Below are 71,556 nucleotides of genomic sequence, written 5' to 3' on the forward strand. Positions count from 1 at the left end.
ACAAATACATCTTGACCAGAGATAGAGAATGTACCAGCTACCACATCGAAAGTCTCAGGCTCTTCTCGCTGTCTCATTGTGTAGACTCGGTCAAGCACTTCCTTGCCGATTGACCAATCGTGCTCGATCGGCAAGGTGCCTCTACCGCCTCTTCCTCCGCCAAATGACTGAACTCGGGAGCAGGACTCAATAGATCCTCGGCAGTAGTAGGAGCTGGAACAAATCTCAAGACGGAGCACTAGTGCGTCTCTTGCTAAATGACCCTTGCCTCCACGATTAAAGCAGCTCCGGTGGCCCAATAGCACTCCCCCCCATGAATCTTGCCACAAGTCTCAGAGGGGCGTAATGTGAACCCTCGCCGATCGGCCGGACCTAGGGGTCTCGCTAGAAAATCTGCCTCTACTAAATCTTCCACCTCGACCCCTGCTGGGTCCACTAAACTTCTTTCTCTTTCCAGGGGTAGCACCAGCTCTCCAGCTCAATTCTGCTTCAATTCTCTCCAGCTCAAGTGCTTGAGACTTGAGCTCTGAGAAGTTGCTGTGTCTGAATCCCACAACTTGCATCCTTATGCTGGGCTTCAAACCAGTCTCAAATCTCTTGCATCTTGCCTTGCTGGTAGAGAGGAGACTCCCTGCATAGTGACTTAAGCGAGAGAACTCCCTCTCATACTCTGCCACTGTTCTGTTGCCTTGTTTCAAACTCAAAAATTCTTGCAATTTCTGATCAACATATACATCTGGGATGTATTTCTGTCTGAACTCTCTGATGAAGTCATCCCAGGTTAGCACTGGTGGTTAAGCTAAGCTGTGGGGGATGGTCTTCCACCAATCATATGCATCCCCTTACAGTAGAGACACAGAATACTCAAACTTTAGTTCATCTTGGCAGTGCAGTTTCTTAAACACTCTGTCCATTCTTTCAAGCCATTGCTCTGCCTCTAAAGGGTCCACTGTACCCTTAAATTCTGCAGCCCCATACTTCAATAATTTATCATACTGTCTGGCTGGAGGCAGTGGTTGTGCCACAGGTGTCTGAGGTGGAGCTTGAGCAGGCATACCCCCAGCCATTTGTTGAAACATCGCAGCCATCTGCTGTGCGAACTGTGCAGGGAATTGCGGCATTTGTGGGGCTGGTGCTGTTGAGCCACTAACATTCAGTAAAGCCGGGGCTTCCCCTTGTGCCTCAGCTTCAACAGATTGCTCAATTGAGCGATCCCCTTCTTCCATTTCAGGCTGAAGTTAGGGTATCTCCTGAACAAGTAACACATGGAGATTTCCCTCCGTTAGTTCATATTCATGATGTAATGCACTGTATGTAACAAAAATGGACATTGAGCAGCTATACTTAACAAAAAAAAGACACAAATTCACAATTTAAAACATACTTCAAAAACTTGCTCTGATACCACTAAAACATGTCACACCTTACCCCTCTGTAAGGCATAACATGATCCCGTAGAATACTTAATGAACTACTGAACTTCACCTACCGATAACTCATTAAGCACCCTACAAGGGATTTTAAAACAAATTTCTTACTTTTGGTAAGTGGTGAGCATTCCTAATAAGTATTTAAAACATGTACTTAAGTGGAAAGCTAGTTGGAAATTTTGGTCCATTTTATTTTTCCGCAAATTTTATAAAAATTTTGACAGAGTTCTGTCTGTATTTTGAGAAACCAGTTCTTCAAATACCTGTAAAAAAGCACTTCTAAAAATTTTTCTCAACAATTGCTTCAATTTCATACTCAATCTCAATCAATTTCTCAACTCATTTATCAACTTTCAAATTTCAAATCCACTATCCAATGACTATCAAAATACTAACAATCCATTTCATTCCATTTAAATAAAATAGTTACATTCATAGTTCATTAGGGACAAAATAATTTAAATACATCATTACAAAATTTACATTAAGAGAATTTCAAACTATTATATATATTACAACTTTATACAAATTTTATACAAACTTCATACAAATTTTTGTACAAACTGCTCAAGAGCCATTTTTACATGTCCATACATTTATGTGCAATATATACATCAAAAGAAATATTTACAATTAGGGTATAAATTATACCCGATGACTTTAAGCTGATAGCTCTTCACACCTCAAAGTGACTCGATCTGCTTCCTCTAGTTCTCTAAATCATGACAAGAATAAAGCTATCGCTGAGTACTAGGACTCAGTGGTGCACAACATACTAAAATAATATTTATGCAGAACTTAAATCACATTTATTCGAAAATTTGACTGAACATGATAATTAAATACAAATCATGCATTATGAGATTTTAATCCCAAACAATTTCATTTTGAGGTATCAAATCACATTTCATAAAACCCACAGTTAGATCATGCCATTCGAAACAAATAGAATCTCAATAGCCAGAGGCTAAAGAGAAATCACATCACAAGGCTAGCTAGCTCAAATATATGGATATCCATTCACACCCTCTTCTACTGGCACACCTCAACACTTCTCTAGAGAAGGAATCAAAATTCGAAACAAATTACCCCCACTAGTCATGCTAGTGAGGTGTTCAAATATATGATCATGACACTGTGGTTTTAAAACTTATCTTAATAATTTGCTAAACATTGTCATTTCAAATATATACAATAACTTTCAACAATTTAAGTCAAAACATCATAACTAATATCACAAATAAATTTTCAACAATTCAAAGCAAATGTAAAATACATATTTCATTCACTTTATCAATACATTTTAAAGCATAGTGATGTTGTGCACAAACCTCAAACGAGTCGTCTGTTGGCCTTGACTCGACTCCTCGGGTTCTGTCCCGATATTCTTTTCCACTGAAATACGCAATTTTATAATGTTTCAGTACTAGAACTTAAAATAAATCCAAAATAAATTTAGCTTCACATTTACCTAGCTTTAACGTGTTAAATTCGACGTTCTCGAAATTTTGTGTTTCGAGTTACTATTCACTGCACTATTCAAGTCAAATTGTTGACTTTTTAAGACTTAATAGGTATGGGAACTCCAACTTCACCCACATACCACATTTTGGTCACTAAACTTGTTGGTTTTGGTCATTTTCTCAAAACTTAGGTCTTTTAGGCAAAATTGCCAATTTTCGGTTTTGGAGTCCTAAGTTGCACTGTTTCATTGGTCCTTTCACTGTTGGAATTTGGAAAACCTTCCTTCATAGAAAATGTTCCTTATTGTCTTAAGTTTATTCTCCTTTTTGAATCACCCCAATTGGAGTTTTGTAGCTCAAGTTATAAGCAAATTATGTTTACTGTTCATGCTGCAGAATTTTATTCTGGCAGATTATTGATTCCAACTTCGTTCAGCAATTTGATCAAGTTAGGTCCATAATTTGGTCTAATTTTCTTCATATGAAATGTTCTACTATGTCTTAGGTTTCCATCGGTTCAAGAATCGCCTAAATCGGAGTTTTCTAGAGAGAGTTATAGCCATTGAAACTTTACTGTTCATATGGCAATCTGCAGTTCTGCAGATTCAGGTCACCAACTTTGCTCAGTATTTTGATTGGGTTAATGGCATAATTTGGGTTGGTGTTCTTCATAAAAGTTTTAGATCTATATCTTATCTAATTACTGGTAAAATTTCAGGTCATTTTGACCTGCCTAGCTCGAGTTATGACCAAATGAACAAACACTGTTCATTTGGTCAGTTTGTGCAGAGGCAGCCTGCGATTTTCCGACTTCGGCCACTTTGTTCACTAGGTTTTAGTCACTTTTTGGGCAGGCTTCCTAAATGAAAATTGTGTCATTTAGTGCCTATTTTCATCCCCAATTGGTCCCATATCCATTGGACTTGTAAAATTTCATTTTTGATCCCTCAAAGGAAATTTTGGTCATGCTGCCAGCACATGACCTTATCCAATCCGAATTGGCTTTTAATTCCAACACTTCTAACACACCTCATTTGGTCACAAATGACCATTTTTCACTTCACATTAGGCCAAATATATCATTTACCAATTTCTCCAAATTTTTGCCTCAAAACCCTAGGTTTCAAATCCTAACCACACTAATTCATTGTAATTAACTAATTCAAAGCATATAAACACAATCTTTCAACTCATTCAAGCATTTTAACATGTTTAACTCACTCAAATTCATGCAAATCACTCTCCCCTCCCTGCTGGACGAATTTCAGTTTAGTCCCTCATGCATATTTTTTTTCATTTTAAGCATATTACAAGCTAATTCAAGCTAAAAACACAAGAAGTAAACTAATTCTTGCACCTTAAATCACTAACCTTTGTGTAGCAACTTCTAACTCCCCTTTTTTTTTTATTTTTCTATTAGTTCTTTAATTTAATTCTCGATTTCGAAGCTTTCTTTTTTTCCGATTTTATTTGACAGTTAGGTCAGGAGTCAGCTCTCAGGGTCAATTGACCAAATTGCCCTTTGCCGGTTCAACCCGGTTTGCAATTAATTCCATATTTCTTCCGGCTTCCTGACCTAATTATTTGACTGGCTTAATAGTTATTTTTCATGATTTTCTCTTTTCCACTGTGTTTGTAAGGGTCCTAAGGACCGCGGCGTCACTTTTTACGGTTCGAAATTTAAGTTTAAAACGACTTCGCAGTCATTCCCGAGAATGTCACCCATCGCTGTGACTCTCGGCTCGTTTAACTTCTTCTGTTCTGTTTTTCTTATTTATACTCAACTAATTGAACATTACTAATTATTTGTGTTTATGGCATCTCTAGTTGTCTTAAGTGTGGTTCTAATCTCCTTAATTGTCCGGACCGACACCGATCACCGGAACAGTGAAATCTACCAGGCTATGCAAACGGGGTGTTACAGTGTATCAGATAATTTCTCAAAATATCTTATCCTAGCCATATTAATGGCATGATAGGTTAATTTTGTAATTGAGGATAGGCTTCAATAATTGATGTTAAAGCTGGAATCGAAGAAAACGATAAAAATCGGTGTTACCGAAAAATCGAGAATGCAATCCGAATAGGGGCATTGTGGTCATTTGACACCCTGAGTTGTCTTTTAACCTAAATTTCTATTAAAAATAAATGATATTATACATGAAAAATGTCATGAAAAATTAAATTGGTGGTACCTAGTTTAAATAGCAAAAATTAGGAGCTAAATGAGGAATATGAAAACTTTAGAATATTAAATACTTAATCTAAGTTAATGGTCCACTAACTCCACTTAAGTCGACATGTGAGCAGCATATTTTGGGTAGAAACAACTCACCTTCTTCAACCTTGGACAGCCAGCCGAAAATGGTGAAGGAGAATTCCTCCATGGCCGAATTTGGAGAAGCTTCATGCAAGCATGATCCAAGCTATTTTTCCACTAGCTCCCTTCACTAAAGTTCCTCTACACCACTTGGGCAGTAGATAGGCAGCAAGAAGATCAAGTTTAGTCAAGGTTTTGAAGAGTTTCCAAAGTGGTAAGTAAGTATTTTTTATGCTTGCTTCATTAAAGTTTGTGTGGGTGTTATGGGTAGTTGAATTGTGGAAGGAATTTTGGAGTTTGATGTTTTAAGGGAGATGTATATTTTTGGCAGCCATGGAAACTCTGTAAGAATAGTTATCTTTGCATGTGAATGGTAGATTAAAGTGTTGATGAAGTGTTTATATGTGTAGGAATAAATTGGGTGATGTATACTAAATGTATATGTGAATGTACACTTGACTTTAGAAGCTTGGAAAGCTAATTGAAGAAGATTACAATTCGGCAACTTGAAGTGTGAACCAAAAAAATGTTATTTCATGGTTTGGTTTATGGAATTTTATTGTTGAATTATGGTGCTTGTTATGGTAGCATGTACATATGTATGAAGGTGTGAGTTTGAACATGTAAATGAGCTAGGTTATGTGATTAAATTGTTGTAATTTGAACTTGGAAAATTTTGGACTATAATGTGCATATTGAGTGTGGTTATAAGCTGCCAAAATGACCAACAATGTGAAGTAAAATGTGTTTATGTTATTGTACAAACCAGAAATGGCATGAAGGAAATGACTTGGTAATGTTAAATGTGTCCTTTGATGAGTGATGAACAATGTGCAATAGGGCAGTGTGTATTTTGGCTTAGAACCTTAAGTGTGTGGCTCCAATTTGTATGAGACCAATTGGAGCTGAAACTAGGCACAAAAAGTGCCAACTTTCATGAAGGAAGCTTATCAAAATTCTGCTTGAAAGGTAACTTAAAAAATGACCAAATCCGGATTAGTGCATTTAAGGCTTGAAAATTGACTATTTGGGCAGCAGTTAGTGTTTTGGCCATAACTCACTCAAAACAGGTCCAATTGACCTGAAATTTTTACCATGAATATTTGAGACATATATCTACAAGTCTTATGAAGACACCAAAGCCCAGAAATGACCATAGGCAAGTCAAATAGCTTACACAAGTTCAGGTCCAAAAACTGGCCGAACCAAAATTGACCTAAAAATGACCTAAAGTGACCATTTTGGTACATTCTAACTAGCAATAGTAAAATGACCATAACTTGGTCTAGTAAACTCAGAATTATCTGAAATTTTGCCCCGCGTGCAATAAGACATAGATCTACGAGTTTGTAGTTTTGACCGAAACCCGAAAACCGAGGGAACTAGGTCATCCAGTTAGGTCAAATTAGCATACCGAAATCTGACAAATTGCAATAAAATGCAACATACATAAGAATGAATTGGGTAACATGTACCAATATTAAAAGGCTATCAAATGTGACATATTGGTAATATTAAGACCTAATTCACCTAGACTGCATCGAGGGTCAACATCTTAGGTTGACTAAGGAAATAATAGTATTCAATAAATTAATTATTAAGCATTATCGATAGAGACAGTTTAAATGAGTACTGAAACACTTCAAATTGTGTGTTTCAGTTAGCAAAGACTCAGGCAAAGAGAAGGAAACACTGAGTCAGAGGCAAAAGACAGTTATCAGAGGTTTGTGCACAATAGTTATTTCTTTTGAATTTTTCAATTGAAATAAATTATGATTATTTGTATGTTATTGTTTTAAATTGTGTTTGTGCACAATAATTTTGACTTCTTATTTTCTACTTAAAAATTTAATTGAACATTATAGTTTTAAATTGTGTCTGTGCACAATACTTTTTATATTCATTGCTTTTACTAGAAAATTTATTTGGAGAAATGAGTTATGAATAATTTTTTATTGTTTTGGCTTTGAGAATCGTATTTGGAAATTATTGTGTTACCTACTTTGCAAATGAAAATTTTGAGATAAAATGTGATTTGGGAATTGTATGAAATATTGTGATTTGAAATTGTTTTAATTCACACTTGGCATGACACTGTGATTATATTCCTCCCTCTTTGACTTATCAGTCTGGGGTGAGTGTGATTATATTCCTCCCTCTTTGACTTATCAGTCTGGGATGAGTGTGATTATGTTCCTCCCTCTTTGACTTGCCAGTCTGAGGTGAGTGTGGATGAGTACTCATTATTTAGCTAGCATCCTCCCTCATTGATTTTGATTATTGGGGTGAGTGTGTCTTGTCGTGGTGTACAACACGGCATGTGTGGAAAAATTGTGTCATGGCCTAAATTGTGTTATTGATTGACAAAACTGTATTATTCAGTTATTTGATCAAATGGTGTTATTGATTGGCAAAACTTTTTTATTCAGTTATTTGATCAAATGGTGTTATTGATTAGCAAAACTGTATTATTCAGTTATTTGATCAAATAGTGTTACATGAACTTTGTAAATTGTGAAATGGAATTGTGAATTATTTGATTTGTGAATTGTCAATAAAAGATTTATATATTGCATTTCAAATTGTTATTGTGCACCACTGAGTAAATTTTACTCAGCGATAGTTTTTCATTGTTGTCGCAGGTAGACAGACTGACAGGGCAGCAGACTAGGCTGCTAGTGCTTCAGTGAGAGATCATCGGGTATATTGAGTATACCATATTTTGCATTTTGTATTGTAATGTTTGTTCACTGTATGTATATAGTGTTCTTGATTTTGAGCAGTTGTAAATTAAAATTGTACATTGAAGTTGTAAAATAAATTGTAAATTATTTTGGTTTGTAAATATTGTGATATATTTCTTTTATCTCAGCCTTTGAAATTACTGAAAAATTATTGTGGATTTGAGTTGACTAAATGTTGAAGTTTGAGATTGAGAAATATATTTGAAGTGCTTTTTATAGGTTTTTGAAGAACTGTTTTACTCAAAATACAGTTAGCACTTCGCTAAAATTTTTACAGAAATTACTAATAATTCAAATGTGTTAGCTGTTTCACTTCAGTTCAAAAAAAAAATAAAAATTTAACACCTGTAAATAGTGCTCACCACTGTAAAAAGAAGTAAGAAAAGTTTTAAAAATCCCTTGTAGTGTATTTAATGGGTTATCAGTAGACAAAGTTGGTAATTCATTACGTATACTACGGGATCATGTATGCCTTACAGAGGGGTAGGATGTGACAGTGGGTGACAATCTCAGCTTCAGTCCCCTTTAAATAAGCTTCTTAAAAGGAGAATCAAGCTTCAAAACATAAGATGACCAAGAGATTCTCCTCAGAAACCCATTTGCATGTCACGGTATCTTAGAGAGAGAAAGAGAGAGGGAAATGAGAGTTCAAGTCCTTTTTGACCTAAAAACAAGCTGTTAGCCATTTTATAACCTCATTGTCGAAGGCCTTTTGACTGTCAAAAGTCATATTTTTAGCTGTCAGAGTCCATTCTATTCAAAAAAGATTTGAATAATAAAAGGGGCTTCGACTGACAAAAGTCCATATTTTAGCTACCAAAGTTTCTTCTGCCCCAAAAAGCACTTAGAAACTCTTTTGAATTAAAACATTTAAAACAGTTTCATTTTTAAATACATTTTGAACATATCATACATACATGCGCACTTTTTACCACCCTTCTCTTATCTATGGAATCTTTGAATTTGCCAGAATACTCCATCTATGATAGAAATTCTGATGTCAGGAAATGGTGGGTGCTATATTCTCCCCCCTAGGAACACTCGTTCTCGAATATTAAACAACTCATATAACAACATGAACACATAAAACATCACTTAGGCAAGCATAGCAAAATGTACCTAAAACAGGTGAGGGTATTACTGTAACATGGATTCACGAGTCTCCTACGTGAATTTTTCATGTTATGGCTATTCCACATAACTTTGACCATAGGTATCTCCTAGCTCCTCAGCCTTCTTATCTGCGTGTCCACAATCCATACAAGTTATTCTGCACAAGAAAGATCTTCCAAAATTTCCATGTTCAGTTCACTTATAACCTTGTTCGGAGCCGATACGTATTTCCTCAATATAGAGACATGAAACACTAAATGGATCCTCTTCATTTCTGGTAGCAAGGCTAGCTTATATGAAGTGAGATGAAGTGTAACAACTTGATTTGTTCTTAAAATAAAATATTTTAATTAAGGTATTATTTTATTAATATTTTATTCATTATCTTAAATTAATATTTTTTTATGATGGTTTTTCTTTTTAAAAGGAATATTATTTTGTTGTTGTTGTTGTTATTGTTGTTGTTGTGATTATTATTATTATCATATTAAATTAACGTGAATTTTTATTCTATACAATTTTAGTGGGTACTATTGTTTTAAATATATTATTATTATTATTTAAAAAATGTTATTTTATATACTTTTACTAGTATTTAATTTAATTAGAGTACCCTAGTACTCTATACCTACTTGAATAAACCAAAAAACTTCAAGGACTAAAAGGGTAATTAAAATTTCAAAAAAATGTTTTAAAAAATTCAGCAGATCCTCCCTTTCTCTCTCTTCTCCCCACATCCCAAATCCCTCACCCCCTTTCTTTCTTTTCCTTCCTGGAAGCAGGGTAACACCAGCCAGTCACCTCTACCTGCCTAGCACCCACCGACGACCGTGGGGGAACCAGAACGGCAGTGAACAATGGTGGTATAACTCCTAATGCGCATGCGCAGCAACCTTTTACCATGCGCATTTTTTAGCATCTCCGAGGATGGGCAGACATGGGATGATGGCAACAGGCTTTTGGCAGCTCAGGGTTCTTTTTCTGACTAAGAAATGGCGATTTTAATGGAGTTTTCGACGAGAATTGAAAAGAGAGAAAGAGGAGAGACAAAGTAGTGGCAGTGGGCTTTCTGGTAAGTTTTCAGAATATCTGATGTGGCCCAACCGCAAGTGCACAGGTCATACAAGTAATGTAGAAAAGATATCATTCCCACGAGGAGTTGTGTTAATGATCGAATTTTTCATATGAAAATTGACTAATTTGAATTATTTTTGAAATTAAAGCAATAAATTGATAGATATTGAAGTGTGAAATCTATATGTGTAAAATTAATAATCTATTCAACAATGTAATGATTTAACTAAATTTGCATCAAATTAAAATAAGCAAATTAAAATATGGCAAGATTTAAAATGACAAGTGATTAAATTCAATTAGAAATTAACAATGATAAAAAGGGCGATTCCGGAGTTCGGGAGTTCATATTCAAGCTATTTTGGGATTTTTAAATTGGTTATCCAATCTTATGGAACTTACGGGTTTTGAGGAGATTAATTCTTAAATCCTTTGAATACCCTTTCGAGTGGGACAAATAGTGACTTAATCAATCTAATCCTACTTTCGAGGAGTTAAAATTAATCAAGACCCATTAAGTTTCTTAATTAATCTGTAAATCCTCTTAATCCTTAGTTTATTTCTATATCTAAGTTAATTAAGTCTAATTTCTTGATTATCTATCACAAGGTTTTCTCCTTTTGGTGCTTCAACAATGGATTAAGAACAACACTTAATGGGATCTTACACTAAGCATGTCATTGAGCACACAATAAATGAATAAAACTCATTAAAATCACAAAATATGCATTACCCAATCAAAATCCATAAAATATCTCAAATATTACATCCCAACTCCAGAATCTAATGAAAACTACTCACTATCTATAATATTTATAAGGAATTCTGAGTTAATATGGAAATAAATCTTAAATCTAAGCTAAGAACTAAGAAACCCAATACAAGAAAGGTAGAAAATAGGCAAGGAAGGATGAAAACTCCAAATCTGGTCTAGAAATGGAGAGGTGACGTTTGCTCTATTTTCTTCTGACTCTTCCCCTACTGCTGCTCCCTTTTTTGTCTCCTCCTTCCTTTCTAAAATGAGATAAGGGCCTATTTATATCTTTTTCTGACAAGTAGCCCTAAAATAGTGTGTTTGAGGTGTAGTTTTTCATGTGGGAATCTTCTGCCAGCTCATTATGAAGACTCTATGAAACTGCATAAGTAGACTGCATAAGTTATGCACCCTATGCGCTGATAGGTTTTTGGGCCCTCTGTGTGAAGCTGCATAAGAAGGAGTAAGTCTGCATAAGTCATGCAGTGACTTATGCATTCCACAGAATGGAAAAATTGCTTCTTCTCCTGTGCGTAATCGCACAACTTATGCGGCAAGTTATGCGCAATTTGGCCACTGCATACTTCAACTTTCAAACTTGTTTTTGACATCTTTGGCTGTAGAAATCACTCCTCATTGGCAAAATTTCTTTTTTAGTCCCTCAAAAACACCATTTTTCCTACAAAACAAAGTAAAATTATAAATTAATCCAAAAATTGACAATCATGAAAAACTATCTAAATAACTAATAAAATTAGCTAAAAATGACTAACAATTAAATAAAATGGCCATGAAATTAAACCTAAATGACTATGCAAAATGCATGTATCAAATACCCCCAAACTCAAGTCTTTGCTTGTCCTCAAGCAAACTTTAAAATATAATGCAATTTTTAGGGGTGTCTTGTCCAAAGAGCTATGAAAATCACTTATTAAAGTAACTTAACATACCTTTAGCCATACCAACAATCCATATACCCATCCTTCAAGATGCAAAGAATTTAATGGTTATCTAAGCTTTCACCGCTTAGCCATCAAGTCAATTATCATCCAAAATTCCCAAACCAACCAATCAAAAGAGAGAGTCATGCTCAAAAGGAATTCTAGAACAATCAATAGCCAAAAGTGTCTCTATATAGAATGATGGAATTTAGTGAGTGAATGGATAATTTTCCAATCCCATAGGCAAATTCCCTACTCCTATCTCCACTAATGTAGCAAGTACTATCAAGAGATCAAAGGTCTTTTTAGGAATATAATGGGGCTATAGGGTTCAAAATGAGGCTAAGAAGAAAAAGGGTAAAAAGGATTCAAAGTATGAGAATATTTTCAATCTTGAAAATATAAGGTACACTTCTTATTATTTTTTTTTCTTTTTTTTTCTTTTTCTCTCTTCTTCTTTTTTTTATATATATATATATATATAAGGAGGAGAGAAATACACAATGAGAATTTTCAAGTGCTAGCATATTTTACAAAACACATAAAATGGAGGGACACTTTGATACTTTAAACTTGTATCTTATATTTTCTCTTGATGATTGTCCCTAAAAATGCCATCCCTAAACTCATTTCCTTTAATTACTTTGGGTGGATTTCTTTCAATTTGAATGACAATAGTGAAAAGCATGTATACTAGCACTTTTACAAGATGACAAGCATTTCTTCTCCCTTTCATTATTATATTTTTTCTTCTTTTTTTTTCTTTTTTTTTAATATGAATATAAAGTGTACCTAATATTATAAATAATTATTCTCATGAAAAGGGTTGGAGTGTTTGGTTCATTGGCTAGGTAGCAATAAGGGTTTCAAGAAAAATTAGGAATAAAAAGGCTCAAAGGGGTTTGCAAGGGTTAATTTTAATTAGGAAAAATGTCAAAGGTTTAAAATGAAAATGTTTAAATCAAAGAATGCCTAATCATCTCTCTTTTCAAGTACAAGCTGGTATTTCGCCTTGAAAGGTTTAGAAAATTTATTCTAGGATTAGTGAGACATCACTTGACTACCTTATATCCAATAACTCCCTCTAAACACTCCAATCTCTAAAGGATTAGTTGGATGACTTTTTGGCTAAGAAGATATAGGCAAGGGATAAACACTTCAAAACTTTACACCTTTTAGAAAACTTTCAATCCACAAACCCAAGTTAAGGTAAGTCAAATCACTCTCATAGGCAACTTTTCATTACTCAAGGGATTTGGCAAAAGATTTTATTTCATGGATGCATGATTCCTAAAAATGAGCAATGCATTAACTAAATGGAAGAAATCTATTTGTATGCAATGTGTACAATTTCAATTTCTAAGTGATGTATAATGTGTGTGTAAACGTGTTATGTATATGTATGTATGGATGTGTATGTAAAATATTTACAATATATATGTAAATGGAATGGGATGAGATATTCCTATACTCAAAATGTGAAAAGTGTAGCAAAAATCAAAATTCTCACACCCCCAAACTCAAAATTGGACATTGTCCTCAATGTCTAAGGCAGTGTAGCATGAAAACTCAAAGCAAAGAGGAATAACCAGGAATAGGTAAATTTAAAAGCAAAAGAAAGAGTTACCTGGTATAGAGCAGTGTTTTAACATCTAAAATGTGAATTCAAAAGATAATGGTGATGCATAAGAAAGCTGCACAGGTTATACAGAATAAATACTTTACAGAATAGGCGCATAAGGAGAGTGCATAAGCTGTACAGTATGGCATGAGTTGCATGAGGGACTGCACAGGCTATGCAGAACATTTGCATAAGCAGTTTCACAGCCTGTGCAGTATATTGAAAAGCTGCAGCATAATGATATATCAAGGAAAAACTTGCAAACACCAGCAGAGGTATATAAATATATACAGTGTATTGACAAGTATGCACAAAAGGCCAGCAAAGGCAATGAAAAGCAATGAAGAACCAATGGAATAGCCATCCAATTGTATTTCAAGAAAATAGAATTCAAGACAGACTAAAATTGTTCCAGCACATCTAAAAAGAAAAGCTCCTAGAAGTTGAACAAAAGCAAGATAAAAACTAATCTAATTCTATGGTTTTGCCCTTGTCCAAAGGTGCTGCTAGAGGACTGGATGGAGCTGGTTGCTGCTGAAGGGGTGGTTCTAGAGGAGGTGATGGAGGTGGAGGTGGCATTTCCAAAAAAGCCATGAGCTGTTTCATCATCTCTTTTAACTCTTTCTGCTTGTCTGTGGTTTCCATAACAAGATCAAAGAGTTGATCATGACGATCCTTTAGGGTATCTAGACCAAATTCAAGCTTCCTATACACAAAATATACATCATCACTAAACCTCTTAAGATAAGTGAATAAGGCTTTAGTGTTGAAGGGAGGAGGTGCTGTGGATGAAGAGGGTCCAGCTGCAAATGGTGTTGGCTGTGCAGATTCTGCTGGTGTATCCTGTGCAGACTGAGTAAATGGTGCAGGTTCAGCAGAATACTGTTGGACTGCTGGTGCAAGTTGTGCCTCTGGTTGTGCAGATGGTCCTGTATCTGCTACTGGTTGTGCAGTGTCAGATGGTGGCAAACTGAATCCAGTTTTGGATAAGTGAGTAGCATCAAAATATAGAGTGTCTGAAAGTGCTGGTAGGGGATGCTCTTCTGGAAGAAAACCAAAATGTTTAGCTATAATAGTTATGAGCCCACCCATGACTATATCACCTACAGATTTGGTAGCAATATGCAACACATGTTCACAGAAGAAATAACCAGGAGATATTTTGACTTTGTGAAAAGTACACCATAGCATGAATAAGTCAGATTTTCCAACAGCACCAGAACTAGTCCCTCGGCCCAAGATAGTACTAGTAATAAGCCTATGGATAAATCTAAGTGTTGGGTCTATTGTTTGGAAGGTCTTGGATCTGCCAGCATAAAAACCCTGAGATTGGTTTGTAATACTTCTCCAAAATTGAACAGCATTCCAAACACCTTTATTTGCTACCTCTATGCTTGTATATGGGACCCTGAATAATCCATCAATAGCAAACCCAAACCCGGGTTCGATCCCTGGTAACGGCACTAAAAACTTGATGTGGCCTAACCGCAAATGCACGGGTCGTACAAGTAATATAGAAAAGATATCATTCCCACGATGAGTTGTGTTAATGATCAAATTTTTGATATGAAAATTGACTAATTTGAATTATTTTTGAAATTAAAGCAATAAATTGATAGATATTGAAGTGTGAAATCTATATGTGTAAAATTAATAATCTATTCAATAATGTAATGATTTAACTAAATTTGCATCAAATTAAAATAAGCAAATTGAAATATGGCAAGATTTAAAATGGCAAGTAATTAAATTCAATTAGAAATTAACAAAGATAAAAAGGGTGATTCCGGAGTTCGGGAGTTCATATTCAAGCTATTTTGGGATTTTTAAATTGGTTATCCAATCTTATGGAACTTACGGGTTTTAAGGAGATTAATTCTTAAATCCTTTGAATACCCTTTGGAGTGGGACAAAGAGTGACTTAATCAATCTAATCCTACTTTTGAGGAATTAAAATTAATCAAGACCCATTAAGTTCCTTAATTAATCTGTAAATCCTCTTAATCCTTAGTCTATTTCTAGATCTAAGTTAATTAAGTCTAATTTCTTGATTATCTATCACAAGGTTTTCTCCTTTCGGTGCTTCAACCATGGATTAAGAACAACACTTAATGAGATCCTACACTAAGCATGTCATTGAGCACACAAGAAATGAATAAAACTCATTAAAACCACAAAATATGGATTACCCAATCAAAATCCATAAAATATCTCAAATATTACATCCCAACTCCAGAATCTAATGAAAACTACTCACTATCCATAATATTTATAAGAAATTCTGAGTTAATATGGAAATAAATCTTAAATCTAAGCTAAGAACTAAGAAACCCAATACAAGAAAGGTAGAAAATAGGCAAGGAAGGATGAAAACTCCAAATCTGGTCTAGAAATGGAGAGGTGACGTTTGTTCTATTTTCTTTTGACTCTTCCCCTACTGCTGCTCCCTTTTTTGTCTCCTCCTTCCTTTCTAAAATGAGATAAGGGCCTATTTATATCTTTTTCTGACAAGTAACCCTAAAATGGTATGTTTGAGGTATAGTTTTTCATGTGGGAATCTTCTGCCAGCTCATTATGAAGACTCTATGAAACTACATAAGTGGACTGCATAAGTTATGCAATCCCTTATGTAGTTTTCGGCAGGTTTTTGGGCTCTCTGTGTGAAGTCGCATAAGCAAGGAGTAAGTCTGCATAAATCATGCAGTGACTTATGCAGATTCCGGCAGGAATGGAAAAATTGCTTCTTCTCCCTATGCAGAACTGCACAACTTATGCGGCAAGTTATGCGCAATTTGGCCACTGTATACTTCAACTTTCAAACTTGTTTTTGACATCTTTGGCTGTAGAAATCACTCCTCATTAGCAAAATTTCGTTTTTAGTCCCTCAAAAATACTATTTTTCCTACAAAACAAAGTAAAATTACAAATTAATCCAAAAATTGACAATCATGAAAAACTATCTAAATAACTAATAAAATTGACTAAAAGTGACTAACAATTAAATAAAATGGCCATGAAATTAAACCTAAATGACTATGCAAAATGCATGTATCAATATCCAATCGTCGAATCAGCGATCTGAGACCAGCGTTGAACTTAAGCGATGAAATCCTTGAGATGGGACCAATTTCGCTTCGATCGAATAACATTTGGAAAAAGCGATCATCGACCAGTCCATATCGCTCGATGAGATTTTTGAGCTTTTTCGATAGTCGTAAATTAAATATAATTATATGATAATTATTAATATTTTATGAGCTTCTTTTAGGTGCGATCGGATTGATAATAGCTCACTAGCACTCGGGATCGAGTTTTCAGCCTAGTTTGGGCACTCGGCGGACTGTCCTGAGAGGTGATCATGTTTACAATTATTTTTAGCATTTTTAAATGTTCCAAACATGTTCCAGGTAGCAGATTTTGAAAAGGTAGTCCTTAATTTAAGTTGTGTAGTTTTTGCCTTGATTAAACTAGCTGGTTAAAACTGTAAAATATTCTTAGTTGAGTAAAATTAAGTAAAATAAATTTAATCAATATAAGAACGATGTAGAGGACTTCCAAGAATATTTTTTATAATTTTTGAAGTGTTAAAAATAATTATTTAGACTGTAGAGGAGTTAGGGGCCAGAGCTAGAATTTTGATAATTGGATTTAGATTAGGTTCTTGTAGGCCCTAGATAGGCATGTGATATTGTTGTTGTGGGCTTAAGGCCCTGTGTGTTGCTGTTTGCTGAGTTTTCTTACAGAGGATTAAGTCCAGTTATAGGAGAGACTATGTGGAAATTTCAGCTTTTTTCTTGATTCTATAAATTAAATTAATTGATTAATTTTATCAGTAAATTGATAGAAATCAATATGTCTTTATAGGTGATCAGGCCAACCTTCTTCTCCTTTTAGTTGGATTAGCTGCAGTCTGATCAACCAGTCTGTGAGTTAGATATTGGTTATTTTTATGGTTTCAATATTATTTATATTTTTAGCATGCTCATACATTTAATATGTAATTATTTATGCATATATTTAGCTCAATGTATATACATAATGCCATTCTTCTTGTTGCATATTTAATTGCTGTTAATTATATATGTTTGCCACCCTGAGATATATATATACACATAGGACGAATGGTCGTGGCTTGAACTAGCCTTACTGGAATCTGGTCCTTATGGTTATGAAAAGTCGGGGTGAGACATAACTTTGAGTTGATCTCGTTGGCTTTGGCACATGAATTTAAGCGAAAATCCAACTTGAGTTGAGCTCGCTGGTAAGATTTTGACTAAAAAAGCTATATAGGGGATCAGTTCCTATATTTATGTATTGATATGATACACAGTATGTGCATGGCTCCAAATTATTTTCTTATGTGAATATTGAATGAATTATCTATTATATGCAATGGTTGTGTATTTTATAGTTGGATTGTACTAGTTTTAGGTAGTTATAAAAATTGCACTTATAATTAATATCTAAACTTTCTGAGTCGAACGCTTATTCCTATTCAAATATTTTTTTTTCCAGTTTACAGCAGGAGCAAGTCTATTTCGAGTCTAATAGTTTTATTTGTGTTTAATTATTTATTTATGTATTTGTTTAATTACTAGAATTTGGCTATGACACCAGTATATATGTAATGTATCAATTAATGAAAATTAAATGGTTTGTGCATACTGGGTATCAGGGTTTAGCTAGGATCCCTAGTTGTAGATTTCTGATAATTATAGGGTGAGTTAACTCAAATAAATTTATAATATTTTATTTTACTTTGTTCTATATGTTGAGTTACTAATTTGGATTTGGTTATGAATTTGAGAATAATGAGATTTACTGTGAGCCTGGGCTTTATGCTAGCTTAGGCCCTAATGTTGGTCTAACCTATAGAGTTGAGTCATAACATAAATTCATCACATAAATTACCAATCCACCAAAATAAATCTTCGGACCAGACATTTAGGGGAACGCGGATGAGTCTTTATCCAAGTAAGGCATCTTTCAGAGGTAAAAATAGCATTGCACGGCTTGATGTCGACAAACCACTCACTTAACCATGTTGAACATTTGCTAAGGAAGCTATCCATGGATTTTTTTCAATTCAAAAGACAGCAGAAACTGATTTCCGCATAACTTGATAGAAAAAATGCCACTAGCTGAGAAATATTCTTGTAGGTTAGAAGCAGAGTGAACACATCGAACCTATTACATTACATATGGACAAATTAATAATTTTAATTGCATGTAATATATATAATTTTATTGAAATTATATAACATATTTAAAAAATATATAAAAAAATATATGTACAAAGTTGATTTTTTGATTTGATTCTTGATGAAGAATTAAAACAAAACCAAATAGTAAAATAAGTTTTGCTCAGTTCGATTCCTACAACAACAGTTTTTTCTTAGTTTCGATTTGATTCGATCCTATTTTTCGATTTGATTCAAATCCCTAGAAACCGTTAACAATCCTACTCTTCATTATCACCACGCATAAAATATCCAATTCAAATTGCTTGACAGACTCTTCAAAATCGATTATAACTCAAATCAATAAAATCATATAAAAATATATAAAATCATAACAATATTTCATAATTCCATCCCATTATTGCATCTACTTATAAGTTGTTACTATAGTGTAGATAAAATGATTAGATTCTTCTAAATAAATTACTATATATTGTGTAGAAAGATTTTGAATTGGAATTTTTCATCTATTTATTTTAAAATTTGTATTATTTTTATGATAAAAGAAAGATTTTTTTATAAGCAAAAGGAGAGATTTATACAGTTATATAGTCCATTAATTATTACTTAGTTTAATTTATATTAAATAATTATTACTTAGTTTAATTTATATTAAATAAAAAAAATTGATTTTCTTGTGAATCAAATATAATAACAAGAAACTATATGTTATGAAAAATATAAATTTTGCTATTAAAAAATTGAAGATAACGGAGTAGAAAACAACAAAGAGAGCAACGGGGCCGGCCTTTTGATTATATTATAGATTTATGGTTAACATCAACCGTACCAACTCTAATTAATTTCTCAATAAGACACCCAAAACCAACAAATCTATACCATCTTAAATTCAAAAGTAATTATACAATGCTTAACCTCACGGCTCTGCGAGGATAAGCACAAAATCTTTTTATTATTGTAAATAATGTAGGTCAAATAATGTTCAGTAGAAGGTTAGGAAACTTTATTGAATTGGGAAGATTGAAACAAATCAAACAAGTATAGAAATAGGAAGCATGGCTTCTTCAACAAAAACCCAACAAGAATATGGTACAAATGAAGAAGAAGGAGAAGAAGAAAGCTTTTCATATGCCATTCAAATTTCGATGGCGTCAGTACTGCCCATGGTAATGCAAACTGCAATAGACCTTGGCATTTTTGACATTATAGCCAAAGCAGGTCCTGATGCAAAACTCTCAGCTTTCGATATTGCAGCCCAAATTAGCAGCTGTCAAAACCCTGACGCACCCATGATGCTTGATAGGATCCTCAGGCTTCTAGCTAGCCACTGTGTGCTTGGTTGCTCTCTGTCCTCAAATGCTCAAGGAACCCACCAGAGACTCTACCATTTGAATTATGTTTCCAAATACTTCGTGAAAAATGAAGATGGGGTCTCCCTAGGACCTTTCATGACCTTGATTCAAGACAAGGTCTATATGGAGAGCTGGTTAATTTGCCTATTGCCCTGGCTCTATTATTCTTTGTTGTTTCTGTTCTTGTGTATTTTTTCCATCTTATTTTTGGTCTCGTGCCTTTCTATCTAGGCCTTTACTCAAGGATGCAATTCTTGAAGGTGGAATTCCATTCAATAAGGTCCATGGAACACATGCCTTTGATTATCCTCGCGGTGACCCCAGGTTCAATGAGGTTTTCAACACAGCAATGTTTAATCACACAAAAATAGTTATGAAGAAACTCCTCCAGTCCTATAAGGGTTTCGAGCACCTAAAGCAGGTGGTTGATGTTGGTGGAGGACTTGGAGTCACTCTTAACATGATCACTTCCAAATACCCTCATATTAAGGGTATTAATTTTGACTTGCCTCGTGTCATACAACATGCCCCTTCTTATCCTGGTACAACTTTTCTCTTTGGGTGCAACTACTATGTGTTGGACAGAATGAATTTAATTGATTCTGCATAAATTTTGATACAAAAATATGATCTAACGATTATTAAACTTATTTTCATATTTCTTTCTTTCTCTTTTTTTCTTTTTAAATAACATTGCAAAGTTTTATGTATATATTTAGAGATTAGTTATGAAAATATGTTGCAGGTGTGAATCATGTAGAAGGAGATATGTTTGAAAGAGTTCCACAAGGAGATGCTATTTTTATGAAGGTATTGAACTTTGAGAACCTAATATATCGAATACAAATTAAAATAATAAAATTAGATTAAGGCTTAATTAAATTAAGATTTTGGCAGTGGATACTTCATGATTGGAGCGATGAACATTGCTTGAAGCTGTTGAAGAACTGCTACGAAGCAATTCCAGATCATGGAAAGGTAATAGTAGTGGATGCAGTGCTTCCAGTAATGGCAGAGAATAGTGCAGCAGCGAGGGACACTTCACTTATGGACGTGTTTATGATGACTCAAAATCCAGGAGGGAAGGAAAGGACTCAACAAGAATTCATGGCCTTGGCTACTGCAGCTGGATTTAGTAGTATCACTTTTCAATCTTGTGTTTTTAACTTTTGGGTTATGGAATTCTTCAAGTAATAATTTGCTCCTAAATGGCTCATGTTTTCTTCTGTGAGATGAAAATCGCCTTTAATGTTTAGAGACATCTTCAAATAAAGTACAAGAATCAATCTCCAAAATAATTGCCCTAGCACCAATAGTCAAAGCTAATTTCATAGACAGTAAGAGAGCACAAGCTTCACCTGGAATCTCCAATAACTTCTCTTTCTTTCTTTCTTTCTTTCTTTCTTTCTTTTTTTCAAGTTTTTAACAAAGAATTAAATAACAGTGAGGAAAAGTTTTTGGTGTATATATCTTTAATTATTCTTTGTTAGACTAAATTTTGTATTTGGTAGAGATTTTCTATTATGATTTTGATTTAGTGAGTAGATTTTTAATTTCCAATGCATTAATGATCATAAGAAGAAACTCTTCAAGTCCTGCAAGGGTTTCAGGCTTCTTGGTCCTCAAGCAGCTGGTTGGTGTTGGTGCCTTTGTGATAGCTTGAATGTTGAGAGTCAATATATATAATTACATGGATTTTTCTTCATAGAAAATCTACGTGGCTTCTTTTGAAATAGATTATTTATAATAAACGAATTTACTTAAATTTTTAAGTAATCATATTAGATTTTTTTTTAATAAAAATTTTTTAATTAAATTTTTATAAAATTTTTTTAATTAAATATACGCAAAGCTTCACAGCACAATTTAGTGCCATGGAGTCTTCAAAGGCAACAAGAGTTGCCATTTATTTGTGGAGGCCTCTGAGCAATTCCTCAGCTTCAAGAAATTGTTCCATTAATTCTCTGTGTGTGTATTTGGTCTTAGAAGAAGATCTGTAAGAGGTTAACTAGTGTGAGATGTAATAATGGTACAGAGTCCATTTTATGGAAACATTTCACTTCAAAAAGTAGGTAAACAAATAATGGGGAGTTTTTGGAATTCTTCTAGATGGAGTGTGTGATCACTTTAGTCACTGACTTGGGATTTCTAATAAATGCAATTTCTCAAGAAAACGCAAGCACCCCATCATCATCATTATCATCATTGAACACATATTGTGTCTTAAATTTATGATAGATCGAATTTAGACAAGAAAAATTCTCCATCACCATATCTCAATCATTAATACTAAGATCACAATGAACAAAATGTTATTTTAAATGAATTAATTACAAATTATTGAAAATAATTTTAAATTAAATTTATATATTTTAATCATAAAATCTCTAAAAAAAAGCAAATTGTAATTTTAAACAGGTTTATAAAATTGTGAAATACCAAATTTGAACTCATTTAGAACCCAATCAATTAAAAAAAGCAAAAATTACCGTCAATTTCAATTAATCAAAAAAATAACAAACTAAAACTCAACAAATTGGATGATTTTGAATTGGTTGCCAAAAACAAGGGCCAAAAGTAATGTTAGTAAATAAGAAAGCAACCTAACCTAATGTCAAATTCAATCATTTAGCAACAACCTGTCATATAGATTTTATAAAATATCCAATTTGAATTTTGCATCATAAATTTTTTAAGTTAGGTCATAATTCAAATTAATAAAATTATATAAAAAATAATTAATATAATTAATTCAATCAATGAGCATAATTAAACTCTATTAGAAGCATTCCAAAATTATTATTTTGAGCGTTTCATGTTAATATAAGAGAATACGTTATTTTGATAGTCTAAAACAAAGAATTTAGTCTCATAGGACAAAAATTGGTATAAAAATATCCCCAATAATAAATATATAAAAAATATAATATCACATCTACTTACAAGTTAAAGGATTAATAACACCTTGCTATGTCAAGGTACCTGCAAATCGGTTGCCATCTCTTCCAGAATATGAACCAAAAAGAAACAGATTTCTATACCAAGACCTAAAAAGGTTTGAGTCTCTCAATCTACTTAGAAAATGAATCAATGCTGTGATGGCCGTCTGAGTGAAGGTTTGAATTCCAGCCCACAGGATAGCTTGCAAATGGGCAGTAATACAGCAAGTAATTAAAATATGAATGAATGAGAGTTCCACCTGCGAGACGTGGCTGACTTGACGTTAGTGGAGTGGAAGAAAGATTTCTCCCAGCAAACCAGAATTGCTAGCAAAGTCAGCAATAGCCCAATCAACATTACAATTATTGTTGAAAAGGAAACAATGGAAAGTTTTGTTTCCAGAAAATCACATACACACACTCTTTGAAAAACTTTTAAGCTTGCTGATTAAACTTCTACTAAATAACAAAAAAAGGATTTTCTTGTGAATCAAATATAATAATAAGAAAATATATCTTTTGAAAATTATAAATTTCACTATTTAAATATCTTATGTTAAAGCTATAAGCGATGATATATGTAACATCAAGTTTACATAGTCAAGTAATTTTGCCATTGCCAACTAAAATATCGACATTATAATCTATGTGTAACATTATTCCAATTAGATTTGTGTTTAGAGATTTTCTATTAGGTTTTTGATTTAGTGAATAGGTTTTTAGCTTCCGCCACTTGAATGATGATAATAATGAAGAAACTTGTCTAAGTCTTGTAATCATAATTAAGAAAGTAATTAAATCACTAAAATTGTAATAAAATATTTTTTAATTACTTTTATCTTATCTAATTAAGGGAAAGAAGGTGATAAGATGTATTTTAAGAAATTATAGAAATAGTTATTATATTTAATAGAAATAAGGGTAAAATTAAAAAAAAATTAATATTTTTTAATTTTTTTTAAAATGATAAATAGTTTAGACGAAGAGAGAAGAGAAAAGAGAGTAGTTATAAAAAGTAAATTAATTTTAAAAATTCTCAAAAATAATGAAGCACTATAAGATATATACTCTATTGTTTCTACCTTATAAAACAAGAGATTATAATTTAAATTCTGACAATTATCATCCCCACTAAGGATTTTTGAAATACTAAAGAAAAGAAATATAAATTACAATATCATAAAATGTCCTTACACATAAAAATAGTACTTATTCTCTCATAAAAATATGAGTTCTTCTAGTAATATAAAGAATGAATCTCACATAATTATAAAGGATAATATATATACACCAGGTGCATATGATAATTTCTTAAAATATCCTATCCTAGCCATATTAATGGCATGATATGTTAATTTTGTAATTGAGGATAGGCTTCAATAATTGATGTTAAAGCTGGAATCTTGACAATATTGTAGCGAGGGAAGCCTCCTTCCTCCAATAATTTCTTCCATTCAAGTTCAGTCCTCTCCTTCCCACCCGATGAATGTGCAATCATTAGCAGATCAAACACCAAACCTGTGTCATCAAATAGGTCATCACCCTCTGGTTTCAGAACTACATCAACTATGATAACCTTCCCTGTTTTCTCAGGTATCGCTTTCCTGCAATTTTTCAATATCTTCACACAATCTTCATCTCCCCAATCGTGCATTATCCACTGCCATAAGAAATATTTGTTTATTTAGTTAGTTTTGAGTGCAAGTTTTAAACTATGAATTTATAGGGAATTCATTATTTTTTTAAAATAAAATTTTTGTAAATGTAAAAAATCTTCATTTTTTTGACCTACTAAATCGGTGAAATGAACAAAATTTTCTATTGAAAACCTTTATTTTCACTCAAACAGTAAGAAATTATAAAAATTCAAAAACTATAAAAAAAATCTTAGTTTAAAAATTTTTACCTTCATGATAATAGCATCAGCGTTTGGAATGGCTTCAAACATGTCACCCCCAACATGGCACACACCCTTATACTCTGGTGCTGTAGCAACAACATGAGGTAAATCAAAGTTGATCCCTTTGATGTGTGGATGTGATTTAACAATCTCAGACACCAAGTCCCCAGTCCCACCTCCCACATCAACCAGTGATCCCACACAACCAAACCCATTTTTGTATCCTACTAAAATTGCACGTATCACTACTCTTGCAGTACATGCCATGCCACTATTGAACATGGAGTTGAACTCAGGATTCTGTGATGCAAACTCCCAAATCTCACTCCCATTTGCTTTCTTAAAGGCAATGCCACCTTCTTTCACACATTGGCTAAAACAATGCCAGGGATTGGTCGTCAAAGGATGGTTCTCCATTAATAACATGGGTGCCAGGGTCCTATCGGAGTCATGTACAAGCCATCTAGAAACGTGGGTCGGCCCGTAGAGAGTCTCTCCGCCGTCTGATGGACGATCAGCAGTGAAGATGTTGCGGCGGACCAGCAATCTCATGATGCGTGTAAGGTAGGGGATGTCAGGGTGGGAGGGTGAGTCAATAGAGGAAGCTATTTGGGACAATGTAATTGGGGTAGAGTGAGAGTGTATGATATCAGCTATGCGAAGCTCCACTGCACATTTTAGTGCCATGGAGTCCGCAAAGGCAAACATGAGTTGCCATACTTCTGCTTGGCCTCTGAGCAATTCCTCAGCTTCAAGAAGTTGTTCCATTCTCTCTCCGTGTGTGTATTTGATCTTAGCAGAAGATTTATAAATGGATTTGGTGTGAGACATGATCATGGTACAGAGTCTATTTTACGGAAACATTTCATTTCAAGAGGTAGGTAAACACGGGAAATTTTTGGATCATTCTTCTAGATGGAGTTGATCACTGTAATCTCTGATGTGAAATATCTAATAAATGTCAGCAATCCATCACCATATCGTAATCATTAATACTAAATCAAACATATCAATTTTCGGAAAAAAAAAAAAAATCAAACACATCAATGAGGATAATTTTAGAGTCCATATCGTTGAAAAAAATATCACTTCAATTATATTAGCTAGAAGTTGTTAAAAATTGATTTTTATTTTTTTAATAATATTTAAAATAATATTTTTAAAAAAAATTATAATCATAATTCTAAATAAGTATTTTAAATTATAAAATATCGAAGTTTGAACTCTAATAAGTGCCTAATCAGAAAAAAAAAAAAAAAAAAAAAAAAAAAAAAAAAAAGCAAAGCTCGCTTTAACTCTGTTCGGAAAATTTCTTAAGAGGAAAGGAAATAGAACAAAATGAGAAAGAAAAGTAAAAGTGAATGAAAAAAAAAATTTTTTTTCTCTTGTTTGAATGTTAGGGAAAAAAAAATAAGAGAGAAAAGTAAAATATTTATTGTCCTTTTATTTGTAATTAATAAATTATTATAAGGATAAAAATGTAATTGCATTCCTTTACCATTCACTTTCTCTCCCACCTGGAAAGAAAGTTACTCATGAGTCCCACATAATATTTTCCTTGTTCATTTTCCCTTACCCTTATTTTCTTTTATTCCAAGTAAGTAATGGGTGGAAAATTCTTTTATTTTCCTTCCTCTATTTTCCACCAATCCAAACAAGGTACAAATTTCCATCAATCAATAAAATAACAAAGTAAAACTTAAAAAGTGTAATTCTCATTCTTTTTGTTTTTTTTTTCTTGGATTTGAAAGTTGTATGTTTTTGAATTGGTTGTAGAAAAAGCTAAAAGTAATGTTAGCAAAGGATAAGAAGAATGCAGCCTAACCTAATGTCAAATGCAATCATTTAGCAACAACCTGCCATGAGGTTACAAGGTTTCCTTCAACATTAGTATGTGTCAACTCCATTGCAGTGTACAAAGCTCAGCTATAAAATCACCAAAAATGGCTTGTACAGATCAGTAATTACATGTGCAACTCCAGAATAGATCTCTACAGCAAAGTATCATCTCAGTTGGAGCAAATATGTCTTGATGTTCAGTAGTGGTTGATAGTACTAATAATAAATAATAATGATTATGATAATAATAATAACAACATGCTATTGATACAACAGATTGTATGCTGGCAAATCTTTTATTCTATGAACATCTTCTAAAGACAACTCCCTCTCCAATTGTTCCCTTGTTACTTTCAACACCTCCTGCAGGAATGAAGAGCAGATAAAAGGTCATAAGAGAAGTGACATGAATATAGGAAAATTCTGGATTTAGTAATGCTTGACATATAATCTTAAATGAATTCAGCAAAGATTATTTGCTAATTTAACATGGAAAAGAGTTGATACTTTACATTGTATCTTCTCTACAAAAGAATGCAGCAGCAAAGGAATTAAAAGAATCTTGCATATTTTGAACATTCTGGACTATAAGATTTTAATAGAGAGAGAGAAAATATACATTAAACTCCATATAAGAAGCCTGCATAGCAAGCCACTGAGCATCCATCAATTCAAAAGCTGCAGAACAGTACATCAAAAGCAGCTTCATCTTCTGCAATTAAAAATGTAAAATTATGAGTAAATAATAGCTTAAAATAATCTTAAAAGCAAATGCAATTTCCTATATTCAAGGACACAAGAGCATAATACAATTTAGAGCAGCTGCCCTGTTACCTCCCAGTAATCTAACAAAATTCTTTCCTGGAAGACATTTTGGTTTTTCTGCAAAGTAGACAAGAGGGAAGACTATTAGTAAATAACCACAGTAGGTTTTAAGCTACAGGGATAAGCATGATGGAACTATCAATAGCTATAGAATGACGCAAAAGCTCAAAAGTTAATCTAGTAATTTGACAATAGCATACAATAAATTATGCTTTAAAGAAAGAAAATCTCTTGATGGAAAAATTTAGCATTGATCAAGAATTTAAATTGCATTGTCCTTGAATGAGTCATTTTGTTCTGTGACACATAAATAAGGGGAATTATGATGAGAAGAAATGGTGCTCCTTTAAGGTCCCAGTGTACTCAAACTCAAGTAACAATATTAAGAAATTTAGGTTCAATGAATTTCCAGAGAATTTAACTTTCGCAACTAGCATAACAAGAGAACTAGAATGATTCATTTTCACCTTAAACCAAACACCCTTTGCAGTTTAATTTCCTCTTCACCAGTCGTCATCCCCAACCCAATCCCAACTTTTTTGAAACAAACATGATTACGAACCTGACTGTAAATCCAACATCTGGATCAACATAAATGAAACATTAATGCCAGCAACAGCAAATGGATATTCCCAAGTTGCTCGCTTCCCACCCTGCTTGAACAATAACCTACGAAAAGATACCTTCATTTTGTATTTTCATACAATCAGTAATAATCATAACTCACTTTCTGTGCAAATTTAGGCATTAGAGGATCTAGAAAAAGAAAATCACAAAATCGGTTCCAAATAAAGGAATAAATAATTAAGGAAATAGTTGCACAAATACTTGAAAGAGTCAGGAAGGCATACCGGATAAGTCCTGGCAAAAAACAGCAAGTTTTCTAGAGCAATAAAACCACAACCCCTAAGGACAAAAGTTAACTCATTATGAGAGAATATATCTGAATTCCAAAATGCAGAAAAAAGTCAAAATAAAGCATAGTGTTTAATTTAATTCATAAAAAGATTTTGCTTCTGTTCTTTAATATGGCTAATGCACTATGGCCATGAGATCCTAGATTCAAACCCAAGCACAGAGTGAGGAAAGGTGCTTTGGGGTGGGGAGTAATACGCTTGAAGTGAAGTGTTAAAATGAGGCAAAATGTAAGTAATCCTTTCTCAAGTGATGTTCAATGCATGCCAAATGAATTAGTTGAAACTTCTATAGCAGTACACCTCTATTCATGATTCTCAAGCTGTACATTCTCTTATCAATAACAGACAGAAGAGGCCCACTTTAACTATGAGAAGAACAGAAAGAAATTTATAGAATTTCACCTAAAGTCAGTTGATGGATTGGGACCTTGCCACCCCATCTCTTTCCATTGCTCAGAGATCAAGCCTGCCAGAGCAACATCTGGAAAGGCTGCATTCCACAACGATCTAAGAGCTTCCTGACAACAAGAAATGAAAATGAAAGTAGTGATAAAGTATCAAAAAGCGATAACAAATTGCAGAGACAAGAAAATCATAATTCTTGTAACGATCTGCACCCATTAAAAAAAATCTCATGATAAAACGAAAATATGCAGATGAAAGTGTCATAAGCTATTAGTTTATTGGCCATCTCCAAATGAAAGCTAAGATTCGGTATTCATGGAGAGTGATTTAACTATGCTCCCCATCATGATAAAAACCTATGCATTAACTTAAATTTTTTCTGATCATATTCTCATATAAAAATAAAGGATTTGGTCCATAAGTACACCATCTAATATATCTCATTTTTAAAATTTTCATTCTTCCTCAGTATTAATACTTAATATTTACATTATAATGCATATTAAAATTTATCCTTAACCATTCTTTACATAATATATTTTATCAAATAAATTCTTTCTATTCTACCAGTAGAATATCAGTTTTTTTGGTTAATACATTTCACAACCAAATCCAAGATAAGCATTCCAAGAAAAATGGAAAATTATATTGCAAGAATCATGAGAGTACTTGATGATCAGGACGAGTCTCATCAAATGGTGTTTGCAACCGCTCTTGAAGCTTTTTAAGTCTCTGTTCCTGATAAGAGTTAAAAATAGATTACAACTTTAGTGAAGATGAGAATGAAAAATCAAGTAGTATTTGAGCACATCTATCATGCAACCTTCCACTGCAGGTTGTGGTTTTTTTTTTTTTTTTTTTTAAGTGTGTTTCCCAAACAAATATTACTGTACTCTATCTCTGCATAATTTTGTTGACAAAATGAATTGCAAGTAGATTTTCATTTATACTTTTCTGTATACCACTCATCTAGGAGATTGTGCCCTTCTTAGGCATGTGTAGGTGATATATTAAACTTGAAAAATAATTGGAATTGTCAATATCGCAAGCTAGTTCCCAAAAAAATTGAGGCCCTTTAAGAAAAGACAGCAAGGATTTAATTCATGGCTGTGCCTATTTACAATTACACAGACCAGCTACATTTGTTATTTGATGGCAATCCATGAGTGACACAATCAACTTGTTGAACATGTTAATACAAAAAATGCTCATAGACAAGCATAAGAATGCAAATGCTTATTCATCTGGTATATGAGATTAGAGGGAAAAAAAATTGACGTATGATGAAATGCAAGGAGGGACATGTTTGCTCAGTATTTCTAATCACCTGAAAAGGAGTCAAAGGTTTGTCAAGAGATTTCTCAGTGCGTTTATTAGCTGAGCGATTGAAGAGCCCTGCTAGCCATGCTCGTGGTCCGACCATAGCATTAGCTACAACCACCAGAAACTGATTGGTGAAACAAGAAAATAGGCTTTAATGGAATGATTCAGATTTATACGAACTACATCTTAATCAAATGATTCATAGTTATATGAACTATATCTTAAACATGGGTAACATTATTGACATAGCCTTGAACTTAGTAGTTTGACACTATAAATCTATTGTGTTCCAACCTCTACATACAGATACAAGGGGAAAAAAAGGTGATGTAAATAACAGAAATCAAGTTTTGCACATCATTAAATTCAAATTGTAAACCAAGAACACAAAAAGAGCTAGCCTTTGTCAACTAGAATGGTTATTGCTTTTCAAAATGCAAGAAAGAAACTACCCATGATTAAATTCAATAAGAAGTGAACAAAATCCACACTTTCAGAACCTAAATTGGTGCTATGGCTGAATTAATAGTTTATTTTGTGATTTCTAAACCACAATACTGTCAGTGTCATCAGCAACTTATTGGTCAAATTTGTTAGCAGCTTCCCAAAGGACTCAAGAGTGCAAGGTTGAGAATTCAAAGCAGTCCATGTAATCTCTAGAGATGAAAGCTATTTCTAACTATGTGTTAAGCTACATACCACTATTCATCACCAACCCAAAGAAGAATAAACAAACAAAATATATAGTTTAGTGTACATCTAGGTAAATTGATAATAACTTGGCGTGTGAGTGCAGAAAAAATATAATATAGACAGGAAAAAAGCATGATATAACTTTAACTGAGTGATGAGATAGGAATCTGAAATTTTACTTACTAAAACATTGAGTTAGCTGTGAAATTACATGAGTGGAATTGTAAGACCATTCCAACTCTTCATTGCTCTTCTCTGATCTCCAATAAACTTCATCCTCATCAACCTACATTTGAATTTTGAATGGATATCATACTATCAAGTTGTTGCATCAAACAAATAACTGTACATATATTGTTGTGTTGCAAAATCATAAGAGTTATTGCTCTCCAAATTGAAGATTTATTATCTGTTTTACTTAATCGAAAATTTGAAATAAGAAAACTAAACTAAACACATTTGCACAGTGGTATTGTGCTCAAACAGGCTATACAGTCAAATGACCAAGTGCATGAATAGAAAGTTTTGGCTTCTAAGCTATTTGGAGAATGGAGGCTATCTAAAGGTTACAGAAAGTGGGAACCAAGTCAAATAATATAAAAGATAAACACCTGCAAGAGCCGCACAGCCTTTATCTTTATGAAAAACAAATTCATATCAGGAGGAAAGCAACAACCAGTATCAAATACAATGTATAAATTAAAGAATTCAGTTACTTAGAGATGCAAATGAAAGACAAATTATTAAAAAAAAAAAAAAAAAAAAAAAAAAAAAAAAAAACTCTTGACAACAGTTAACATCAAACTGTCCAAAAAGAAAAAACAAAGTTTTTGAAGGCAGAAGTGCATAAATGCAAACGAAATCAATGGCAGTATTAAGTACACCAATTATGACTAATTGGTCAGCTAACAGTGGGCATAATGAAATATCAAGAAATTGACAATAAGCACACTTTTTTCACAAATGCACACTTCTAACAGGTTCTAAACTATCAACATTGGTCTCTGGAAAGAAACAGATTCAAAGAGAAGTGAGAATTTTACTCTGCGAAGAGAAGAGCAAGAGGGAAAGCATTGTCTACTCTTCTTCAATCTCATGAGGTGACCAAAAATTAAAGTTTGATTCTTTTTACCCATTTAAACCGAAAGCTCAAGCCAAAAAGACAAAATGGTAAATGGAAAAATAGGTGACATATGATTGCAATCAACCCATGCTCACCTATTATTCAACCTCCCATCATAGTTTCTCCCCATTGTGCGTGTGAGAGAGAGTAAGTCAAGAAAAAGCAATGATGGATTAAATACAGAGATGCCCAGAAGCCAACTTTTGGAGAGGGAGAAATTAACAGCGCAATTAATGGGATCTTTATGCATCAACTTTTCACTGCAAAAAGCTAGTTACATAAAACAAAGATTGAAAATTTTGGAAAAAGTGGGGGCATGTGTCTCTCCAATTTAATAACAATAGCAAACAAATGTAAAATAACAACCAAACATAGAATTTACAAAACAAAGAAAGGGTAACAAAGAATTGCACAAACACAGAAGTTATAGAAAAGAATAAAAAAGGTACCTTTCATGCCATTTGAGAAAATGGCATGGTGATGGTGATTGGGGTGTTTTTAAGGATGGTTAACGGGACAAAGTGATGTTGGGACCAGAACTAGGAGTGAATGAAGAGAATGGAATTGAATAAAAAGGGAAAGGAGGAGGAAGAGAAGGGGAAGAATGGCCATTTTTTCACACAGATTTTTTTGGCATTCATACGAGCAAATAATGTTTTTTCGGGAAGTGGTGTCACCACCTAGTCACGACCAGCCAATTTCCTATAATCTTGGCTAGATCATAGCTGAGCTCTCAGGTTATTAAGGCATGTCCAATTTTGGCTGGACTTAGCTTTGGCCCAACACCAATTTTTCAGTTGGATAACTCATAACTATAATAAACGGTAATCATTTCTCAGCTGAAACAACACGTAGAACAGAATTTCCATCTCAGATACTCTTTCAATTAAAAAAAACAAAAATCCAGCTTTTCCTATCTTTAACTTTCCATGATATGTTCTTGCAAAGGGTTTTCAATGATATGTGACAAAAATATAAGTTTAGAGCGCATTACATGGGGGTACTCTCCTTACATAAATTTCTTTATAAATTATATCAATTTTTTAAAAAACTTAAAATTTTTTATTATATAATTATGAGGTAATTATTGTATTTGGCGGCTTAATTTCATCCAACAAAAAGATAGGTTGAGAAAATTATGGTGCATACTTGCCTTTAAACATTCAGACTTTTGATTCTACCCCTGCTGAACCCATTCTAGTGTTACCTCATGATATCCAATTTTTAACTTGACCCCATTTTTCCTCCGTAAATAATGCAATCTAGCCCCAATTGACATTGGTTATCCATTAAAATGGACAAGATTTACCATCTATTAGGGGAAAAATTGGGTCAAGTTAAAAATGCAATCTAGCCCAAATTTGAATTTTTAAATTATTTTTTAATATCTAAAACAGTGTTTTTTTTTTTAAATGCAGTTTTAAAAATTTTTTTTTTTAATCTCTTAACCACAATTCCAAACACAGCCGCAGTGATGAATGGAATTTTTCTATTTTTTATCCAACAAAATGAAATTGGCATATAATAGAAGTCATAAAAAATTTCCTAGTCTTTAATTCTTTGCCATTATTTATACTCTTATGCTATAAATTTCTTTTTTCTCAATTTCAAAATTTAAATTGAAAATTGTTTCAAAATATTTTCACTCAAATATCAAAATGAACATGAATTCTGTGATTACACAAAGAAAGGCATGATTACATTACAAGGAAAAATTGGCAAAAGGGAAAAACAAAACTAAAATAAACATGGACCTAAATCTAAATTCTAATTGGCCGACAATAGTTACAGTAATTAAGCCTCTATATTAAAAAAGACCTGACAATTAGAAATTAATTAGTTAGTTAAATAAAGATCATGGTACAGGATAAGACTTGTTTTTACACATGCACTTATAAGCCATGGGACAAGTCTCAGCTTCTTCAAGCGATGCACAGACAAAGCTCACCATTACTAGCCTACATGGCGAGCATGACCCACATGCATGGGAACAATCAGGCAAGCTTGACCCTGCAATTTGCACTGTGTCAGGTCCTCTTCTCTTTGTTGCCCTCATTTCCCTGTAGAAATTTGGATTTGCCACTGCCACTTCTTTTGGTGCAGAATGGTGATGCCCATGGTCTGTTCAAGTACATTATTTAAAAGAACAAAAATTTCATCAGAATTCAGCTAAAGTAACCAAAATTTCCATTAAAAAACAAAAAGTTAGAAACCCAAGCTCAATCTTAAAATCCAGACGTTCATGAAACTAGAAATTCATATAAGAATTTCTTGTATAAAATGGAAAGAGAGAGAGAGTATTACGTTTTCGTGGCCTGCCAATGTGCCTTGCAGATATTACAGCCGGAAGAGAAAGAAAAGCAATGACTAATAGAGCAACACAAACAAAACCCTTCATGGCTTTTGATGAAATATGTATGCTTTTGCTAAGTGTTTTTCTCCCTCTCTGTGTGTGTATATATATATATATATATATAGAGAGAGAGAGACAGAGAGAGAGAGAGAGACAGAGAGAGAGAGAAAGAGAGGGAGTAAAGGAGAAAAACTGGGACAAGGGATGAGGAAGCAGAATGGAAGAAGAAGGAATATATAAAGGGTATGAAGAAGAGAGGAAGAGGGAGAGTATATTGAAGCAAATCACAGGCAAGAGAGGGTGGTGATGATGAAGGGTGATGAGAGGCGGTCACATGAAAAAGGGTGCACAGTAGTCACAGGACTGAAGCTATAGGTCTCCACCTTAATAAATTACAAGAAATTAAGGTGATGCATGCATTGAAAGCATTGGAAGAATTTACTGAATTCAAAGTGTTTGTTTTACGTGATCTCTGACTATAAAGCAGTAAGACAATACATACATAGCCATCAATGCATGCATGGGAGGGATTTTCAAATTTTCTTGAATTTCTAAAGAGGATTATTAAAAGCTTATAATAACAATAAATTGGGTACTGAATATTTAATGTGATTGCCATTAATGTTTTCCGCTGCTATATAGTAAATGAAGGTGTGCATGAGCCTCCTGGGACCACCTTGTGTGTGCTCTTTTTTTTACTTGATGGATATTCATATTTTAACACACCCCTCTTACCAAAAGGAAATTTCTAAATTAGTCAATGAGAGTGGTTCAATAGGTAAGACTCTATCAGCCGCCATTAAATTGAGAATTCGAGTTATATCATCATCATTTTTAATAAGTGGTTTATAAATTTCACTTAAATCCCTCAATAAGATTGATGATATACCTTGAATTTCACTTACATCCCTCAATAAGATTGGTGATATACCTTGATATTAGACTGAGAGAGCAACATCCCTTTTACCTTAAAAAAAGAAAAAAAAATAAATTATAGCAACTTAATTAGCAATTTCTAAATTATAAGCATCTAAGGATTTGAGCATAGACTTATAATTGGTGGTCCATTTTTCCAAATTAGTGTGAAATAATTGCAATCTCATTATAAGAATGAATTTAAAGTTCTTAAATTAAATATTTGATCACAAATATTATGAAATATTATTATATAAAAAAATCTTTATCTTACTTCTACGCTTTTTTAATTTCCTTCTCAATTATAGACATGCTCCATCCTATACCGCATAGAAGTCGGAACCCAACTACATGTAGGTAAATTTGTATTGGGTAGAAGGTTAGGTAAAGAAACAAAAATTATAGTTATGGACAGACTAGAAAATTAAGTTGTAGTTTAAGTAGGTTTATATTATATGATCATATATATGTACTACTCTCCTCCCACGTGTGAACCAATATCTATTACGTTCGATTCTGCTCGATTCTGATTTTAATATTGATTTCAATTGTGATGTGCATACAAAGTGGATTCTTGAAGTATATATGATATTGTTATCTATTAAAAAATTCTAGCTACAAGTACAAAACATATCATTTACCATGCACAATTAAAATTTACAAGTAGTTAATTGAAGAAATGATATAGTTGAATATTCCTAAATTAGTATGTGTTTGGAGGAGCTTAAAAATATGTAGAATGTTTATAAATTGAAGAACTTTTTGCCAATGAAAACAAAGCAAAAATCACATTAGTCACAGGACCCCAAATGGGGTTGGTGTCTAAAATAGGAAAGAGAGTTATCTAACAGCCAAGCTAATTACTCAATGTTGCTCCATGTCCACACACGTGCAGCAATGTCCTTAACCAAAGGAGGAAAATTTCCTTCCATGTCCAAGATTTTTGGCTGAGAAGGAGAAGAGCCACTCCCTTCTCTTATGGAATGTGGTCACCTCAGGGTCTACCCCTCCTCTTGACCTTGAGGTATCAATGGAAACTCAACCCCCTTACCAACCAAAGTATGTGATGCTGAACAGTAATCATTCAACGAATCTAAGACCTCCTCCCAAGAGGAGAAACATTCCTAGGTACCATTCAAGCCATCCTGGTAAATCCAGTGGAAGCTGTTGCCTAAAATGTCTGTGTTGTTGCTTTTTATTCTGGTTTGCGTTGATCATCCTTCTTGGTGGCGCTGCTTTTTATCTTTACTCTATGTTGCAGCCTGAAATTCCTCGCTATAACGTTGATCGTTTCGATGTCAATGCCTTCAATGTTCAGCAAGATTTTAGTCTCCATACTGAATTTGTTGTTACTGTCAAATCTGACAATCCCAACCAGCACATTGGTTTCCAATATGGCAAGGACAGCTCTGTTGTTGTAACATATAAAGACTCTGTTCTTTGTGCTGGAAAACTTCCCGCCTTTCTTCAACCCCATTCAAACACAACTATGATCCAAATTCTTTTGAAAGGAGACAGTGAATTTGGATCAGGCCTTCAAGAAGCTCTCATGCAAAATCGAAAATCAGGACAAATCCCTCTACTTGTAGAGGTAAAGGCACCTATCTCTGTGGTAATTCGTGATTTCCCAATGAGACAAGTCACGGTTCTTCTCAACTGTTCTTTGGTGGTTGATAACTTGTCACCTAAAAAGAAAGCCAGAATTTTATCAAGCACTTATCACTATGCAGTGGAACTTTAAATCCAATTACTTGCTCTCCTCTTCTCCTTCTCCTTGTTAATATTATTAGCTTATTCTTGGAGAAGCACAATAAGCTAATATCATTTGGAGCCAATTGCTTCTCTCAGTTATCAAATCAAAATCATCTGAGGAATTTTCGATTGCTTATCAGGAAAGACCATGTTACAGACTAATATTTTCATGTATCTGCAGATTTAGATAGTATAATATAGGCTTTTGTTGGAATTGGAATTTGTATATGTGGTGTTTCTCGAGAGCAATGTCAATTTCCTGTAATACAGACACGCCCCTTATTATTAATTTAGAATTAGAAATGATCAATCTTTGTTCTTTTGCTACTCAATTGGGCTAGCTACTAATCACAAAGCAAGAAAACGTTATTTGATCAATACGAAAGGAAATTCATTAACATCTTGCTCTGTTTCCTTCCATTTTCTCACAAAATAAATGGTGATGGAAATGTATAAGACCACTAGTCATTGAAGCTGAAATTAACCAAACATATTTATCAATTTCAAGGAAATATGGTGAAGTTCACTGGCTAAAAGTATAAATTTACGTAGTTAGTTTCAATCTAAAAGCCTTTCAAGTTTGCAATCCTTGTCAAGGATGATCCTCTGTTTTAGGCTCTTTGCTAGTATTTTTCTAATTTGAAGATTAAAAAAGGGGAAAACAAAATCTTTGTTGTAGAGGTCAAGCTAAATTCATCTACGATATTGTCACCTAATTTCTTACTAGAACTCCAAGCAAAATGCAACATTGGCTGCAAAAGATACATTTTCATTAATCATGTTCTTAACTGGATTGAAAATTTTGCATTCAAAAGGGAACTGAAGATTGTAGGCTGTTCCTGTAATTTTGGGAAGCTAATATATATAAAATATAATATAATATAAAAGGGATCGACACATTGATGACATGACATACCATCTTGGCAGTTATTTTAGACCTGAGTGCACAGACAAGTGGCAACATCTAAACCAATCAGTTTCTACTTTTTTGGAAACAAACTTATTAGCCATTTATAACCTCAAAAAAAAGACAACAAAAAACTCTGCCTGGCTTCTGGCTTGCCTTGGTTGATCCCATCAGAGGTCACTGACGTCGCTGCTGCGGTCTCTTTTGCACATTTGCATCGTTAACATATTTTCTGGATTTTGGTATAACCCTATCCAATACTGAAATTGCAGCTTCTTTTTTCTTAATTTGAATTTCACCTTTTTCTTTTTCCTCTTTAATTCTAATCTTAGTTTCCAGCTGTTGGACATTGAAGATGTTTGCATGTCTGTGAATAAGAATTGGAAACTAGTCAGCTGTTGTGCCAATATTGTTCTATCGTGATTCAAGCGAATCACATAAATGATGGACGATTATATCACACACGCACAAAATATTATGAATATTGATTCAAATTTTTGATAACGTCTTGTAAATGCATGATCCATTGGATAGTCTAGATCAATGCATTTCAAGAAAACAGGACAATTTTACAAGAACCTGAGACAAAATTTGAGGGGGTGGGGGTGGGGTGGTTGTGAGGGCAATCTGAAATGTATTCAGTTCAATGGAATAATTTTGTTGACAGAAATAAAATTCTGCTTCAGGCAACAAAGAATCCTAAGGAAATGACGAGCATGATGAGAAGCAATACATGTGGATGGGCAGCAAATTTATTGTTGATGGTGGAGCTCCGAAAAAGGATACTAACCTTTAGAGATGTCATTGACCTACCTCCTTGTGACGGTTCTGGTCCCATCCATGAGGTACTCATCTATTTACTTACAGTGACAGCATGGATGTTTTTAATCCAATCATTTATTCTTGAAAACTTCCTATTCTGAATCTTATGGTAGTTGGTGATGGACACGGTTGAAGATCTCTACCACTTATACCCCAAAGTTGTAAATGGTAACTTGACCAGAGAAACAGAAGATGTCTCCTTGTATCAGGTTCATTTACCTGAAATACATATCAAACTATCTGATTAGTACTTGCACCTGCAATCTGATGGAAAAATACATTTGCATAGGAATTGCACCACCTTTATGATGCTTTGAAAGCCATTGGAGATTCATGGGTGAAAAACCACAAGTGGATAAGCACCTCAGGCTATAAAACAAATGACAGCATGGAGGATGGCACTTTGGAGCAACTTAGTAAGATGTTTTCTCTTCTGCCATAAATGCTACATAAACTGTAGTTTTAATTCAGAGTGATAAATATTTCATATTGAAGGTCAAAAAGTCCTTGCAAAGCTCAACAACATAATTGACATTGCAAGGAAAATGTTTGATGTGATGGAGGAAGACGAGAAGAACAATGGTGGCATTATACAAGATTCAACAACTGGGGATTCTTTAAGAGAGTCTTACTCAAACAAGAAAAATACCTGGCCTTCTCCAGATACTCCGGCAGCATTCTCTTCTGCAATTTCTTTTCCTATGGAACTTGCTGAGTTTGCAAATTCTACATATGCCTCACCTTTGCTGTTGCCTCTCAGACTTCAGGCAGTGGAGAAATTGAGGCCAATTGAAATAAAATACCTCCCATTCAACTTGTTCCCTACAAAGTCTGCTCACTTTCATAATCAAATGAAAGTAATGGATCAAAAAGTTGCTGAAACGAAGGTAGAAAAGGAAGATGTTTTGCCAGCTAAAGTGAGTAACATAGAGCCAAAAGATTCCAAAAACTCTTACAATTTTCCAAATATTCCGAGTTCTGATTCCAACATGATGTCTGACGCAAAAGGATCAGCAGCAGTATCGAACCCACCTCCACTGGCAGTGTCCAGTCCAGCTCCAATTATGCTACCAGACATCCATTTGCCACCCGTCAATCCACCTTCAAATGGAACACCAGCACCTCCACTAGTACCACCTTCTGTGGGATTGGCACCGGTGTCACCAATTCCCATGCCACCAGCAAAGGGAGCTACACCGCCACCAGTAAATGGAGCTACACCACCACCACCCCCTCCTCCACTTGGTGTGGCAAAGGCACCGCTCCCAAGGAAAAATACCAAATTAAAGAGATCAAGCTATATGGGAAACATGTATAGGCTTCTCAAAGAGAAGGTGGAAGGGTGTGGCTTACGTGTTAAACCTTCTGAAGGGAGAAAACCTAAAATTGGAGGAGGACCTGCAGGGGGAAAACAGGGAATGGCTGATGCACTGGCAGAGATGACAAAAAGGTATGCTTCCAGCTTTTGCTGCTCGTAGAATCCCAGACTAGAACACAACAATTATGGTGCTCTCTCACTTAGCACTTGGTTTTCTTCTATGGGCATCATAGATCGGCATATTTCCAACAGATTGAAGAAGATGTCAAGAAGCACGCAAAATCAATCAAGGAGATCAAAGCTGCCATTAATTCCTTCCAAACCAAGGACATGACTGAACTTGTTAAATTTCACAAGTATGTGGAGCAACATTTGGAGAAATTGACTGATGAGACACAGGTGACAGAGACTTGATAATACTCAATTGGCCGATTACATATTCATTTCTTTGCCTATTTGATTTAGACAATGTTCACTGCTTAGTTATTGTGTTGTTGATCCACAAAAAGGAAGGAGCAGGGAAATCTATAATTCAATCTCCTGAATTCTTGGCATGAAAATGTTAGGACCCAAGCTCATTAGGTTCAAACAAAAGTGCTTGGTAGCTGTGAAAGAGGAGGAAAATGAGGCAAACAGAAAGAAAAAAGAGAAAGAAGAAGAAGAGAAAGAGAAGAGAGATGAAGGATAACTTCTTGAGAGAAGTGGACGTTTCTTGTTATTGATCAAGTGATGATTTACAACTCATCTCCCTTTATATATCAGCTAATATAACAAAGTAACCTGAAGCTGATTAACTAACGTAGCAGCTGCTTATTCGTTGTTTACATTCTCCAATTCCTCACAGAAGAGATGAAGGGAAATACTCATTCAGTTCCTTACAATGCAGGTGCTGGCAAGATTTGAAGGGTTTCCCACAAAGAAACTGGATACATTAAGAGCAGCAGCGGCACTACATTTAAAACTGGAAGAAATAACTACCCAACTGGAAAAGTGGAAAGTAATGCCTCCTTTAGATCAGCACCTTAGCAAGGTTGAATCCTACTTTAACAAGGTAAGCTTTTCCAGACATGTGAAAAGACAAATTGGAATTTTCCTGGCAACCCTGTTTGCCATTGATTATGAGAATTATTTGCAAGCAGATCAAGGGAGAAATAGATGCACTGGAAAGAAGCAAAGATGAAGAGTCTAAGCGTTTCCGGAGCAACAACATCGATTTTGACTCCAACATTTTGGTGCGAACTAAGGAATTAATGGTAGATGTTTCTTCAAACTGCATGGAGGTTGCACTTAAGGTAATTTTTATCTTCATAGATTACCTGATTAGCAAAGGATATAAAAGAGGAAAGAAGAAGAAAGAGAAACTTATAGCTTATCCCACTAACAAATACTTCTGAACGAACTCAGAACAGTTCTGAACCTTTTGGCCTTTTGATCTAGGAATGGAGGGAGGCAAAGGAAGCAGAGAGTGCAGAAAGCGGGAAAATAGGTGATGGCCAATTAAAGGCAAGTGAAAATATGCTTTGGAGGGCTTTTCAGCTAGCATATCGGGTCTATAGCTTTGCTGGTGGACAAGATGAACGAGCTGATATTTTGAGCAAAGAACTAGCTCGTGAAATAGAGATGATCGCCAGAGTTTGTATAACTAATTCTAAGCAATAGCAAAAATCAGTGCCCTACGCTACGCAAAATTATGACATCCTCAATTTCGGTGATATAAATTGAAAGCTCAGAACAGATGCCAATGTAATAAATTTAAATGGCAGCATTAATAATAAAAGAGACTTTGGATTTTTATAGGAATGTTTTATGGATAGTTGGAGCAAGAAAAGCACAATTTTACTTCCAAATTTCCAGTTTTGCTCTGAAGACCAAAATGTTACAAGGTCCATCAAATCGAAAAATCTAGGTAACATCCAGGTTTTTGAAGGGAGGTTCTCATCCTTCTTCATAACACTCTTGAAGGTGAATTAACCAATCATGTCAGTGCTCTAAAGGCTTTAACTTTGCAGGAACTTGCTTCAGCAGACTTATCTGTTCTTTTTTTCTGAGCCCTATTAACTGCTAAGAAATCTTTAGAGGATTTATGGAAAACAAGAGGTGACCCAAGAAAATAAATAAAAAATGAAAAAGAAAAATTCTAATTCAAGGCACCTAACCTAATCCTCACTCTGCAATGCAGTGGTCAACTATTTAAACAAGAATTTAAATGAAACTCCCACGGGCATAACCACAAACACCTACAAGATGCACTCTTAAACCAATTGAATCATGGTTGGATCATCGTGAGCTAATCATTACAAAAACATTCTCTTTTGTCCTTCAAGAAAAGCAGTACAACAGAATAAAGAAATTAAATATGAAAAGTTGTCAGAGTCAATGAATCATGTTTGTGTGTTTGGCTTGGCCCCATCATCATTAGGTCCCCACAGGGTTTCCTCCATGCGTAAGCAAGGACCCACTCACCCCAGCCCACCATTCTGCCCAGTTGCATGCCAATCGCCCATGACAGAAGTTGGTCACCAGCTGAGAGAGAGAGAGAGAGAGAGAGAGAGAGAGGTGGGTTTGATTACCTGTTTCTTTGACCGCAGAGCTAACAACCACGAAGTCTTTTCTTTATTGAAGCTCCTCTAGTTTCCATTTTAGCTTTAACCAGCATGTCAGCTTTTTGTGTGAATTAAGGTTCTTTTTGTCCCATCTATGTCTGGCCGATACGAATTATATACATGTGAACTTTCTTTTAAGCAAAATTCTTAAATAGATTCAGTTCAGGGTGAATTTAAGGTACAAGAAAATGGATGCTTCCAATTCCACTTTGGTTGTGGAATGGTGTGGATAGACTTATAACGATTAGTGAGCTTAAATAAAATTATAATAATAAAAAATATGTTTTTTTTTTTATGTGTGTATTTATTTTTAATAAAAAAAAGTTGAATTGATGTATGTGGGTTAATGGTGAAAAAAATTTGGGGTGGATTCATTAGTAAATTAATATTTTGGGGTCTCACATTAATTATGTAAGCTCATAAAAATTAACACGTTTTATTACAATTATCATGATTTTATTAAAAAAATGTATCACTTATATAAATGTGTGTTTGTATTTATTTTCTATAAAAAAAATAATTTATTTTTAAAAAAAATACTTCTTTTTTTTAAAAAAAATATTTTTTTAGACTTTAACAATTTTAATTCTTATGAAAAGATAAAAACAGTTATACATGCATAACAGAAATACACACTATTAATTTAATATTGTAATAAAATAATGAAAATATTTTCACCAATAACATGTTTTTAAAAAATAATGTGCATCAAAAATATTTTTTATATATAAATTATTTTTCATAAATTAAATGGAACTTCATATATAAAATAAATAAGATTTATATATTTAATTTTAAATTTATAATAGATAAAATAAATTTTCTTTTCTTTTAATTTCAAAAAATTAATTATATCGACTTGAGTTAAAAAGATAAGAATAATCACTTTTTGAAAAAAATATTATTTTAGATGTCATAAAAAATAATTATTTTAAAAAAAATTAATTAAAATATTTTAAATTTAATTTTTAATACTCTATAAATAAGATATTCTCATTAATAACAGTTTCTTCAATAATGTTAAATGTTTTATTTATTGCCATGTTGGAATTTATAAGTTTATCATTGTCCTTCTCCATTTAAACCATTCATAAGATAAACTGGTATAATTTGATAATGTAGTCTAGGGTAATCCTTCTTCTTTTGCATATATATACATACATATAGGAATTTACAGATTTGAATCTCACATATTTAAGAAACATGCATTAAATCATTGAATTATAAAATGATAAACATGCAAAATTATATTTATTAATGGTTAAGAACTTTTTCTTTTGTAATTAATATTTACTTATGTTTAATGTGCATAAAATTATAAATAAATAAATTATATATAAATATTAAATTAAGATTTTAATAATTATTTTCAAGATTTTATTGACATCAATGCATTTTGATTATACAAAGTGAATTTATATTATTTTCAAAAGCAAAGCCTCAACCATAGACCACTTTCAACTCTAAACCTACTCACCCAAACTTAATTGGCCATCACCCATTTTCTTTCTCATGATTAGAAATTTAGAATCAAAAGTCTTGGATCATTACCACCACTACCTCTTATAATAGACTCCTCTAGAAATATCTAAGGAAAGTAATATTCAAGTAAATTCTTGATAAAAATTATTTATTTATTTATAACATTGCTCTTAACATAAGGATTATTATCCAAAAGATTAAACAAAAAAAATTAAAGGCTCAACAGCCATAAAATATAAGTCTCTTAATTTGGGAAATAAATCTAACTTTAAACCATCAATTTGAGTTTGAGCCTCTCCACTTTCTACCCCACCACAAAATTGAAGAATAAATTAAAGAATGTGACTATAGCACATGAGAACGAGATTAACAATCTTTAAATCAAAAATTTACATTAAGGTTTTATATTTATTATTTTAATTATTATTCACATTTTATTTGATTTTGTATGAATTTCTATCTAATCAATGTTGTATATAAATGAGATTTAAATTTTTAAATTAAATATTTATAATTATATTTATATACTTATAATTTTACTTATATATTTTTTAATTAATTATGCATTAATTTTGATATAAATATTCGATTAAAAAAAAGGTTCAACCGGGTCAAGATTATATTATGTGTTTTAGATTAAAAAATAAATAAAAGGCCCCCTGTTTTCCTCTGTTTTAAAATGAGCCAAGTGTCTGAACAACTGAAGGAACAGGAGCAGTTTTTTTTCCTGAGTGGAGGGAGAGAAGCGTGCGCCACTCTCTTCCAATTTTTTCAAACCCACTTCTCCTAAAACCAACTACTAACTGCCATGTACTTCATATCCCATGTTGCTTCGGTTAGCTCTTCTTCACCTTCTCCTTAAAACATTCCATTTTCAATCCATTCTTCTTTCCCCTGCAACATGTAAACTCACTCCCAACTTCAGCTTCCTATTGAATTCTACTACTGTTACTTCAAGAATAAAGCAGAGTGAAAACATTGAGAGATGTTTGATTTCTTGTTTGGGTGGCGAAAAGCTTCTAAATGGTGAGTTACTAGTATCGGGTTGAGTTTCTTGTTCTTGTTTTCTTCTTGTTGTTGTAACAAGATTTCCTTTTGTTTCTTTGCTTGCAGCAAGAAGCTGATCAAACGAGTTCAGTGCCGACTCAAGCTGTTAAAGACCAAAAGGTATTCAATTGTGAGGCAGATTAGGGAGGACGTGGCTCAGCTCATCAAGATTGGCTATGAAGATATTGCCTTCAATCGGGTATATTTCATTATAAAAATCTCATTGCTGGCTACTCAATTCATAGCTTTTTGTGTTAACAAGAAATCTCCCTTGTGATTTCCTCATTTTCAGGCTGAGCATCTTTTTATAGATGAAACCATTATGGACATTTATGAATTACTGGACAATTTCTGTGATTTTATCCTCGTCCACATATCGTATATCCGCAAGCACAAGTATGCAATTTTGCTTTTGTCACCTGTTTGATCCTCCTGTAGTGTGTTATAAAACCATCATCAAATCTTTCTTGGAAATTTGTGGTCTCAGGGATTGTCCCAATGATATCAATGAAGCAGTTTCGAGTCTTATATTTGCCTCTGCAAGATGTGGGGATCTACCAGAGCTTCGATCTATCCGCAAGCTCTTTGGAGAGCGTTATGGCCAGAGATTTGAAATGACAGCTCTTGAACTATTGCCTGGCAATCTTGTCAACCTCCAGGTTTTTATGGATTATGGTTTTCTTATATCAATACAACACCATGGATTTTTTTTTTTTTTTTTTGCCTTTTTTTATTAATTGTCGCTTTAGGTGAAAGAGAAACTGTCCATTAAATCAGTTCCTGATGATGTGAAGCAAAAATTAGTAGCTCAGATATCTAGAGATTACAGCCTCAAGCCCGAGATTTTTGCACTTGCATACACTTCTGAACTTCAGCAACAGGTATTGCTTGATACTTCTGTCAATACTTCAAATTTAACGTAGATTTCCTTTATCAGATTCAGTTCAAGTCCTTTTGTTTACCGTAATCACAGGTACTAGATATTGATTTTCAAACTTATGATAAAGAGGGAAAAGCCAAATATGCAGATGCAGCATCTACTGTGATGAGTACCATACCATTCGGTGCTCATCAGGAAGACAAGATGAGTACTTCCATTACTTCTTCTATAGTTGAGCGATCTCCACCAGATATAATGAAGTCTCCGATGAATGGAAAAGCAGGATTGGAGTCTCCCCACAAATTCGAAGCTGTAGCTTTTGGTTCTGATGAAAGTCAGAAAACTTGCAGAGCTTACGTTCCCAATTCAGATCACAAGCAAGAGCGAAAGATGACAGCTTCTTCTTCAGAAAGTTTGCCTCAGCTTCCCGAGGAAATGATAACCTATCTTGATGACATAGAGGAGGTTCAACAATCCATTAAGAATGAAGGAAGCTGCCAGGACCAAAGGATTTTCAAGTTCAAATCATCTGTGCTGCCTACAGATGGAAAAGCTGAAGACTGTTATAGTGATTCCTCAAGCTCATGTAGCACAAGAAAGAGAGAAAAGGCTGTCAGGAAAAGAACAAGGAGGAGATCCTTCTCTCGAGGAAATTCAAGTGTGAAGGATATTGAATGCTTGATTTATTATGACGAGCCATACACGAGATCTCCAAATCCTAGGTCACATCTTCACAGTAAGCATCTAAGGAAGAATGTAGTACAAAATAGCGAGCAGGCATTTCATGAAGAGAAGAGGCAGAAACATCCTCACTCCTGCTGCTGCTTTAATCTTGAGGCTGAGTGCTGCTGCCATCCGTATTATTTTTATATTGGTGATGGCAGAGATGATCAGAAATCTCCTCGTCCAAAGCAGAATGACACGATTAGTCATGGCTTAGAACAAAAGCATGGTCATAAGTGTTGTAGGATTGGAAAACCAGACACAGAAATGGAATGGTATACCTTTCCTGATCAGAGGCCTAGAAGAAGAAGCTGTGAATTTGGTGGTAGTGCATTCAGCTCTTTAACCAATTCAGATTGCCAGCCTGATAAGCGAAGCAAGGTAGCGAAAGGAAAGGTCGATGAATTTGATCCTCTAGGCAGCCATTTTGCTTCTAATAATTCATCACCTAAGGCTACTAGTCCTTTGACAAGAAAAGCACCAAAGCCCCCTTATTTGAGAGCCATGACAATGCCCCAAGAGCGGTCTAAGGGCGATCAAACTGAAAACGCATTTAGGTCCAGTTCTTTTGCTATTCAGTCTCCTAATCATGTCCACCCTAAATTGCCAAACTATGAAGAGCTAGCAGCTAAGTTCTTGGCTCTTAAAAAAGAGCATCTGCGGAATAGACACCAATGAATGATAGCCTGGAAAATAAGGCTTATCGATGCACCATAGTAATTGTATGATCATCAGGCTTTACAGTATCCAACATAGAGAGTAGAACGATTTGTTTTTGCAATACTAATGTCCTGAATTATAGAGGTTCTTTCCTTTTGTGTACTTGAAATTGAAATTTAGAAAGAAACTGGAAAATTTTATGTCATTCAACAACATATCAGGTGAATTTGTGGGTCAATGCCATGGCTAATTAGCGTGATCACATATCCATTCTTACTGCTAATCTTCCAGCTACTAGAGACAATCTTCAACTAAATTTGAATAATGGTTTAACTGACGACAAACCATCAATAATAAAGCCTCTATAATCTCTGCAGAATGTGGCTAATCCTGCCTCCCCTGCTGATTTGGAATGTGAAGCATCACAATGAAGCCTTAAACTTCCTCGTACAAGAGGAATGCTCCACACTCATCAATTAGTTAGGTGGGGTGATGCATGCATTTTAGATCATCATTTAGGTGTAATTTTTGCACATAATTTACCCTTGTTCATAGCCATTATTATACATATTAGTATATATTTAGTCAATTTTGCAATTTTCACTTTTCTTAGTTTAATTTTTAGAATTTATTTGTTTTGTAGGGTAAATTTGGAGAAATTTGATGTATTTTGATCAGAGTAGCCATTTGGAGGAGATTAAAGTCGAATTGCAAAAATTTTGAAGTTGAGTAAAAAAATGGCCGAGAGCGACACAACTTGCAGCACAACCGAATTAGCTTATATCGCAGGTTGTGTTGATCATCAGATATTCACGCCGAGAGCGACACAACCCGCAACACAACCCACGACACAACTGACTCGGCTTATGTCATTTTTACTGGAAATAATTGACGTGGCATTTCCGTTACTCCAGCTTTTTACCTCACTTTCTCTGGAACCTTCCCCCTTTTACCCATTCTAGGGCAGACCCTTAGCCTATATAAAGCCTCATTTTATCATTTTCTTTCCATAGAGAGCAAGAGAGGCATTTTTGGCAAGATTAGAAAGAGAAGGAGGGAGCACTTTCTGCATTTTTTTTCAGCAGCCTGCAGAACTCGTTTTCTGCACTTTTCTGCAGCAGAATCTGCTGCATATTTCTGGGTTTTTCTACCCCTTAGCTTACACTTCCATTATTTCTTCATTTATACATTTGGGTTTGTCTTTAAACAATGATTTGTGAGTAGTTGATTGAGATTCTAGAGATGGGTTTGTAAATATTGATTTGTATTGTGGTTTTGAACTGATTTAGCCATTTAAATGGGATTTGTTACATTTTGATTTATTGCTTGTGAGCTTGTTGCCTTGCTTGATGAATGAGCCCTCATTAAGTTAAGATTTAATCCTTAATAGATGGACTGAAAAGTGAATATTAGGGATAGATAATCTTGCAATAAACTTTATTTTCTTGGTGTTAGAGATAAGCTAAGAGGATTAAGGGGAACTTTCCAAAAATCAATTAGAGCTTTAAATGGGTTTTTGTTAGGTTTGAAATACCGTGAAAACAGGATTTGATTTAATGAAAACCAACTTTGAAATGCTTGAAAAAGGTTTCAAAAATTTAAGAATTGATTTCCCTCAAAATTGTAATTCTCATGTGTTTAGCTAAATTAAGGATAAACCACATGCAAACAATATTGAAAATCCAATCTCTAGAATCAATTTAATTTTCATTGAATTTAGATTTAAATCCTCCAAATCTCATAAATAGCAATTTCAATTTAAATCCAATTTAAATTTAAATCCAATTTAAATCCAATCTCTAGAATCACTTTATTTTTTATTGAATTTAGATTTAATTCCTCTCAAATTTCATAAATAGAAATTTCAAATTAATTTTTGGTAATCTAGTTTAATTAATTTTTGTTAATTGTTTGATTTAGTTTTAATTCCTCAAATACCAATTTTAATTCCAAATTTCATTTTACATCTTTAATTTTTGTCATTCTAATTAGCTTATACTTTTATTTCCAATTTAAGCACAATTCCCTGTGGGATCGATATCATTTTTTTAAAACTATACTACTGTGACCCGTGCACTTGCGGACACACCGTATCAAGTTTTTTTGGCGCCGTTGCCGGAGAATTGTTTGTTTTTAAGTTGGAATTTAATTGTTTTAAGCTAATTAGAATTTTTATTTTCTTTTATTTTTACTATTGTTCCTTGTGTTTTTCAGGTACTTTTCTTGTTTATGAGACGATCGAAAAGCACAAGTGATACCGAATTGTTGTTCAATCATGAAATTGAAAAATTCTGTCGAGCCAACAAAAAGGAGTACAAAAGAAGAAAAGAAGCAGAAAAAGAAGAACAACAAAGATTTGAGCAAGAGGAGACAATAGAAAATATGGAGAATCAAAATAGAGCTATTGGTGGAGACAATGGAGGAAATGAGCAAAACGGGCAAAATGTAGTTGTTAATCAAAATGATCCTCAAAGAAGATCCATGTTGGATTATGCTTTTCCTAGATGTGCAGATGTGAGAGATAACATACCTATTATTGGAGCTAATCAATTTGATTTAAAGACTGGTCTTATTCAAATGGTTCAGAATTCACAATTTGGAGGTAGTCCACTTGAAAATCCTCATTCTCATTTGAAGAAATTTTTGATGATATGTGGCACACAAAGACAACCTGGAGTTTCAGATGAAGTGATTCGGCTCACCTTATTTCCATTTTCTCTTCGGGATTCAGCATTGGAGTGGTATGACTCACTTCCACAAGCTATTATAGCTACTTGGGAGCAGCTATCTCAAGCTTTTCTATCTCAATTTTTCCCACCTGGGAAGACCACTCATTTGAGAAATTTGATGGTAGCTTTTTAAACCAAGAGATGATGAAACTTTGTATGAATCTTGGATGAGATTTAAGGAGCTTGAAAGGCAATGTCCTCATCATGAAATACCCAAATGGATGATTGTTCAGAATTTCTATACCAGAGTTACTCCAGCCATAAGAAACACAATTGATTCACAAGCAGGAGTAGATTTCATGAGAATGACAAGTGAAGAATGCTATGATCTATTAGAGAAGATTGCTCATAATACCCATTTATGGGGAAATCCTAGAGCACTTGAGCCAAAGAAGGCTGGGATTTATGAACTTGACTCAGTTAGCTACATGAATGCAAGATTTGATCAGTTGACTCAGCTCCTTAGTGATTTTTGCACAAAGGCAACAAACTCAACTCCTACAACTATGCAACAAGTTGCCTTCACAGATGGAACCCAAAGTTGTGGAGTTGATTGCTCTTCTTATGGTGATGATTATTTGCAAGAACAAGCTGCTTATGCAGGAGGTTATCAACAGAAACCTATGGGAAATTCATACTCTAATGTGAACAACTCAACATGGAGGCCACAAGCAACTTTTGCTCAACAAGGCCAAAGCTCAAATTATGCTCATAACCAACAGTTTATGCAGCAAAATAGGCCTCAATTTCAGCCTCAATTTCAGCCCACAAGCCAGTCACAACCTGGATATCAAGCAAGAGCACAACAATCCCTTCCACCTTATGAACCGAAGCCAACCTTGGAAAGCATGATGGAGAAATTTTTTGCTGAACAAAGTAAGATGAATAGCAAATTGGAGGAAGAAATGCAACACATGAGACAAACCATGGATCAATTACAAGTCCACAACCGCATGTTGGAGACTCAATTGGCGCAACAAGCAAGCTCATCGGGAAGCAATTCCTATGGGAAACTACCTAGCCAACCACAAAACCCTCATGAACAATGTAAGGTTGTAACCTTGAGAAGTGGTAAAAAAGTTGGTCAAGAGAGTGAAAACAAGAGAGAAGAAAAAGAGAGCACAAAAGAAGAAAATTCAGTTGAGAGCAAGAAAAATGAAAAAGAAGAAGAAAGCAAAAGTGAGCAAGATGAGGGAGAGAAACCATACATCCCACCTGAACCTTACAAGCCCACCCTTCCCTACCCTCAAAGATTCATCAAGCATAAGCTAGACAAACAATTTGGCAAATTCCTTGAAGTGCTAAAGAAGTTGTATATCAATGTGCCATTCACTGAGGCACTATCCCAAATGCCAAGTTATGCCAAGTTTTTGAAGGAGATTCTTACCAACAAGAGAAGGCTAGAAGTCTATGAGACCATCAACTTGGGTGAGCAATGCAAAGGCTATAATCCAGAAGAAGTTACCTCCCAAACTCAAAGATCCGGGTGTGTTATCCATTCCTTGTCATATTGGTGATAATTGTGTGGCAAATGCTTTATGTGACCTTGGAGCTAGCGTCAGCCTAATGCCTCTTTCAATATATGAGAAGTTGAATATGGGAGAGTTGAAGCCCACAAACATGTATCTTTCATTGGCTGACCGTTCAATTAAGTATCCAGAAGGCATTCTAGAAAATGTGCCTATCAAGGTTGGGAAATTCTACATTCCGGTGGACTTTGTCATTTTAGATATGGAAGAAGACACAAAAGTTCCTATCTTATTGGGAAGACCCTTATTGGCAACAAATTGGTGCATTAATTGATGTGAAGGGTGAGAAATTGACACTTAGAGTGGGAGATGATCAAATGATATTCAACATCAATCCAGCCATGAAAAGGAAACATGAAGAAGTTGAGTCTTGTTTGCGGGTAAATATTATTGATGAGATTGTTCAAGAGCATTTCAGAAAAAGCTATCCACAAGACCCACTTGAAAATTGCTTAGTCCATGGTGGGAGCATTGATGATGACAATCTCAACATAGCTGCTTTTGCACAACACTTGGAGAGCTCTCCACCACATCCTGAAGCCACAATTTTTCAACTTGAAGGAGTGCAAAATTTGGAGATCAAACCACCATCATTAAAGGTAGAGGATGCCCCAAAGGTAGATCTTAAACCTCTTCCTTCCAACCTCAGGTATGCTTTTCTTGGACCGAATGAAACATATCCGGTTATAATTAATGCATGTTTAACTGATATTGAGATTGAAAAATTGTTGAGAGTTTTGAGAGAATATAGGAGAGTTTTGGGTTATGCAATTGATGATATAAAGGGAATTAGTCCAACAGCTTGTATGCATAGGATTTTCCTTGAGCCAAATAGTAAACCTTCCATTGAACACCAAAGAAGATTGAATCCTACAATGAAGGATGTTGTGAAAAAGGAAATCCTAAAATTACTAGCTGCTGGAATTATTTACCCCATTTCCGATAAAGGAGTGGGTGAGTCCTGTGCATGTTGTACCAAAAAAGGTGGGGTGACAGCTTGTTAAAAATGAGAATAATAAATTGATACCCACTAGAATCAAGTGTTGGAGAATGTGCATAGACTATAGGAAGTTAAACAATACTACAAGAAAAGACCATTTTCCCCTTCCTTTTATGGATCAAATGTTAGAAAGATTAGCCAAGCATTCTTAATTTTGTTACTTAGATGGATATTCTAGTTTCTTTCAAATTCTAATCCATCCTGATGACCAAGAAAAAACTACATTTACCTGTCCCTATGGCACCTTTGCATATCAAAGGATGCCATTCGGATTGTGTAATGCGCCTGCCACCTTTCAAAGGTGCATGATGGCCATTTTTTCTGATTTTATTGAAGAAATTATGGAGGTCTTCATGGATGACTTTTCAGGATATGGCACTAATTTTGATTCATGCTTGACTAATTTGTCTAAAATCTTGTAGAGGTGTGTTGATAATGATCTGGTGTTGAATTGGGAGAAATGCCACTTTATGGTCCAATAGGGAATCGCTTTAGGCATTTAATCTCAAATAGGAGAATTGAAGTGGATAGAGCTAAAATAGAAATTATTGAAAAATGCCCCTCCAACCACCACAAAGGAGTGCGAGTTTTCTTGGACATGCGGGTTTTACTGGCGATTTATTCAGGATTTTTCTAAACTTGCTAAACCCTTAACAAATCTTTTGAATCATGATGTTAAATTTGATTTTAATCAAGATTGTATGGTTGCTTTTTGCAGGTTGAAGACGGCCTTAACAACATCTCCTATCATGCAACCCCCGGATTGGACTTTGCCATTCGAAATCATGTGTGATGCAAGCGAATTTTATTTGTTGAGCCGCCCTTGGCCAAATAAAAGATAGAAAACCTTATGCCATTTACTATGAAAGCCGAACCCTTGATGAAGCTCAAGTTAATTATGCCACAACTGAAAAAGGAGTTCCTTGCGGTAGTATTTGCACTCAATAAATTTCTTTCTTATTTGGTCAACTCAAAGGTAATTATTTTCACTGCTCATGCAGCAATAAGGTACTTGATGAGCAAGAAAGAAGCTAAATCTAGGTTGATTAGATCGATTTTATTACTTCAAGAATTTGATTTGGAAATAAGAGATAAAAAGGGTGTTGAAAATGTGGTGGCTGATCACCTTTCTAGGATAAAAACTGAAAATAAAGATGATGAAATTGTGCCAATTGATGAGTTTTTCATGAATGAGCAGTTGTATGTGTTGAATTCTGCACTTCCATGGTTTGCTGATATTGTGAATTTCTTGTCTTGTGGTGTCTTGCCACCTGATTTGTCTTGGCAGCAAAAGAAAAGATTCTTGCATGATGTTAAATTTTATTCTTGGGAAAAACCTCTTTTGTTTAGGAGATGTAATGATGGAATAATTAGGAGATGTATACCAGAGGAAGAAATAAATGATGTTATTTACCATTGTCATTCCTCTGAATATGTTGGTCATTTTAGTGTCTCAAAAACTGTTGAAAAAGTCTTGACATCAGGTTTCTATTGGCCTAATATGTTTAAACATGTGAGAGACTTTGTAAGCAAGTGTGATAGGTGCCAAAGGGTAGGCAACATTTCCAAGAGGGATGAGATGCCCCAACAGTCCATATTAGAAGTTGAATTATTTGATGTGTGGGGAATTGATTTCATGGGGCCATTTCCATCTTCTTATGGGAATAAATATATCTTGGTAGGGGTGGACTATGTATCTAAATGGGTAGAAGCTATTGCTACACCTACCAATGATACAAAAGTTGTGGTGAAATTTCAAAAATTTGTTTTGACTGTTTGGTGCCCCACGTGCCATAATCAGTGATGGTGGAAGCCATTTTTGCAACCACCAACTTGAAAAATTGATGAGAAAATATGGGGTAAAGCATAGGATTGCCACACCATATCACCCTCAAACAAATGGCCAAGTAGAAATCACAAATAGAGAAATCAAGCAAATCTTGGAGAAAACTGTCAATAAGTCCAGAAAAGATTGGTCCCTTAAATTAGATGACACTCTTTGGGCATATAGAACAGCATTTAAAACCCCCATAGGAACTACACCTTATAGGTTAGTTTTTGGGAAATCATGTCATTTGCCCGTAGAGTTAGAACACAAAGCTTATTGGGCCATTAGAGCAATCAATTTTGATTTACAAGCTGCTGGACATAAAAGACTTTTGCAACTTGATGAATTAGAAGAATTGAGACTTGATGCTTATGAAAATGCTAGGATCTATAAAGAAAGAACTAAAAAATTGCATGATAAGCATATCAAGAAAAAGGACTTTAAAGAAGGAGATTTGGTTCTCTTATTCAATTCAAGGTTAAAATTTTTTCCAGAAAAATTAAAATCAAGGTGGTCAGGTCCATTAAAAATTGTGAAAGTTTTACCTCATGGTGCTGTGGAAATTTTTGGTGAAAAATCAGGTAATTTCAAGGTAAATGGACAAAGATTGAGGCACTATTCAGTTGGTGAGCCAATTGAGAAGATAGCAACTTGCTATCTTTCTCATTCTCCATAACATTTTGAGCGAGTATGGTCAAGCTAAAAACCTAAACTTAGCATTTTTGTGCATAACTCATAATTTTTCATTGATTCTTTATTTCTTTCATATTTTTGTTTTAAGTTTTTCTATACTCCTTATTCAGAGTTTAACATTGTTCTAATTTCCTTGTGCAGATGGGATACAATTCATTGCAAGCAAATGAGCATAAAAAAAAAAAAAAACATTTCATGTCTTTATTTTCGTTGCTTAATTAATTAGTATTTTGAACTTATTTAGTTAATATTTTGCTTGTATTGTTTTTCTTTTACTTGAACCGTTTACTTATTCAGTTTTTTTAGTTCCTCATAAAATACATTTTTCTTTTATATCTTTAATACATTGCTCACTTGCTTTGATTTGCTATTTCGGATTTACACTTGATGGCTATATTTTTGAGCTTAACTTCCCTATTCCAAACTTTTTGAGTTTAATTGATTTAATGGATTCCATCGCACTGTTTCTTTTGCAATGAGTGCAGCAGCTGTCCAAATTTTATCTAATTAAATTGGCTGCACTTCAATGAGGTAACACTTCTTATCTCAGCTTGTGTCACTTTCAACACAAGTTGTGCTATCGCTTATGCAACAGGGTAATAATTCTCTATGCACATATAGCCAAATTATCCCATTCCTTGCATTCTTTTAACATTGAGGACAATGTTCATTCTGAGTATGGGGAGAGGGTAAATTTTTTGCAAAAATTATTTTTTCCTTTTTACTTGCATATAGTGACATACTCATTCATTACTTCATACTTGTACATATTCACATATATACACTTGCATATAGCTTCATATACTTAGTTAAGTATACTTAGTTACATATAGGTTGACTATACATTTACACTCATGCATTTCATTCATTCATTTAAAATTTTTGGATTTTTAAACCAGTCTTTGAATTCCATAAGTTGCTTATTCAAGCAATCCAACTTGCCTTTAGATGGTTAGTGGAATGAAAGTTCCAGCTGGGTACAAAGTCTTAAGCATTATTCTTTCTCTTACTTAATAGCTGAAAATTAATACATTCATCTAGGTATGCAGATTCTGATTAGTTATTTTGAGTTTTGAGTGTCTGGATAAGCCTTTAAGGAAGAAAATGGTCCTTGTCGTCTCACCATTCCTAGAACAAGCATTTTAGATCTTTCAAAGAGAAATTTTTAACTTGCATTTGATAAGAATATGATTTAGGCATTCCTTCATATTTTAAACCTCGCATTTAGCCTTAACCTCCCTTAATTTCATTTCAACCCTTGCAAACCCCCCTTGAACCTTAATTCCCTAATTTCTTTGGAACCCAAATCATTTACCTAGCCATTAAACTTAAACATTACCACCTATTATGAGAATAATATTTTAGCAATTAAGTGCATAAAAAAATAAAATAAATAATGATATATAAAAAAAAAATAAAAAAAAACTTGGAGGATTGAAACATCTTGAAAAGTGCTAGAGTAATTGTGAAAAGTTGATAAAAAAAATAGTCACAAAAATATCCCAAAGGTAATTTTGGGTGTGACGTGAAATAGGGACACATACAAAATAAAAAATATATTATAAAAGTAGTCCCTTTATTGTGTTAGCACTTAAGATTCATTGTGAATTTCTTTCCTCTTGATAAAAAAATTACTATTATAAAAAAAAAATGGATGCACTTTGAGTTTCATGATTAATATTATTCTCATATTTTGTTTACCTTATTCCCTTTCTTTGTTAACCACAATTTTACCCTATTAAACCCCATTACAACCCTTAAAAAGACCTAATGATTCTTTGAAAAATGCTTGTTACATTAGTAGAGTTAGATCTTTTATGCTTGCATATGGGTTTGGCAATATAATCTTCCATACATTACTCACCATCTATTTGAGACACATTGGCTATCTATTTCATTTAGGTTTGTTTTGGCACAATTGACTCTTGTAGCTGGTTGGTATTTGTTGCTTGGGTTGATTGGTTAATTCTTAGCTATTCTGTAATTGTTGAGAGTGCTTGCTTCATTCTTTGTGCTTTTGCTGGTGGGAACTTGGAATGTTGGTGGCTAGAGGTAAGTTGGTGGTTTGGATTTGTGATTTTTGTGTTTTCAAAGACTGATTCTATTCCCTTCCAAATGAGTTTTAATGAAATTTTGCTTGAGGACAAGCAAGAGTTTGAGTATGGGGGAATTTGATGCATGCATTTTAGATCATCATTTAGGTGTAATTTTTGCACATAATTTACCCTTGTTCATAGCCATTATTATAGATATTAGTATATATTTAGTCAATTTTGCAATTTTCACTTTTCTTAGTTTAATTTTTGGAATTTATTTGTTTTGTAGGGTAAATTTGGAGAAATTTGATGTATTTTGATCAGAGTAGCCATTTGGAGGAGATTAAAGTCGAATTGCAAAAATTTTGAAGTTGAGTAAAAAAATGGCCGAGAGCGACACAACTTGCAGCACAACCGAATTAGCTTATGTCGCAGGTTGTGTCGATCGTCAGATATTCACGCCGAGAGCGACACAACCCGCAACACAACCCACGACACAACTGACTCGGCTTATGTCATTTTTACTGGAAATAATTGACGTGGCATTTCAAGCATCTACCTTTTACCTCACTTTCTCCGAACCTTCCCCTTTTACCCATTCTAGGCGCACTTAGCCTATATATAGCCTCATTTTATCAGTTACTTTCCATAGAGAGCAATAGATGAATTTTTATGAATATTAGTAAGAGATGGAGGGAGCAATTTCTGCATTTTTTTTCAGCAGCCTGCAGAACTCGTTTTTCAGATTTTTCTCACAGCAGACCACGCATATTTCTGGGTTTTTCTACCCCTTAGCTTACACTTCCATTATTTCTTCATTTATACATTTGGGTTTGTCTTTAAACAATGATTTGTGAGTAGTTGATTGAGATTCTAGAGATGGGTTTGTAAATATTGATTTGTATTGTGGTTTTGAACTGATTTAGCCATTTAAATGGGATTTGTTACATTTTGATTTATTGCTTGTGAGCTTGTTGCCTTGCTTGATGAATGGGCCCTCATTAAGTTAAGCTTTAATCCTTAATAGATGGAATATTAGGGATAGATAATCTTGCAATAAACTTTATTTTCTTGGTGTTAGAGATAAGCTAAGAGGATTAAGGGGAACTTTCCAAAAATCAATTAGAGCTTTAAATGGGTTTTTGTTAGGTTTGAAATACCGTGAAAACAGGGTTTGATTTAATGAAAACCAACTTTGAAATGCTTGAAAAAGGTTTCAAAAATTTAAGAATTGATTTCTCTCAAAATTGCAATTCTCATGTGTTTGGCTAAATTAAGGATAAACCACATGCAAACAATATTGAAAATCCAATCTCTAGAATCAATTTAATTTTCATTGAATTTAGATTTAAATCCTCCAAATCTCATAAATAGCAATTTCAATTTAAATCCAATTTAAATTTAAATCCAATTTAAATCCAATCTCTAGAATCACTTTATTTTTTATTGAATTTAGATTTAATTCCTCTCAAATTTCATAAATAGAAATTTCAAATTAATTTTTGGTAATCTAGTTTAATTAATTTTAGTTAATTGTTTGATTTAGTTTTAATTCCTCAAATACCAATTTTAATTCCAAATTTCATTTTACATCTTTAATTTTTGTCATTCTAATTAGCTTATACTTTTATTTCCAATTTAAGCACAATTCCCTGTGGGATCGATATCATTTTTTTAAAACTATACTACTGTGACCCGTGCACTTGCGGACACACCGTATCATGGGGTGGATGTGCTATATGTTTATTAGGGTGCTGAGAAGATGAATAAGAACACAACCATTAGGAGCACCATGAAAGTGTAATAATGGTTGTTTGATTGGATCTTGGAAAAAAGATTTCAAATTCCATCAAAATTTGCCATCTTTCTTTCTTTCTTTCTATTTTCAATTCATGACTTTACTGTGAATATATACTTGCTCGCAGTTGCAGATGATTGTTGAGGTCCAAAGATTGTTAAGAGTTACCAAACAAATTCTATACATTAGCTGCTACTTCTGACTAGTGATGATATTTGCTGCTGGGGTGGGGATGTCTGTCATTTTTATTTTGAAGAAAAAATGAAGATGATATGCTATTTCAGATTCTTGATGATTAAGTTCCACATATTCAGTATGCAATGAACCAAAACCTGTTGATCAATCAGATCCTTCATTAAGGTCACACACATTTGCTGCAGATCTCTTGCAGTTGCTGGAAGAATGTATTGATAGTGTGTGTTTATGCGTAAATGTGTATATATATACGTGAAATTTCAGAATCTATAATAATTAGACTCAAAATTAGCATGCAAGTAGCCATGAAACAAAATCTCTGCTGCTAAACTTATCAGCTGCAACTAGTCTAATGAAAAAGAAATGCATAGCCAAAAAAAAGCAGCAATATCTTTGATAATAAAAAAAAAATACTCAAAGACTTCTGAAAGTAGCTGAGACAAACACCTAAGGGTCTGTTTGGGTGGGGGTGAGGAAAAGGTAAATAAGGGTAATACCCTGTTTGGAAAAGGAAATGGTTGAGCTGGTGAAGGATAAGGGTAAGTAAGGGTAAGGTTTACCCTTCCTTATCCCTCAAATCTCAATTTTTCTTACACCCCAAATTGAGGTGTAAGCAAAGGAGGTGAGAGATGAAAATTATTTTATTTTTTATTTTCCTATTATGTCCTTAATTTTTTATTAAAAATTCAATTATACCTATCAAAAATAAACGTAGCTTACCACTATAAATAAATGTCTTCTCTCTGTAGCCGTATCTAATCTCTTCGCTCTCTCTGGTGGATTTTGAATTCTTACAGAAAAAAGGTTAATTTTATCTTTTTATTTAATTTTAATTATTAAATCATTTGTTTTTTCAATAGTTTGCTATAATTATTATGTTCTAATTATCAATTTTTTTTCTAAATAATTCATTCATTATTCAATCCTTGTTTAATTTATTTATTATTATTTTGATTTATTAATTTTGTGATTTATTCATAATGAATCATTACTTTTTATAAATTTAAAATTTATCGTGATGAATTTACTATTTAATAAATTATCTAATCACAAATTAGGCGTGATCATTGACACTATAACTTTTTAGTTTTTAAATTTTTGAAAACTAAAACGTTGACAATCTTCTATTGTTTGTCTTTTATAAACTGTTTTTTTTTTTTTTTAGTTTAATGAAATACACTCTAGCTAATTGCCAAAGCGTATACAAACCTCTTCACGTGGTCTCTGATGATTCTAGCACTTAATCCACTAATTTAAGATAAATTCCTTTCATACTGTTAAATTTTATTCTCACCCATTAAAAAAGTTCAGGTATAAAATGATTAATTGATACCATTCAAGGTTATTAATAAATAAAAAATTACAAAAGTTTGTTTTATAACAATAATATTTTACCTATCTTTTAAAAAAATAAAATATTTTAAAAGATGCAAAATGACATTTGTATTACTTTATATATATCTAAGTTGAATGTTAAAATAGTATATATCATGGTCTAATATAAAAAGATAATAAAAAATATAAATTATAAGCCATTAAACTAAAAATAAAAGGCCTTAATTTTGCATATTAAAAAAAATAAAGAATAAATTTTATCTAATAGAAAATTGTATTTTTATAATTTTAATAATTATTTACCCTTCTTTCACCTCTTTCTAAACATAAAGAATAAGCATTACCTCTCCTTACCTTTCCATTAATTCACCTCTTTCCAAACATGAGAATTTTTTTATTGTAATCCTCCTTACCCTTCTCCCTCCTTACCCTCCCATTAATTACCCTTCCCTCACCCCATCCAAACAGACCCCAAGTAAACTTGGACATGGTCCAGTTTGGATCCGTAACTGCCCTGTCTACTCAAGACAAGAGTTCCATGGATTTGAACCAGAAATACACAATTTTCTTTCTTCTCTTGAATTGGATTGGAACCTGATTCAGTTCGATTTAAACCATTATTTTTAATCATTAAATTGGCTCAAACCTGATCAAACTAGAACCAAAATCAGAATTAGACTAAAACTGGAATCAGAAACGGGTAAACCCTACGGTTCGATCTCGGGCCTCAGTTTCGACCTGGAACCAGACTGGATCAGCCTGCTAGCCAGGCCTACCTACCAGAACCTAACATTTCTTGGTGTTGAAGAAACTCTAATTGAATCTAGCTTTCTTACGACCATTTAACACCAATCAAACAGGAATTATAGAAAAAGAATTTCCCGTGCAATCAGAAAAACGATGCATTAATTTATTCTTGTTATGAACAACCAAATCTTCCGCTGATCAAACACTTCATTAATAATTCTTCACGTGATTCTAGAGATAAAACCATCACAGAACAGATATTTATGACTCTAAAAAGACATCATAATCAGGTGCCATCGAAATTGCATTTCAATTGACTATCTTAAAACAATTCTGAGTTTGCAAGAACCCCATTGAAAAAAGAAGAAAAGGGGAAAGGACAATGAACACAATCCAGAACCAAATTTATAAAGCAAACATGGAGAAAGAGTGGAACAGGGCATAATTACTGAATATTGTTTTCCTACCTTTTCTTTTTTCCTGCACAAGGAAAAGTATGTATTGCTAAACAGTCGTGTGTTGTGATTTCAATGTTTGAATTTTCCTCTAAATAAAATTCTGAAAATGATATATCGAGTTCATGATCACGGATTTAGAACTTCTGGAAGTTCAAATTCTGATTTGAAAAGGATCTATTTGACAAATACTAGTACAACACAAGTCATACGTTTGATTAGAAAAGCTTAACAAAAGTTCAACAATTTGATCGGAGAACGGAATGACAATTCAAACAGTAAGGTGAAAGTTACCATCAAAGAAAAATAAACAATGAAACGAAACAGAAAAAGTAAACAAAAGCAGCTGGATGGAGGCTTGCAAGTCCAACTGGTGAGGCCCACAGCAAATGTGAAGAGCTGGTCTCCAATAATCCAATTCTTGGAAAGGATAATTACAGTCCGATTCAAGGTCAATTTTTACTGATGCGATTTTAATTCTAAATTCAATTGATTTGATTTTGAATTTAACCATACACGAATCTTGATACAATAACTTCGATACGTCAAATAGTATTGCAATAAATTATAAAATTTTTAAATTTTTTTTATATTTTATAATAAAAATTTTATATTTTTTATTTATTTTTATCAATAATCTTCAACGTAGTGGCTGTGAGGTAATTTGAGTATCGGACCCTATTGTAAAAAGAAAAATTTGTTATCAGAAATCAACCAATCATATTCCACGCGAACAGGAGGACCTACAATTCCTGAGCAGTGAACACATGTTCAAATCTTCTCTGCCCTGCCTTTCTACTTTGCCAAGAAAATCAATATTATACTCTCGTATATAAGAACATGTAATAAACTTTCATTTATCACAATCATCTGCCCTGGCGGCCTCCATTAAAATTATCCCAACCCACCCAAACAAACACAGAAGACAAGAAGAGAGGGAAGAAGAAGAAGAGGATGATAATGATTAACCGACCACCCAAATTCTTGTTCCTTCACCTCCTCCTTGCCTTTTTACTAGCAGCCATGGCAATAGGAGATGTCACTCCAGGCTCAACTCTCTATGCCTCTGACACAGATCAGGCTTGGCTTTCTCCGACCCAAACTTTCTCATTTGGCTTTATCCCACTCAGCCCCCAGAGTTCCCCTCCTTCTTTCCTTGCTGCCATCTACTATTCCGGTGGCATCCCTATTTGGACTGCAGGCGCCCCCGTTGACTCAGCTGGTTCTCTCCAGTTCCTCTCCACTGGAACACTTCGCCTCCTCAATGGCTCCAGCTCTATCGTCTGGGACTCTAACACAGGGAATCTTGGAGTCTCCTCCGCTTCTCTAGATGACTTTGGCAATCTAGTTCTGAAAAATGATACTGCCACTGTTTGGTCCTCCTTCGACAACCCTGTTGATACGACTGTCCCGTCCCAGAATTTCACAGTTGGTAAGGTTTTGCGTTCTGGGTTATACACCTTTAGTCTTCTTAGTTATGGTAACATCACTCTTACATGGAATAATAGCATCACTTATTGGAATAAAGGTTTGAATTCCTCGTTCAACAGTGAAAATTCTAGTTTAAATTCGCCGAGTTTGGAATTGCAATCTATTGGAACTCTGTCTGTGTTCGATGAAACGCTGCCTTCTGTTGGAGCTATCATGGTGTATAGTGATGATTATGCTGAAGCTGGTGATATGCTAAGGTTTCTGAAATTAGATAATGATGGGAACTTAAGGATTTATAGCTCTCAAAGGGGTAGTGGGACTCTAACGGATAGATGGGCAGCTGTTGAAGATCAGTGTAGAGTTTATGGATATTGTGGGGATATGGGGATTTGTAGTTATAATGATACGGGTCCAATTTGCAGGTGCCCATCTCAGAACTTCGAATTTATTGATCCAAAGGATAGTAGGAAAGGGTGCAAGAGGAAGGTGGAGACTGAAGATTGTCCGGGGAATGTTACAATGTTGGATTTGGAACACACTCTGCTGTTGACTTACCCTCCACAGAGTGTATTTGCTGGTGGTTCGGAGTCAGAGGTTTTCTTTATTGCTGTATCAGCATGTAGATTGAATTGTCTTAGCAATGCCGGTGGTTGTGAAGCTTCCACTGTGTTGTCTGATGGCACAGGCCAGTGTTATTTAAAAAAACCTGGTTATATTACTGGTTATTCGAGTCCTGCACTTCCTTCAACTTCACATATCAAAGTTTGCTCCCCAGTACTTCCAAACCCATTACCTTCGCAGTTGTCTGGGAAGAGCAGTGGTTGGAGGGTACATGGGTGGACTTTAATCGTTCAGGGAGTAGCTATCGTTTTCGGTTTGATCAGCTTGGAAGCTGGTTTATGGTTGTGGTGTTTTAGAAACAGCCCCAGATTTGGAGGACTATCTGCCCAATATGCTCTTCTTGAGTATGCTTCTGGTGCGCCAGTCCAGTTCTGGTATAAGGACCTTCAACGCGCAACAAAAGGGTTCAAGGAGAAGCTTGGAACTGGAGGATTTGGGAGTGTGTACAAAGGAGTTCTTGCCAATGGAATGGTTGTTGCAGTGAAGCAACTTGAAGGAATTGAGCAGGGGGAGAAACAGTTCAGAATGGAGGTTGCCACTATAAGCAGCACGCACCATCTGAATTTGGTAAGACTAATTGGCTTTTGCTCTGAAGGGCGCCATAGGCTGTTGGTATATGAGTTCATGAAAAATGGGTCTCTTGATCAATTCCTTTTCATCACAAACAATCAAACGGGGAAATTGTTGAATTGGGAGCAAAGATTCAGCATTGCCCTTGGCACTGCCAAGGCCATCACATACCTCCATGAGGAGTGCCATGACTGCATTGTTCACTGTGATATAAAGCCTGAAAACATTCTCTTGGATGAGAATTACACTGCCAAAGTCTCAGATTTCGGTCTTGCAAAGCTGATTCATGCCAAGGAGCATAGGTCATTGGCAAGCATTAGAGGCACTAGGGGATATTTAGCACCAGAGTGGCTTTCAAATCTTCCAATAACATCAAAATCTGATATTTATAGTTATGGTATGGTTTTGCTGGAGATTGTGGGTGGATTTAGGAACTTTGAAATGTCTGCAGAAACAAATATGAAAAAGTTTTCAGTGTGGGCATATGAAGAGTTTGAGAAAGGTAATGTCTGGGGAATTGTTGACAGAAGGCTAGCTGGTCACCAAGGAGTGGATATGGAACAAGTGATGAGGGCAATTCAAGTAAGCTTTTGGTGCATTCAGGAGCAACCATCACTGAGGCCGAGAATGGAAAAAGTGGTGCGGATGCTGGAAGGGATTGTAGAGATTGATAAGCCACCTTCCCTTCTGGCCGTGCCGGAACAGTCTATTAGTGGATTCAATACATATTTGAGCAGCGATGTTAGCAATTTCTCTCACAGTCACACACTCTCAGGACCAGCTCCTACTTCATCTTCATCATTCCAGGCTGCAAGTTTGTCAACTCCTGCTTCTGAGGGAAATTTAGAAAGGGCTTCTTCTGCTCTTTTACGATCAGAAGACTAAGCTGAACTGCCTATTCATGCCAATTTTTTGTATGTGACATTGCTTTTCTTTGCATTTGTTTTATTGAATTTATGGTTTAAACCAGTGGTAAACCCATGTACTTAAAATACAGAGTGCTATTCAATTGTTCTGGTTGAACGTTTCATTCTTTCTGTGAATCCCATCAAATGGAAGTGAAATCCTAAGATAAATTAATCAATGCATACCCAAATCTACCAAAAGGAAGAGAAAAAGCACCACTTATATAACTCACTATTAAAAAAATTGAATATGAATTTGAATTTGAAACAAAATATACCCAGGAAATGATTTTGCTGAATTTAATTACCATAAATACCTAGATGATTAATGTTGAAGCTGGTATGAATATTCACCCTCTCAGCAAATATGTGCTTATATTTACACATCAATTTGCCCAATGGATGAAGCCCAATGACTGCAATTCTAACTTTGACCCAAATTAAAGCAAAACACCAGAGCCCAATCCATTGCTAACTCATTTGCAAGCATAACACTACATTATTGGTTCAATGCAACCTTTCTTTACCGCAATTTCTTCCTTCTTTGTAACAAAATAAATCTTGTCTACAATTTCTGTAACATTTAGCCTGTTGAGGATTGTGGTTCCAATTTGCTATTTGGAAAAAAAGTTCTTTTTATATATATTTGGGATGTTTTTAGAAGGATTGAGAAATATTAAGGTTTGAATTTTTTTTTTTTTTTGAAATAAATTCTTTAATGTGCATGCTAGCTTCACAAGAAGAAATAAAGGTGGCAGAAACTGTGTATACTAGAAAGCCATTTTCGGCAAAACGTTTCTTCTACTCTCAAACTCCTACAAAAGGAAGTGTGTGTGTGTGGACCACCATTTATGGTCTTCATTGAGTAGAATAGCTGCATATATATAATAGAGAATAGACATGCACATCCAAAAATCTGAAGGTTAGGTTTATTTCCACTTAGCCAAAATGGGGTGTTGACTTCCATTCTGTTGTCTAAACTAGTGGTTTCCAATAGCCACTTTCGAGCCTGAATTGATGGTTCAGGGGATTAGATGCCTCCAGGGTCCTTAGATGTAGTTCGGTTTTGATTTTAGTTTTGATCTAATTTCGATTTGATTTTCATCTTATCTAGCGGTTGAAATATTTTTTAAACTTTTTTAAAAAAGGGAGAAAAATAGTTTGATTTTGAACTGAATCGTCCACTTTTGGTCATGTTTCAATACAAATTTTAATTAACCCAATTTTGATTTAAATCAATATAGTTTAATTGAATCTACTCTAACCTATCAATCTATGTTTGGTAAAATCTAAAAAACTCCTACTTAGATTTAATTTCATCATAAACTCAAAATATGAGATATATAATACTATTACTATATATTCTACATTTTGAATTCATAATGAATAGAGTCTAAATAAAATAAAATAATATATATATATATATATATATATATATATATATATATATATATATATATATATATATATATATATATATCAAAAGTTGACCTACTCTCTCTCTCTCTCTCTCATCAACAAAGTTGAGGGTGTTTTTCAATCAAAACAAAATTTTGTGTATCCGAAAAGATATTTTAAACATTTAAAAGGACTATAATTAACAATTAAAAGTAAAGATGAATGTAGAGAATATTGATTAGGTCTAACTCCCTCTAAAGTTAATTCAAAGAGAGAAAATTTGTCAAAATCTTATATTTAACACAAAGTCTTCAATATGGACAATACATCCACACACAGTCATGAACATCTGAAGCATAAAGTTTGCAGATAAATGTATTTGTGGGTGGCCCAACATTAAAGCGTGGTAGATTTTGATACCAGATCTAACTCTACCTCAAAAATGAATTCAAAGAGAAAAGTTTTGTCAAAATCTTATATTTAGCATCCAAACTGATATGGAAAACAATGAAATATTAAAAACTATGACCTACTTTTTTTTCTCCTGATTCTTTTATTCTCATTATATATCATCTATGGATTTAATTACGAGAGTTGATACGTAGACAACACTGCAACATCTATAATTTAATACTATTATTAGAAGTGATCACAGCTTGTAGACTTGCAGTGGACAAATATATAAAGATAATTAATGCCATTATATATGTGGGTGTTGTTCATGTGTTTGTAGCGAATGTTGTTCCTCCACAATGGCCATATGTGATGTGAAACATTAATTTCTACAATTGATAAAGACAATGTATATAGTATTAGTTGAAAACTAAGAGCAAGTTCCTGAAATGCAAGCTCTTGTTTATTAATTACTTCTTTCCATTTCAAAGATGATTTATGCATTTCATGGTTCTCTAGTCTACTTACAATAGAGGGTGTCATCATGCACGCATGTTTGACCCTAAAAAAAAAAATGTTTATATACCATATATAATCTCTGCTATTCTTTTAAGGATGCTTTATAATTTAATTCTTGAAATATAATAAAAATTATATTTTTATTTCCTTTTTTATGAGAAATAATTAATGTCCGAGTTATTTATGTTTCTGATAATAAAATAGTCATCACCGTTAGCCAATAATAATCGAAATAATCAACCCAAATTCAAGAAACTAAATTGTTACAAATATTAAAATTATAAAGATTAAATTATTATAAAAAGTAAAATGTAATAGATTAAATTATTAGTTTTCAACTCATTAAAAATAAGTTTTAGATTTCCTTACTAAACAAGCAAATAATTTTTGTTTAAAAATTGCAGTTCATTTCATTTTTCAGAGTGAACCAGAAACTTATTTTGATGATATTGTTTGAGTTTCTTGGAGCTCATATGGTCCATGTATAATCTTTTCTTTTTGGCATTGCCCTCATTTATATATAAAATATATATATATATATATATATATATATATATATATATATATACCCTAAAGTTTGATAGATAACACAGAGGAATAAGGTTGAATTTGCCCCTTGTACTTATTGAGGAGGTTTAATTTAGTTCATTTTTAACTTTTGATCTAATTTAACTTATAAGTTTTGATTTATACTCAAATTAGCTTAATTAACAAACATATCATTTTTTAATATTAAAATATAATATAAAAATAATTTATTTAATATTTTAGTTATACAAATTATACAATATAAAAATAATATTTTAATATCATTTTTAAAATATTTAATTATTTTGTTTAAATAATATTAAAAAATGACTTTTGTTAATATTAAAATATTATTTTTATATTGTATAATTAATTAATTAATTGTTTATATATCAAATAATTTATTTAAATAAATTATTTAATATTTAATTATTTTTTAATATTAAAACATTATTTTTTATATTGTATAATTAATTAAATAAAAATATTTTTTTATTATTTAATATTATTAATTGGAATAGTAATAATTTTTAATTTTAATTAATTTTTATATTTTCATTTTGATTAATAATATTGAATAATAAAAATAATATTTTTATTTTTATTAATTAAATATACAATATAAAAATAATTTTTTAATATTTAAAAAAATAATTAAATAATTGCACATTTTTATTAATTGGGCTAGTTTGAACATAAATCAAAACTTATGGGTTAAATTGGACTAAAAATTAAAAATGGACTAAATTGAACCTCCCCAACAAGTATAGGGGTAAATTGAACCTTATTCCATAACATATAACCATCCTTCTTTTTCTTCTCTAATATTTTATAAGATCTATCATATATAAAAAGTTAATCACAATTCATAATTGGATTCTTTTTTATTAATGAAATTATGAACGAAAATTCTTATTTATATTTAAGTATATATAACTTGATTCATACATTCAATCAACAAAAAATTGATGAGTTTATATAAAAATTAATCATAATTTTAAATAGATCCACCAAAATTTAAATGATGCATCTATTATAAATTGAATATATATAAATACAATTTTTTTCAATAAATATTATGATTAAGTTCCTCTTAATTAGTTAACTAATTAATAAAAAATTATATATCATGTTTTCAAGTGATCTATACAAAGCATATGTGTAGCTCATTGTGAAGGTAGAATGATGTTGCCATAGAATTATATGTGAAAGGAGGGCCAATAATTTGTGACACACTCATGGATGTTCCCATTGGCACACTCTCCTTAGCTTTAAGCAAATGAAAAAATTGTCAAAAAAGGAGAGCTCTAAATTGGTCTCTCAAAACCCATTTGACATATTCATGCATTTGTCCCATAAGCTCTATGATTGCATGGTGGAAGGTCAAAGAAAAAGACTCCATCTGCATCATGAATGGCTATAAGAGTCTTCTAAGACTTAGATTTTTTTTGTCTCTTTTATTTATTTTTTCATTTTTTATTTAGATATTGATGCAGCTGCAATGCTGGATTGGGTGCAATATGTCCTCACCTGAGTAATTAATTACCAACTCCAATGGAAAGTTTATTTTATTTTGTCTTGGTCATTAATTAAGCTTCTGCATGCCTCGATATTTCTCCTCCTTATTAAGACTTTATTCTATTTTAAAGGGGAATATATTGAGCCCTTTGCCATATCATGTGTTTCTCAAAAGCTACTGCTCAAGAATCATACATATTGGATACCCATGGGTGCTTATAATAGTAATATAAAGAATACAAGTTTCTAGCATATCTTGTCCTCATCAATTGTTTGTATTTGTGTATTAATTAATTCTACTTACATAGGTATATTTTATTAATTTTAACATTATTAGTAATTTAATATTAATAATAATATTATTATTATTTATTATGACAATTTTTATTTACAAAAAATTTATATATAACTATATCAGCGACAAAAAATTAGTGAAAAACTTTAATTCTGAATTAAATCAAATCTATTTTGTTGTTTATATCTTTTCATCTTCTAATATTAAATAGTAAATTTTAAATTTTAATTAGTATTATATTAAAAATGTGATGTAATAATTATTAATATTATTATTATTATTGATTAGGTGATGAAATTACAGGAAGATTGAATTTTGAAACAAGGGGTGGTGTTGATAGTCTTATATGGAAGACTAATTAAAGAGTTTTATGCAATAGACTTTATGGCGAGGAATAAAAAAATAGAAAGGTGGACCACTGAAACGTGCCGATTATCACCGACTTTTCTAAGAAATCGTAATGTTTATTGGAAGAAATCAAATCCCCTCCACCGAAAGTTGACCACTCCATCGTTGATAACTTGCCACACACGCCCCCCCACACGTACTCTTCTTCCTTTTTTTTTTTTTTTTTCTTTTTTTTTTATTTACTGAGAAACAGTAACCCTTAAATTAACCCTCACGCATTAAAATTAAATTTTTTCTTCAAACAATCTTAAATGTACACTCTCTTTTATATTGACCTGATATATTATCGTTAGAGAGTGTATTTTATCTGTTAATCAATTAAACTAATCACTCTCTTAAATTCCTACAATAACTTGAAAACTATAAAAATCAGATAGCAAGCTGTAAGACTACAGATTAAATGATATATTTATAATTTATATACTTAAATTTGAGATCTCTCTCAAGTTTATCTTATTATTAATAACTAGGACAATAGATTATAGTAGATTGTAAAATATCTAATAACTATTGTGAAGTGACATCGCATCTTCTAGCTGCTTTTTAATAAATTAAGCTGCTAAATTGAAAGAAATTAATTTCTAATTTTATATGTGTATATATATACCATAAAACAATGTCCTTGAATCCTCGAAATGGCAACATTAGCAACAAAACCAACAAAGCATATTCCCTGTGCAACCATGGCATGACATTTATCAGTTGATGAAAAATATCTTTATGTCGACTTGTACACATGTTTGAATGTTGCATAGCAGTTGGGTTATCATATCCATGTGTACTACTTCAACGCCAGGAAGGTTGAGGCTTCCATCCTTATTTGATTGAATTAAGATGTATTTCCAAGATCATTGTAATTTGAATGTAGTAAATTGACATAGAAAGGTTTATCATTAAAATTATTTTAAAAAAATTTAACAAAATTATTCTAATTAAAAAAGATGGAAGTTCTTCTTTCTTATCAATTAGAGTTCGACTTCGCTAAAAAGTATTTTAAAATTATTTATTCTTAATATACAATGTTCATGTGGAGAGTGTGACAGCCTTTATCTTAGTTTATAAGTTAATACTAGAGATCAACTTTTGATTTTGATACTTATAAACTCTATATTTATAAGTTATTTGATAAATTATTTTATCATGTCATACTCATTTAATTTTTTAATTTCACCGCAATTCTCATTGA

The 71,556-nt window shown here is 33.4% G+C and overlaps 7 protein-coding genes, 1 non-coding gene and 1 pseudogene across 8 annotated transcripts; 5 read left to right on the plus strand and 4 right to left on the minus strand.

Moving 5' to 3' along the window:
* The first annotated feature begins 19,556 nt into the window (after positions 1-19,556).
* Positions 19,557-21,319, plus strand: LOC110668193 (cathecol O-methyltransferase 1). Its single transcript, XM_058128482.1, has 4 exons — positions 19,557-20,147; positions 20,245-20,555; positions 20,759-20,823; positions 20,911-21,319. The coding sequence occupies exons 1-4, from the start codon at positions 19,717-19,719 to the stop codon at positions 21,205-21,207; spliced, it is 1,104 nt and encodes a 367-aa protein (XP_057984465.1). The 5' UTR covers positions 19,557-19,716; the 3' UTR covers positions 21,208-21,319.
* A 2,743-nt stretch (positions 21,320-24,062) lies between these two features.
* LOC131169294 ((R,S)-reticuline 7-O-methyltransferase-like) lies at positions 24,063-25,636 on the minus strand. The gene is made up of 2 exons (XM_058128483.1): positions 24,859-25,636; positions 24,063-24,612 (listed from the first exon to the last, which is right to left on the minus strand). The coding sequence occupies exons 1-2, from the start codon at positions 25,618-25,620 to the stop codon at positions 24,304-24,306; spliced, it is 1,071 nt and encodes a 356-aa protein (XP_057984466.1). The 5' UTR covers positions 25,621-25,636; the 3' UTR covers positions 24,063-24,303.
* A 1,042-nt stretch (positions 25,637-26,678) lies between these two features.
* On the minus strand, positions 26,679-32,054 carry LOC131169295 (uncharacterized; annotated as a pseudogene).
* Positions 32,055-33,630: 1,576 nt separating this feature from the next.
* On the minus strand, positions 33,631-34,460 carry LOC110668189 (protein EPIDERMAL PATTERNING FACTOR 1). The gene is made up of 2 exons (XM_021829340.2): positions 34,282-34,460; positions 33,631-34,098 (listed from the first exon to the last, which is right to left on the minus strand). Exons 1-2 carry the CDS (start codon positions 34,373-34,375, stop codon positions 33,833-33,835), a joined length of 360 nt encoding a protein of 119 aa, XP_021685032.2. The 5' UTR covers positions 34,376-34,460; the 3' UTR covers positions 33,631-33,832.
* Positions 34,461-36,168: 1,708 nt separating this feature from the next.
* LOC110668188 (NDR1/HIN1-like protein 6) lies at positions 36,169-37,237 on the plus strand. The gene has a single exon (XM_021829339.2). The coding sequence runs from the start codon at positions 36,276-36,278 to the stop codon at positions 36,984-36,986; it is 711 nt and encodes a 236-aa protein (XP_021685031.1). The 5' UTR covers positions 36,169-36,275; the 3' UTR covers positions 36,987-37,237.
* A 1,299-nt stretch (positions 37,238-38,536) lies between these two features.
* On the plus strand, positions 38,537-41,809 carry LOC110668206 (uncharacterized protein At4g04980). The gene is made up of 8 exons (XM_021829355.2): positions 38,537-38,749; positions 38,840-38,935; positions 39,016-39,142; positions 39,222-40,176; positions 40,278-40,443; positions 40,931-41,095; positions 41,184-41,336; positions 41,482-41,809. Exons 1-8 carry the CDS (start codon positions 38,537-38,539, stop codon positions 41,701-41,703), a joined length of 2,097 nt encoding a protein of 698 aa, XP_021685047.2. The 3' UTR covers positions 41,704-41,809.
* A 2,925-nt stretch (positions 41,810-44,734) lies between these two features.
* LOC131169446 (uncharacterized) lies at positions 44,735-47,457 on the plus strand. Its single transcript, XM_058128675.1, has 6 exons — positions 44,735-45,155; positions 45,243-45,375; positions 45,469-45,572; positions 45,664-45,835; positions 45,926-46,057; positions 46,150-47,457. The coding sequence occupies exons 1-6, from the start codon at positions 45,115-45,117 to the stop codon at positions 47,455-47,457; spliced, it is 1,890 nt and encodes a 629-aa protein (XP_057984658.1). The 5' UTR covers positions 44,735-45,114.
* Positions 47,458-50,271: 2,814 nt separating this feature from the next.
* Positions 50,272-50,379, minus strand: LOC131169994 (small nucleolar RNA R71). The gene has a single exon (XR_009140937.1). It is a non-coding gene; the product is annotated as a small nucleolar RNA R71 (small nucleolar RNA).
* Positions 50,380-62,573: 12,194 nt separating this feature from the next.
* On the plus strand, positions 62,574-65,436 carry LOC110668241 (G-type lectin S-receptor-like serine/threonine-protein kinase At1g34300). Its single transcript, XM_021829396.2, has one exon. It carries the CDS (start codon positions 62,739-62,741, stop codon positions 65,289-65,291), a length of 2,553 nt encoding a protein of 850 aa, XP_021685088.2. The 5' UTR covers positions 62,574-62,738; the 3' UTR covers positions 65,292-65,436.
* The last annotated feature ends 6,120 nt before the right edge of the window (positions 65,437-71,556 follow it).

Source organism: Hevea brasiliensis, chromosome 10 (assembly GCF_030052815.1).
Source record: "Hevea brasiliensis isolate MT/VB/25A 57/8 chromosome 10, ASM3005281v1, whole genome shotgun sequence".
NCBI lineage: Eukaryota > Viridiplantae > Streptophyta > Magnoliopsida > Malpighiales > Euphorbiaceae > Hevea > Hevea brasiliensis.

What these genes read in the sequence shown, in the direction of transcription:
- LOC110668193 (XM_058128482.1), top strand. Translation starts at nt 19,717, where the DNA reads ATGGCTTCTTCAACAAAAACCCAACAAGAATATGGTACAAATGAAGAA. An exon ending in AAGGTCTATATGGAGAGCTG is followed by an intron (nt 20,148 to 20,244) that starts GTTAATTTGCCT and finishes CTTTCTATCTAG; the next exon opens with GCCTTTACTCAAGGATGCAA. An exon ending in GAGATGCTATTTTTATGAAG is followed by an intron (nt 20,824 to 20,910) that starts GTATTGAACTTT and finishes AGATTTTGGCAG; the next exon opens with TGGATACTTCATGATTGGAG.
- LOC131169294 (XM_058128483.1), bottom strand. Translation starts at nt 25,620, where the DNA reads ATGGAACAACTTCTTGAAGCTGAGGAATTGCTCAGAGGCCAAGCAGAA. An exon ending in CTGATGCTATTATCATGAAG is followed by an intron (nt 24,613 to 24,858) that starts GTAAAAATTTTT and finishes TTCTTATGGCAG; the next exon opens with TGGATAATGCACGATTGGGG.
- LOC110668189 (XM_021829340.2), bottom strand. Translation starts at nt 34,375, where the DNA reads ATGAAGGGTTTTGTTTGTGTTGCTCTATTAGTCATTGCTTTTCTTTCT. An exon ending in CATTGGCAGGCCACGAAAAC is followed by an intron (nt 34,099 to 34,281) that starts GTAATACTCTCT and finishes GTACTTGAACAG; the next exon opens with ACCATGGGCATCACCATTCT.
- LOC110668188 (XM_021829339.2), top strand. Translation starts at nt 36,276, where the DNA reads ATGGAAACTCAACCCCCTTACCAACCAAAGTATGTGATGCTGAACAGT.
- LOC110668206 (XM_021829355.2), top strand. Translation starts at nt 38,537, where the DNA reads ATGTATTCAGTTCAATGGAATAATTTTGTTGACAGAAATAAAATTCTG. An exon ending in AATTGACTGATGAGACACAG is followed by an intron (nt 40,444 to 40,930) that starts GTGACAGAGACT and finishes CTTACAATGCAG; the next exon opens with GTGCTGGCAAGATTTGAAGG. An exon ending in GCATGGAGGTTGCACTTAAG is followed by an intron (nt 41,337 to 41,481) that starts GTAATTTTTATC and finishes CTTTTGATCTAG; the next exon opens with GAATGGAGGGAGGCAAAGGA.
- LOC131169446 (XM_058128675.1), top strand. Translation starts at nt 45,115, where the DNA reads ATGTTTGATTTCTTGTTTGGGTGGCGAAAAGCTTCTAAATG. An exon ending in TGGCGAAAAGCTTCTAAATG is followed by an intron (nt 45,156 to 45,242) that starts GTGAGTTACTAG and finishes CTTTGCTTGCAG; the next exon opens with CAAGAAGCTGATCAAACGAG. An exon ending in AAGATATTGCCTTCAATCGG is followed by an intron (nt 45,376 to 45,468) that starts GTATATTTCATT and finishes CCTCATTTTCAG; the next exon opens with GCTGAGCATCTTTTTATAGA.
- LOC110668241 (XM_021829396.2), top strand. Translation starts at nt 62,739, where the DNA reads ATGATAATGATTAACCGACCACCCAAATTCTTGTTCCTTCACCTCCTC.